The sequence below is a fragment of the Sorex araneus genome, chromosome 8, assembly GCF_027595985.1.
Source record: "Sorex araneus isolate mSorAra2 chromosome 8, mSorAra2.pri, whole genome shotgun sequence".
NCBI classification, from domain to species: domain Eukaryota; kingdom Metazoa; phylum Chordata; class Mammalia; order Eulipotyphla; family Soricidae; genus Sorex; species Sorex araneus.
The window spans coordinates 21798592-21868081 of NC_073309.1; the positions used below are offsets into that span (position 1 = coordinate 21798592).

At 52.7% G+C, this 69490-nt stretch overlaps 2 protein-coding genes and 1 non-coding gene across 4 annotated transcripts; all 3 read left to right on the top strand.

Moving 5' to 3' along the window:
* The first annotated feature begins 17069 nt into the window (after positions 1 to 17069).
* Positions 17070 to 38190, top strand: GOT2 (glutamic-oxaloacetic transaminase 2). The gene is made up of 10 exons (XM_004600628.3): positions 17070 to 17270; positions 23449 to 23605; positions 26299 to 26427; positions 27193 to 27252; positions 27642 to 27803; positions 28000 to 28104; positions 28633 to 28783; positions 29236 to 29401; positions 35937 to 36087; positions 37750 to 38190. Exons 1-10 carry the CDS (start codon positions 17182 to 17184, stop codon positions 37870 to 37872), a joined length of 1293 nt encoding a protein of 430 aa, XP_004600685.1. The 5' UTR covers positions 17070 to 17181; the 3' UTR covers positions 37873 to 38190.
* On the top strand, positions 33170 to 33308 carry LOC129406903 (small Cajal body-specific RNA 11). Its single transcript, XR_008631323.1, has one exon. It is a non-coding gene; the product is annotated as a small Cajal body-specific RNA 11 (non-coding RNA).
* Positions 38191 to 42140: 3950 nt separating the features above from the next.
* SLC38A7 (solute carrier family 38 member 7) lies at positions 42141 to 58575 on the top strand. 2 transcript variants are annotated; one of them, XM_055146266.1, is made up of 12 exons: positions 42141 to 42266; positions 42845 to 42998; positions 47352 to 47738; positions 50343 to 50541; positions 50749 to 50890; positions 52833 to 52931; positions 53438 to 53495; positions 53666 to 53780; positions 55207 to 55354; positions 55881 to 56080; positions 56395 to 56449; positions 57245 to 58575. In XM_055146266.1, exons 3-12 carry the CDS (start codon positions 47469 to 47471, stop codon positions 57345 to 57347), a joined length of 1389 nt encoding a protein of 462 aa, XP_055002241.1. In that variant the 5' UTR covers positions 42141 to 42266; positions 42845 to 42998; positions 47352 to 47468; the 3' UTR covers positions 57348 to 58575. The 2 variants fall into 2 exon arrangements, with proteins under 2 accessions (XP_055002241.1, XP_004600687.2); XM_004600630.2 differs by lacking the exon at positions 42141 to 42266 and having other exon boundaries at positions 42658 to 42998.
* The last annotated feature ends 10915 nt before the right edge of the window (positions 58576 to 69490 follow it).

A 69490-nucleotide genomic window follows, 5' to 3' on the forward strand; every position in this document is an offset into this window, starting at 1 on the left:
CAACCACAGTGCCTAAAAGGGGGGATGGGGATACAGACAGACAGACAGACAGACAGACAGACAGACAGATAAAGAATAAAAGTATCCGCCATAGAGGCAGGCTGGGAGTGGGGGTGGCAGGAGAGAAACTGTCATTGGTGGTGGGAAATGTACCCTGGCAAAGGGATGGGTGTTGGAAGGGACATTGTATGACTGAAACCCAATCATGACTTTGTAACAGTGTATCTCACAGTTTCCTGTTTGTTTGTTTGTTTGTTTGTTTGTTTGTTTGTTTCAAGCCCCAGCACCACATATGGTTCCCCCAAACATATCAGGAGTGACATCTAAGCACGGAGGCAGGACTAGCCCCTGAACACTGTCAGGTGTGACCCAAAAAAGAAATAAATGAGTAAATAAATAAAAGAAGAGAGAAAAAAATGATGACTCCCTTTGTTGGATCAGTTCCGGCAAGTCCACCTCGATCCCTCATGAGGCTGATAACACTGTCTGAAGTCAGTTCAATGGCCCCAAATTGAAACAACTTGTACACTCCCCAAGTCCACCCCACTCCTGTCCTTTAAGTTCCGACGCTGGAGACTTTATATCTTTGACTCCTTCCCAACCACCAGTATTCCGCACTCTCCCAAGGCGAGGACAGACTCCAGCCCTGGGTTCCCTCTGAACTAGCGCACTGAGAATGAATGCATCCTTCACCCATCCTGCCTCGGGGTCTGCATTTCTGTGCACCCCTGTGATTTTAATCCATGTTACATAAAACTTTGTTACATTAAAACTCTGTAGTTTTAATCCATGTTACATAAAACTTTTATTCCAAAATATCATCATCCCTGTTTTCATTAAGTAAAGGTCCATGGGGCTGGAGTGATAGTAGAATGAGGATAGGGTTTGCCTTGCAGTCAGCCAACCCGGCTTCGATTCCCCAGAACCCCACTTGGTCCCCTGAGCACCGTCAAGAGTAGTCCCTGAACTGCACTCATTTGTGGAGTATAAAATAACATCACATGAGGCTGACACCCAAGGACAGTAGATACAAGGGCCAAGAGGATTGCCCCATAGCTGGAAGCCTGCTTCATGAGCAGAGGAAAGAAGGCAGATGGAATAGAGAAGGGATCACTAAGAAAATGATGGCTGGAGAAACCAGTCGGGATGGGAGATGTATGCCGAAAGTAGATAATGGACCAAACATGGTGACCTCTCAGTGTCTGTGTTGCAAACCATAATGCCCAAAAGTAGAGAAAGAATATCGGGAATATTGTCTGCCATAGAGGCAGGAGGAGGTGGGAAAGGGAGGGTATACCCGGGATATTGGTGGTGGGGAATGTGCACTAGTGGAGGGATGGATGTTTGATCATTGTGAGATTGTAACCCAAACATGAAAGCTTATAACTATGTCACAGTGATTCAATAAAATTTTTAAAAAAAGAGTACTCCTTGAGTGCCAAGCCAGGAGTAATCCCTGAGCATCACCAGGGGTGATCCTCTGAAAACTAAATAAACAAAGGTCCAAATAGCTCAGCCCGGGGGTCAAGTAACTGTCTCCAGACTAAGAACCCAATGCCCTGCCTTGAGCTGCTATTGTTGTCGTCCTCCCTAGATGCTGAGTCAGCCCAAGAAAAACTGACTACAAGGCCTCAGTCTTCTCCTACTTCTACTCTTGCAACGAACACTCATGGTGTTTCCACCTGCCAGAATTCCGTAGCCCACCGACCTGCTCGTGTCTAAATCACACTTCAGCATCTCAGTGCAACTCCGCAAGCACCTCTCTGAACTGTCTTCTCTGCACCCCTCTGGCCTCTCTCGTGGCATTTGTCTCAGTGGGGCGAGCCCACAGATTGAGTTCCTCACCATTCTGCTCAACTGTCTCAAACAGGGCGGCTGATTATCAGTCTCTGAGGCTGTGGATCCTGACACAGCCATTTGTTATTTATGGAAACTTGAGGAAACTTCATTGGCTTGCTGACAAAACGGATAAAAGCCATTCCTGACACCACTGGATTAGTAGGAGAATCACATAAAGTAGCACAGGTCGGGTGCTTAGCCTGCTGTCTGAGGAAGAACAGTTTGCTCCTTTTTAGCTGTAGCTCTTATTTACTTACGTCTGTGGGAGCTATTCTCCCTAAAGGGCTACCATCAATCCCTCCCTCTAAGTGTGTGCTGTTTTGCCCGTTAAGTCTATTACCCCTCATCTCAAGTCACAGCTGGCATTACAACTTTCCTAGAGCAGTAAAATGTAGCAGAAATTAGGCCATTTCTGGTTCTTCCTTGGAGACGTCTGCGGCTCTGTTTTCTTCCTAGTGAAGCCAGACATCTTGCTATAAAGTAACCTGGACTAAACCATTGTATGAGACGCCACCCAAAGGAAGGATGGGAAGGAAGGAAGGGAGGAAGGAAGGAAGGAAGGAAGGAAGGAAGGAAGGAAGGAAGGAAGGAAGGAAGGAAGGAAGGAAGGAAGGAAGGAAGGAAGGAAGGAAGGAAGGGAGGGAGGGAGGGAGGGAGGGAGGGAGGGAGGGAGGGAGGGAGGGAGGGAGGAAGGGAGGAAGGGAGGAAGGAAGGAAGGAAGGAAGGAAGGAAGGAAGGAAGGAAGGAAGGAAGGAAGGAAGGAAGGAAGGAAGGAAGGAAGGAAGGAAGGAAGGAAGGAGGGAAGGAGGGAAGGAAGGAAGGAGGGAAGGAGGGAAGGAGGGAAGGAGGGAGGGAGGGAGGGAGGGAGGGAGGGAGGGAGGGAGGGAGGGAGGGAGGGAGGGAGGGAGGGAAGGAGGGAAGGAGGGAGGGAAGGAGGGAAGGAGGGAAGGAGAGAAGGGAGGGAAGGAGGGAGGGAGGGAGAGAAGAGAGGGAGGGAGAGGGAAAGGAAAAGAAAGTGAGAGGGAGAGGGAGAGAAATCACAGTGGGAAACAGATGAGAGACAAAATATTCTAGGAAGTTTTCATTTTACTGATTCATTCCACCAGTCTTAGCTGTGTGCTGTGTGTGCTGTGTGCTGTGTGTGCTGTGTATGCTGTGTGCTGTGTGTACTGTGTGCTGTGCATGCTGTGTGCTGTGTGTACTGTGTGCTGTGCATGCTGTGTGCGCTGTGTGCTGTGTGTTTTGTGTGCTGTTTTGTGTGCTGTGTGTGCTGTGTGTTTTGTGTGCTGTTTTGTGTGCTGTTTTGTGTGCTATGTGTGCTGTGTGTTGTGTGATGTGTGCTGTGTGTGCTGTGGGCTGTGTACTGTGTGTGCCATGTGCTCTGTGTGCTGTGTGTTGTGAGCTGTGTGCTGTGTGCTATGCATGCTGTGTGCTGTGTGTGCTCTGTGCTGTGTGTGCTGTGGGCTCTGTATGCTGTGTGCTGTGTGTGCTGTGTGCTGTGTGTGCTGTGTGCTGTGTGTGCTGTGTGCTGTGTGTGCTGTGTGCTGTGTGTGGTGCTGCTTACCATAGTCTTAGCTGTGAAAAGCTGATCTTTATCAATGAAAACACCCCCTCTGTCACTACTGTAAAATGATATCAAATGATACTGTAAAATGGTACCATGGGAAGGGCACTTGCCTCACATGAAGCAGACCCAGGTTTGATCCCCAGCATCCCATATGGTATTTCACCAAGACTAATTCCTGAATGCAAAGCCAGGAGTAAGCCCCAGCACCCCAGGTGTGTCTCCTTCAAATAAATAAGGGAGGGGCTGGAGAGATAGTATAGCGGGTAGGGTGGTTGCCCTGCATGCGGCCAACCCGGGTTCGATTCCCAGCATCCCATATGGTCTCCCGAGCACCACCAGGAGTGATTCCTGAGTGCAGAGCCAGGAGTCAGCCCTGAGCATCGCCGGGTGTGACCCAAAAAGCCAATAAATAAATAAATACAGGAAGGAAGGAAGGAAGGAAGGAAGGAAGGAAGGAAGGAAGGAAGGAAGGAAGGAAGGAAGGAAGGAAGGGAGGGAGGGAGGGAGGGAGGGAGGGAGGGAGGGAGGGAGGAAGGAAGGAAGGAAGGAAAGAAGGGAGGGAGGGAGGGAGGGAGGGAGGGAGGGAGGGAGGGAGGGAGGGAGGGAGGGAGGAGGAAGGGAGGGAGGAAGGGAGGGAGGGAGGGAGGAAGGAAGGAAGGAAGGAAGGAAGGAAGGAAGGAAGGAAGGAAGGAAGGAAGGAAGGAAGGAAGGAAGGAAGGAAGGAAGGAAGGAAGGAAGGAAGGAAGGAAGGAAGGAAGGAAGGAGGGAGGGAAGGAAGGAAGGAAGGAAGGAAGGATGAGGATGAGGAGGAGGAAAGCTGAACTATTTCTACTTAAGCCTGAATGATCTATCTTTAAACCTGGTGGTCTATCTCCAATTCAGAAGACCTAAGAAGAAGTCATCTGTTACCTTTCACTGCTTGTCAGGCTTTCTCCTGAACCATCACTCTCTCGCTTTGCTTTTGCATCTCTTTGTGGTTTAGAATCTTGTGTGGTGTTCTTAGAATTTTTCTATGCACCAATGGTTCTGATCTCAAACTCTCTCCAGATATGCCTTATTTATTCATGACTTGTCCTACGTCTGGCTTCTATTGAAAAAATAGAAAATCCTATACTTACAGCCTGGCCATAAAACATGGTATAAATCCATGTAATCTCTTTAATCCCTGGGAGTATACATGAGTTCTCAAATGAGATCCACATCCTCAATTTTTGGCCAACCTTTTATATCAATCCTTTGGAAATACAACAGTAAGAAGCAGAAAAAAATCAGAGCTCTAACCCTCTATATGATGCTGAGTGAAATAACTCAGAGGCAGGAATAAAAATGCAGAATGATCTCAGTCATCTATAGCTTATACATGAGATGGCTCCCTAAGAATAATAAAATATTTGGGGGGTGGTCACACCCAGTTAAGCTCTGGGGTTACTCATGGCTCTGCACTCAGAAATCATACCAGGCAGTGCTAGGGGGATGTCAGGGATCAAATCTGGGTTAGCTGCATGCAAGGCTAATGCCCTACCCACTGCACTAACTCTCCATCCCCAAATAAAATATTTTTAAAACCATATTACCGTCCAGGGGCTGGAGCAATAGTGCAGCAGGTAAGGCACTTGCCTTGCACACAGCTGACCGAGGTTCAATCTCAGCAATACTGAGCAGGTGTAAGATACCCACACCGCCCCCCCCCCCGCCCCGCCACACACACACACCCCACACCACACCAGCCATCACAGTAACAGCAACGAGGGGAAGGGGGAGCCAGGTGTGTCCTTCAGTGACATAGTACTTGTCTCCAATGGGTGAAGTCCTAGATGCCATGCCTGGCACCGCAAAGTAAATAAATACAAAAGCGAGGGAATGAGGGGGGGTGGGAAACGAGCCTCCTAAACTGAAGAACCCACTGTCCAGTGTTTCACCAGCTTTCTCCTCTTCAGTTTTCTTTTCTAGTTTGTTGGAGTTTTTGTTTTGTTTTGTTTTGTTTTTGTTTTGGGGTCACACCCGGTGATGCCCAGGGGACAATATAGGATGCCGGGGATCAGACCCAGGTCGACCCGTGCAAGGCAAACGCCCTCCCTGCTGTGCTATTGCTCTGGCCCCTCTCTGATGAAAAAGTCATGCCCTTCCTAATAATCATTGTGTGGCTGGCTGAGGGCCTGATCATCTTGAAGCTATTCACAGCAGTCACTCCCTGAATTTGTGACATTCTGGCTCCTGATTTTAATTATGCTACATTCACTGCATCTGGAAAATCTGTCTTATGTCATCATATTACAGATCAAACATGTATGATGTATCAAACATTACTGTCTTTCATTTGTGAATGTAACAAAACCCAATTACTGCTGTCTAGGACATAATGATCTAGGAGAGGGTGACAGAAAAATCAATAGGCAATTAAGCAGCGTGATAAGTGCTCCACAAAAAAATAGAAAGTGCTCTGTAAGCACCTCATTTGAGAGTGAGCTGAGAGGTCAGGGGAAAACTTCCCACGCATGTTAAAATCAGGGTGACACCTGCTACTCAAAATGTGGTCCATGAAAATAGGCAAGTCCTGAATTATACTTAGAGATGTGTCTCTCTTAATAACTAATAGAACAAAGTGAACTGCATCAGCAAGAATGTAGATGATTTGAACACTATCAGACATAGAGTTGTTCACTTTGCTTTATTTAGGGCAGGAGAAGGGGTCAGTCACACCTGGAGGGACTGATCCTGGCCCTCTGCAGGAGTGACCCCTAGTAGTACTCAAGGAAACCAGATGTGGTGCCAAGAATTTGTACCAAGGTTGGCTCCATGTTATCTTGTATATACTTTATGTCTCAGAGATATTTCACCCAGGCTTTCGATTTATTTCAATTTACTTTTATATCTGGAGCTAGAGAATAGTTTCATTCTTATGCATGTAACTGTCCAGTTTTCCCAACACCTTTTATTTTATTTTTTTTAGTTTTTTAGTAGAGAATCACTGTGATGTACAGTTACAAATTATGAACTTTTGTGTTTGCATTTCACTCATACAGTGATCTTTTACCCATCCCTCCACCAGTGCCCATTGACCTCTACCAATGATCCCAGTATCCCTCTCACCACCCTCATCCCATCCCCCACCACCCCACCCTGCCTCTGTGGCAGGGCATTCCCTTTTGTTCTCTCTCCTTTTGGGTGTTGTAGTTTACAATAAAGGTATTGAGTGGCCATCATGTTCGGTCTATAGTCTACTTTCAGCTCGCATCTTCCAACCCGAATGGGTCCTCCCGACATCCTCTACTTGGTGTTCCCTTCTCTATCTGAGCTGCCTTTTCCCCCAGCATGTGAGGCCAGTTTCCAAGCTGTGGGGCAGACCTCCTGATCCTTATCCCTAAAACTCTTGGGTTCCCAACACCTTTTGAAGATAACACAAGCAAAACATTCCATGACCTCAGAGGTGTCTTTGGGGACTCAATCCCAATGGCAAGGAAAATGAAAGCAGAAATAAACGACTGGAATTACATTAATTGAAATTACATTAATTATTATTATGATAGCAAAAGAAAATATAAATGAACAAAAAAGGCACCCTATGAATGAGAGGATCTATGAGCAGTACAATGTGCATAAAGAACCACAGCAACAACAGCGAAGACAAATCAGTTAAAATGGGGAGATAGCGCCAGTGCAGAGCACAGTACTAGTACACGTAAGGCCCTGAATTCTACCCTTAGCACTGCTTGGCCCCAGAGCACCCGTGTGGTGTCCCTGCTGGCCCCACACATCTGGGAATGTGCTCAGAGCACCAAAGCACTACCAGGTGTGGTTCCTATTTTAAAAACAAGCAGAAGAGCTGAGGATGCAGCTCAGAGGCAGAGCACTTGCCTTGTGTGTGTGTGGGGGGGGGGGGGGGGTCCTGGATTCAATTCCCATCATTGCTTAAAATCAAAGAAACAAAAAAATGGGTGAAAGATATGACTAGGCACCTCACAGGACTGGGGTTAAGGTAATTGCCTTCCATGGAGCTAACCCCAGCTCAATCCCCTGGCACCATACATGGTCCCCAGGTGCCACCGGCAGTGATCTCTGAGCACCGAGCTAGGAGTAAGTCCGGGTTGGTACTGTGACCCCAACACAAACAAAAGATGCTCCCCAGGATATGATTAGTGATAGTACAGCAGGTAGGGTGTTTGCCTTGCATGTGGGGCTTGATCCCCAGCATCCTATATGGTCCCCCAGCCAGAAAAAATTCCTAAGATCAGAATCAAGAGCATCCCCTGAGCATCACTGGGGGTGACCCAAAAATCAAAAAGCAAACAAACAAAAAAAGAAGGATGTAGAATAACATTGGTTTGTCCTTTCTGCCTTGCCACAGGAAGCTTAGGTTTATTGGGTTATGTATAGACACAGGAAGACAGTTAATGCTATGCTTTTGTCACTTGGGAGTTAACTGACTCCAAATGATATTCACTCCTAGGCATCTGTTCTCTTGACTGAAGCCTCAACTGCCCTTATTTCCTCACACCCCAAAAGCAGGGTCCCAACGAGGGACTGGATGGACCCAGGGCAAGTGGTAAGCTACCCTGGCATCAAAACGGGCCAGGCCAAAGCGCCATATAAGTTAAGAGCATGGTCATGAACAAATTCTGTCGTGATCCAAAAAGTAACAACTAGATTAGGACCTACCAGGGTTAGGAAAAATTAATCTGGCCTGAGCACTGTAGTCTGAGATCTACAGCGAGATGTTCCTAGGAGAGCCACCCTACAAACTCAGTGTATCTCTTACTGGGTCTATACAAAATAACAAATATTAAGAAGTAGAATTAAGATGGTAATTAAGTTATGGGACTAAGGAAAGGAGAAATCCCAGAGGTGGTATTTTGCCCTTGAGCCTGATCCAAATGTTGATACAATACCGGACCTGGTCTGGTTGCTAGCCCCAATGTGAGGAGTTGGGAGAAAGTAGAGCGATTGGAAGCAGGGGCAGATGAGCGAGGGAGGTAGGAGGAGATGGGAATGAGGGGCTTAGTGAGACTGGAACAGGTGTGTGGGGAGAACGGAATAAACAGTAACTGATCACCAACCAGCCTGGCCCTCGTTTCCTCCTTCGTCATACCCATGGCATCGGCCGTCCCGGGTGGGGAAGTGGTGCGAGATCACTGAACCCAGGTGGCAAGAGAGGGGCTGGAGCGATAGCAAAGTGGGGAGGGCATTTGCCTTGCACGTGGTTGACCCAGGTTCAATTCCCAGCATCCCATATGGTCCCCTGAGCACCGCCAGGGGTAATTCCTGAGTGCAGAGCCAGGAGTAACCCCCGTGTATCGACAGGTATGACCCAAAAAGAAAAAAAAAACAGGTGGAGAGAAAGAGAGAGAGAGAGAGAGAGAGAGAGAGAGAGAGAGAGAGAGAGAGAGAGAGAGAGAGAGAGAGAGTGCTGTGGGGCTCCTAGTCGCCAGGTGATCACACAGAAGGAGAAGAGAAAGAAGGATACTATATTAGGACACAGTGAGATTTGTCCAAGGAACGCTGGGACAGTTTGACAATCAATCTTCGATCCAGTTAAATTGTGATGTTAGCTGAAGAAACAGGGATACACGATGACAGGAAGAGACTCTGAGAAGATATCCACCCAGATCCAACACGCACGGCCAGATGCAGCGCTCCACAGGCTGAGCACGGGCTCGGCTGCTGCTGGAGACCCGGGTCCTGTTCGCCAATGACATGGTCCCCCAGCACCTTCGAGAGCTGTTCCCAAGCATGGAGCCAGAGGAGACCCTGACCCCTGACAGCCAACAAAGGAAAAAATAAGCAAAGTGCCCAAAAGCCAATAAAGGAAAACCAAAACTAAGTACATATTCCTGATAATACTGCCGATGTGAGCCACAGTGACCTCCCCAGCACACGGAACACAAGGTCACAGGCACCACAACCAAAGATGCAGTCTCCAGACAACACAACAGCAACAACAAAGGTAAAGAAAGAGGGTAAGTAAAGGGAGTATTAAATACTTAAAGATAAGCAACAGTAAAAAACAGGGAAAGAAATTCCCAAACTCAAAAACATTAAAACATTGCTAAGGATTTTTTTTCTTTTGCTTTTTGGGTCACACCCTGCAATGCACAGGAGTTACTCCTGGCTCATGAACTCAGGAATTACTCCTGGCAGTGCTCGGAGGACCATATGGGATGCTGAGAATCGAACCAAGGTCGACCGTGTGCAAGGCAAATGCCTTACCTGCTGTGCTATCGCTACAGCCCCCACTAAGGAATTTTTAAGAAACAAATGGGGTACTATGCTTTGATCAAGGGTCATAAGATTCGGTCTTGCTAATATGTCAATCCTCTCCCAGATCTATAGCTTTCAGGACCCAAAGAGATAGTACAGTGGGTAGGCAAATGCCTTCCACGCGACCGACCTGGGTTCAATCCCTGGCATCCCATATGGTTCCCTGAGTATTACCCAGAGTTATTCCAGAGCACAGAGCCAGGAGTAATCCCTGAGCATTACTAGGTGTGGCCTAAAATTAAAAAAAAAAAAAACCTATACCTTTCCAGCAATTTTAGTCAAAATCCTGAGAGACTTTCTTACAGAAAGTGTTAAGGTGACTCTAGAATTCATATGAAGAATTCTGGAAGGTGCTGAAGTACAGAACTAGCATCCACAAGGCCCTAAGTTCCATCCCCAGAACCACACGGCCCTGAGCACCACCGGGTGTGGCCCTGGAAAGTGAACAGTTCCCAAGGCATCGCCACATCACCAGGCCAAGAGCCGATTTGTCAGGCCCACACAACCAGGCTGAATATCACAGAGAGTGGCTCCAAGAACCTCCAAATACTAATAGGTAAGCCCCCTTTTGGGTGGGGGTGGGCAGGGCTTACTTCTGGTACTTCTGGTGAACCATGTCTCTGTCACTGTCACTATCATCCCGTTGCTCATTGATTTGCTCAAGCAGGCACCGGTAACATCTCCATTTTGAGACTTGTTGTTACTATTTTTGGCATATCGAATATGCCACGGGTAGCTTGCCAGGCTCTGCCTTGCAGGCGAGATACTCTTAGTAGCTTGCCGGGCTCTCCAAGAGGGGCAGAAGAATCGAACTCTGGTCGACCGCGTGCAAGGCAAACACCCTACCGCTGTGCTATTGCTCCAGCCCCTGGTGGACCATAAAGGACCATGTGGGATGCTGGGGATTGAGCCTGGGTCGGCCTTGTGCAAGGCACACATCCATGTGCTATACTATCACTCTGGCCCCAGCCCCCAAAGTTTAAGTAATTCAAAATAAGTCATAAATCTAAACATAATTCTTAAAATGAAGAAATGTTTTGGGGTCAGAGAGAGAGTAAAAGGGTTAAGGCACTTGCCTTGCATACAGCCAAACCCAACTTGATCCCCAGTACATGGCGTGATGTGGAGTAAGCTCTGAGCTTGCCTGGGAATAGTCAGGCGTCAGCCCAGAGCACTGCTGAGTATGGCCCCAAAAGCAAAATAAGAAGAAAGAAGTAAAATGCTCTGCTAGGAGAATGAAAAGATAAGCTACAGGGAAAGAGGAAATGTCCTTTTTTGTTGTTGGTGGTGGTTTTTTGGTTTGGGGTGCTTTGCTTGGGGGTACACCCTGAGGTGCTCAGGAGCTTACTCCAGCTCAGAGCTCAGTGGTCACTCCTGGTGGGGTTCAGGGAATCATATGAGGTGCCAGAGATGAAACCTAGGTTGGCCGCATGCAAGACAAGTGCCTTACCCCCTGTACTATCTCTCCAGCCCCCAGAAATTTTGTATGTCATCTCTCTATAAGGCTTTTCCAAATTCACTGCCTAGAAGACTAATATTTGACCATATTACCTTTGCCTCAGAAGTCAAAAAGAAGGGTTGGGGGGAGGGAAGAGCAGTACCCTACAGTGGGTAGGGCACTTGCCTTGCAAGTGGCCACCCAGACTCATCCATGACATTCCATAGGGTCCCCTGAGCACCACCAGGAGTAATTCCTGAGTACAAAGCCAAGAACAACCCCTGAGCATCATTGGGTGTGGCCCCAAAGCAAAAACAAACAAAAGCCACCTACCACACAAAGTCAAAATCAGAGGGAAGTTGCACCCTTCTTGTTAATTTGCTTGTTTTTGTCTTAGGGGTCACACCCGGCAGTGCTCTGGGGCTACTCTCTGCTCTGCTCAGGAGTGACTCGGTGGTGCCTGGGGTACCACGTGGTGCCAGGATTTGGACTCAGTTCCTTGGGCTATCTCGCCAGCCCACTCTTGCTATTTTTATCCAAGTTTTAAACTCCAGGATAGAGAGGGCTCTGAGTTATGGATACGGGAAGGCTGTGTAGGCGTGATTTTATGTGTGAATTTGACTGGACTAAGGAAGGGCCAACCAGCTAGTTGGTAAAATAGTCTTTGAAGTAAAACGTGATACACTTCTTACTCCAGAATACTTCCTTTTAGATCATTTCAAATGAATTTCTGGTAAAATAATAAGAAGCATCCAAACGCCAGGTGGGAGCTGGGATGCAGCTCTGGCAGAACACAGAACATAAGCGTGAGGCCGCAGGTTCAGTCCTGTGGAGGCAGGCAAAGGACAGGGGTCTGAGGAGATTTCTAGATGTTTCTCTCCATCAGCCCTGGCGGCGTCCAGCACGGAGCACTTTGAGAATTGACCAGGAGAGGGCAGCATCCGCCCAGAGACACACCAGCCGCCAGAATCAGCGCTCTGGCAGGGAAAGCTGAGGAACTTGGATCCTGAGGCCTTGTCACCTCTTGGAGGAGAGAGGGGATGGTTCCAAAGACGTGGATAGGGGAGAGTTTTCCTCCACAGGGCCACACGCTGCCATCACTCGCCTCGAAAGCAGGGCCCCGGGGCTGGGGAGATAGCACAGCGGGTAGGGCGTTTGCCTGGCATGCAGCCAATCCGGGTTTGATTCCCAGCATCCCATATGGTTCCCCCGAGCACCGCCAGGAGTAATTCCTGAGTGCATGAGCCAGGAGTAACCCCTGAGCATTGCCAGATGTGACCCAAAAAGAAAAAAAAAATCCTTAGCAATATTTAATGTTTTTGAGTTTGGGAACTTCTTTCCTGTTTTTTACTGTTGCTTATCTTTAAGTATTTAATACTCCCTTTACCTACCCCCTTTCTTTACCTTTGTTGTTGCTGTTGTGTTGTCTGGAGACTGCATCCTTGGTTGTGGTGCCTGTGTCCTTGTGTTCCGTGTGCTGGGGAGGTCACTGTGGCTCACATCGGCCGTATTCTCAGGAATGGAGGTTGCACTTAGTTTTGGTTTGCCTTTATTGGCTTTTGGGCACTTTGCTTATTTTTCCCCTTTGTTGGCTGTCAGGGGTCAGGGTCTCCTCTAGCTCCATGCTTGGGAACTGCTCTCGAAGGTGCTGGGGGACCATGTCATCGAGGGACAGGACCCGGGTCTCCAGCAGCAGCCGAGCCCGTGGTACAGATACACTACAGGTACAGATGGCAGAGATTTACTCGCTTCTCACATCCCCCTTGCTGCGAGGAAAGAGATTGTGGGGCAGGGAGATGGGTCCAACAGCTGGAGGGGGTGCTTGCAGGCAAGAGACCCCAGTTTTATCCCTGTCACCTCCAGGAATAACACTACACCTCAGAGGAGGGGAAGGTGGGGAGGGGAAGGGAAGGGAAGGGAAGGGAAGGGAAGGGAAGGGAAGGGAAGGGAAGGGAAGGGAAGGGAAGGGAAGGGAAGGGAAGGGAAGGGAAGGGAAGGGAAGGGAGGGGAGGGGAGGGGAGGGGAGGGGGAGGGGGGAGGGGGGAGGGGAGGGGAGGGGGAGGGGAGGGGAGGGGGGAGGGGGGAGGGGAGGGGAGGGGAGGGGAGGGGAGGGGAGGGGAGGGAAGGGAAGGGAGGGAAGGGAAGGGAAGGGAAGGGAAGGGAAGGGGAGGGGAGGGGAGGGGAGGGGAGGGGAGGGGAGGGGAGGGGAGGGGAGGGGAGGGGAGGGGAGGGGAGGGAAGGAAGGGGAGGGGAGGGGAGGGGAGGGGAGGGGAGGGGAGGGGAGGGGAGGGGAGGGGAGGGGAGGGGAGGGGAGGGGAGGGGAGGGGAGGGGAGGGGAGGGGAGGGGAGGGGAGGGGAGGGAAGGGAAGGGGAGGGAAGGGAAGGGAAGGGAAGGGAAGGGAAGGGAAGGGAAGGGAAGGGAAGGGAAGGGAAGGGAAGGGAAGGGAAGGGAAGGGAAGGGAAGGGAAGGGAAGGGAAGAGGCACAACCGCTGAGGACTGAAAACATGGGATCCTGCAGCAAATCCCCCTGCGGGGCCAAGGCAGGTGGCCTGGCAATACATCCCTGAAGGCCCGGGGCACATGACCTGACAGCAAATCCCCCTGAGGCCCAAGGCACATGGCTGCCGCAGTTCGGCCCCCAACTAGGGAATTGAGGGTCCCAGGACCTGGCAGCTATCCCCAAGGCCCACCCTAGAGGAGGCTTTATCCTACCCATTGGCTCAAACTTAACAATCAGTAATTCACTTTCCTTTTTAATCTGGGAATACAACACTTTCCCCCTATAAGCCTCCACATCCCGTACCCTAACCTTAGGCTCTGTTTTGTGGTTTTTGACTTTTTTTTGGTGGGGGGGGGGGCATCGCATCACACCTGGCAATGCTCAGGTGTTACTCCTGGATCTGCACTCAGAAAGTACTCATGATGGTGCTTAGGACACTACATGGGATGCTAGGGATTGAACCTGGGTCGGTTCGACATGTGCAAGGCAAATGCCCTACTGCTATACTATTACTTTTTAGCCCCGGGTCCAATTTTAAGCCGAACCCTATCCCATACTAGGCCTGATCTCTGGTTATGTGCCCAAAACTAGCAACTTCTCTAAGTTTAATCTCTGTACACCTAACTTTGCTTGAAGAAATAACACAATAAGAACACCTAAAACCTCCAGAAACCTGATCTCTGGTGATGCCAAAAACTAGTAAATTTCATGTGTTTAATGGTCTCTGTGCACTTAATGTTTGTTATGAAGATATAACACAGAAACAGCTAATACGTAAAACCTCCAGAAACCTTACCCTTGAACTTGCCTGAGGCTAATCCTATGTAGATAATAAGCCTGATCACAGAAAGGCATTATCCTACCAATTAGCCCAAATTGGTTCCACCCAGGTTCCATTCCCTGCATCCCATATGGTCCCCCAAGCACAGCCAAGGGTAATTTCTGAGTGCAGAGCCAGGAGTAACCCCTGAGCATTGCTGGGTGTAACCCAAAAAGAAAACAAACAGGGGGCTGGAGAGATAGCACAGCGGGTAGGGCGTTTGCCTTGCACGCGGCCGACCCGGGTTCGAATCCCAGCATCCCATATGGTCCCCTGAGCATGGCCAGGGGTAATTCCTGAGTGCAGAGCCAGGAGTAACCCCTGTGCATTGCCAGGTGTGACCCAAAAAGCAAAAAAAAAAAAAAAAAGAAAACAAACAAACAAAAAAAGGCACTAAAACCTCCATAAACCTAGCCCTAAACTGTCTGTGTAGATAATAATCCTGACCACAGAAGAGCATTATCCTGTCAATTAGCCCAAACTTCACAACATACAATAATTCATTTCCCTTTTTTTATCTGGGACTACTTTGCACCTCCACATCCCTAACCCTAATTTAGGCCCTTCTTAAAATTAATCCTAATCCATAGTAGGCCTTATCCCCCATGATGCCAAAAACTAGCAAATTCTGTAAGTCTAATGGTCTCTTTACACTTAACTTTTGTCTTGAAGAAATAACACAGAAATAGAAAATACCTAAAATCTCCAGAAACCTTACCCTGAAACTTGCCCAAGGCTAATCCTCTGTATATAATAAGCCTGAACCTAGAAGAGGCATCATCCTACCAGTTAGCCCAAAAGTTCAGGGGATGCTCCTGGTTCTCTACTCAAGAATCACTCCTAGTAGTGCTCAAGGAACTATATGGGACTCTGGGGATCGAATCTGGGTTAGCCGCATGCAAGGCAAGTGCCCTATGCACTATGCTATCACTCTGGTCCCCAAAAAACTTTTGTTTTGTTATGTTTGGGGGCCAACCCAGTGGTGCTCAGATATTACTCATGGCCTGCATGCGGACAACCAGAGTTGATCCCTGGCACCCCGTATGATCCCCTGAGTACCGCCTGAAGCAATTACTGAGTGCAGAGCCAGGAGTAATCCCTGCATCGCCAGGTATGGCCCCCAAAACCAAAAATAAGTAAAAATTAAAACTGTTTCTTTTTTCTCCTTGGGGTGGGGAGAGGTAGGTAGCCCACACGCAGCAGTACTTATCCTGCCTCTGTGCTCAGGGATCACTCCAGGCAACGACAGGGTGTACCACATACCGCCAGCCCCTACAAACTGCTTTTTGTGCCCATGCAGACAAGATGGTCACTTTGTCAATGACAAACTTTTGGTCTTGGCTCATTTACAAGCAGTGGAGAGAGGAGAGAGGGAACAAAAAGATGGGACTCAGGGGCCGGAGCGATAGCACAGCAGGTAGGGCGTTTGCCTTGCACGCGGCCGACCGGGGTTCGATCCCCGGCATCGATCCCCGGCATCCCATACGGTCCCCCAAGCACTGCCAGGAGTAATTCCTGAGTGCAAAAGCCAGGAGTAACCCCTGAGCATCGCTGGGTGTGACCCAAAAAGCAAAAAAAAAAAAAAAAATGGGACTCAGGTGACTTAGTCCTTAGGTGGAGGGTTTGGGGAATGTACAATACCTTTGTACATCAACACCTTGAACTTTAACACTGTTGGAACCATGCTACCTAACCTATAAAACAGAAACCTGGGGGCTGGAGAGAAAATACAGAGAGTAGGCACTTTAGGCACTTGTCTTGCACAGGACCGACCTGGGTTCAATCCCTGGCACCCCAAATGGTGCCCTGACCCTCAAATGGAATGATCCCTGAGCACAGCAGAGCCAGGAATAAGACTGAGAACCGTCAGGGGTGGCCCCAAAACCAAACCGAACAAACAAAAAGAAAACAAAAAATAGTGGCTTACTTTGAGGGCAAGAGTCCACCCTAGTCCCACTAGCAGAGTGTTGTCAATAAAAGCCTCTTACATCACCCAGCCTCCAGCTCCGGGAGCAGGAGCCTGCCGTCCAGGTCACAGGTCCCTCCCACACAAAAACAACTGCGAGGGTTTGACAAACACAAGTTCGTCCTCAACTCCAGGCAGGTCAGGGATTTAGCTTAGTGGATTGCTTTGCCACTGGGGTTAGTGCCTGGCACCCCAAAAAGAAAAGGGAAAGAAAAAAAAATACCCACACACAGGTGTTTACTAAACCAGGCCCTGTTTTCAGACATAATCTGCTAATCTCACTTAATCCTCACAAATATCCCCGAGAGACAGGGGCGTTCCCTTCAGCTGTTCTACGGACCCGGCTCTTAGAATAACGAGGGGTGGAAGATTCAGGGGCGGCCGCCTGGAAGATTTAGGGATGCACGCAGCCAGGCCAAGTCAACCAACTTGGTCCCTAAACTTCTCTCCATCGTGATGAAGTGAGTGACACGTGTCCAGCGGTCGGAGCCGCGCTGCTTCGTGTCGTCACCAAGTTCCGGGACACGTGGCCGTGGGGGCGCGGGCTCGGGTGGGCGGACTGCCCCCCTGCCCCCCACCGGGGCAGAGGGGAGGGGGAAACGGAGAGGCGCCGCGCCGGCCGGCGCCGGCCGCCAGGGGCCGCTGTGTCGCAGCTCCGGCAGCGCGCGGCGCTCTAGCCTGGGCCCGGGAAGTCCCTGTCCTTACCTTCAGCGGGAGCCCGCGCCTCCGTGTCAGCGCCCGTCCGCCGCCGCCCGCGCCGCTCTGCAGCTGCCCACTGCCCTCCCGCCGCCCACCATGGCCCTGCTGCACTCCGGCCGCGTCCTGGCTGGCGTCGCCACCGCCTTCCACCCCGGCCTAGCCGCCGCGGCTTCCGCCAGAGCCAGGTAAGCCGGGGAGATGGAGACGGAGCCGGGGCCTGCCCGGCCGAGCTGCCCGCCGGCGCGGGACCTCGCCACCGCCCCTCTCCCCGGCGCCCACCGACCACACACACTTTCCCCGCCACCCCCGCGGCTGCCCCGGGGGTCGCGATTAGGCGTCGTGTGGCACCGAGGCTCCCCCTTCCCCCGGGTCCTACATCCCCCCCCCCCCCCGCTTCTCCCTTGCCCTTTCCCTTTCCCCGGGGCCGCCGGAGAGCGTGCAAACGCGGGCCCCCAGGTTAGGAAGTTTGACCCACGGGGGCACCCGGACTCCCCATCCAAGGGTGAGGGGTCACGAGAAGAAGCGCGCGTGGGGGGGGGAAAGCAGTGAGGGGGCGCGAGGGGAACGCACGCGGGCTGCGGGGCGCCCGGCCCGTCGCGCGCTGATTGGCTGCGGCGCTGGGGGCTGCGGGAGCTGATTGGCTGCGGCGCTGGGGGGGCCCGCGTGTCCTTGACCGGCCGCCCCGAACGGGGGCCATCCAGCCACACCTGTCGCGATGCCCTCGCGGGCCCGAGCCGAGGTCCCGGGCCGGCGCTGGTTCCCGTTTCCCTCCCCCATCCCCCGGGGGGAAGGAAGCGGAGGGGAGCGAGGTTTCCCCCGCGGGCGCGGGCGTCCCGCCTCGGCTCTCCCCCCCCACCCTGCATCCTGTGACCTTGGCCGTGGTGACGCTGCTCCCCGCACCCAGGGAGGGGTGTCGTGCACCCCTTGTTAATATCATTATTTTTGTTAAGACCCCCCCCACACACACACACACACACACGAGATCCGGCCGTGGGGCAGTTCCCGCTCATCCTCTCTGCATCGCACCCCGCTCTTGCATTTAAGCCGGTCTTTCATCACCCCTGTTCCTCCGAGCCAAGCCCTGGACCAGACGCTGCAAACTGGCAGAGTGGGGATCGAAGCCAGAGGGAGGGACCGGGACCACTCCAAAAAAGAAAAAAAAAAAAAACCCGATGGCTGCTTCATCTCCGCCGGTGAAAGAGCCTGGAAGGTTCCCCCCGGGGGAGCCCCGAGCCCGGCGGGACTACGGAAGCCCATCTGGGGACGCGTCCTTAAATAGCTTCCTCAACAGTCTCCGGGCCACCCCGACCAGATTCCTGCGAAGGGCCTTTAGCCTTGGCCTTTGGCTGCACGCTGCCCTCAGGCCAGCAGAACAGAGTGTCCTTTCCAGAGCCAGCCTGGCCACTCCTGGCCGGACAGTTTTGCCCAGACGATTTGCACTTTCTTTCCTCCCCGATTCGGTTCCCTCTTGGCCCACTGTCAAGGTGTGCCCTGTAAGGCAGCCTACCTAGGGGCCAGAATCAGTAGGGGGGCGCTTTCAGTTATGCCTCGTTTGGAGAACAGAACAGGGTACAAGGGAAAGTCCTTTTTTTTTTTTTTTTTGACGTTTTATAAACCTTTTGAGAACTTTGTTCAAGGGTGCCCACCTGATGGTGTGAGTACACATGTAGTAGATAGAGGCCCTCCGTTGGCAGTGTAGGCTATTTCCTAAGCCACCCCTCTCCTTATATTCTTGCATTTTAGTCAGAGTTTACAGACGGTGGCGGGATGTTTTAGGTATGGGCTGAAGAGCCCACCGCTTCACTTAACCGTGCCTAGTGGCAATCCCCATGGGCCTGACCTTTAGTCATTCAGTTTCAGAGCCTGACTCATTTTCCTTTTTTGTCTTCCCTCCCTTGTGTGGATGTAAAAATAAAAATGTCTGAAGAGGGGGTCAGAGAGATAATGCAGCTAGTGGGGTACTTGGCGGCAGACAGGGGGTTGGTTTTTCTCCCCAGCCCCACCAGGGGTGATTCCCTGAGTACTGCCAGATGTGGCCCAAAATGTATTTGAAGAGGTAAAAAGTGAACAAAGTTGGTAAAGTCTCTGCTCTCATCTCAGCACTTACTATCTGGCAGCCTTTCAGATTGAATGTTTTTATTTTAAACTTTGTCTTTATAATTATTGCAACAGGCCTATTAATATTTTATATCAGGGGCTAAACATAAGGTCTAAAGCACAGTGGCACAAGATGCACAGGGGAAAAAAAGAAACTTAAACTATTGGGATATCTGCTGTGGAGGAGGTGCTGTTTTGGGGATACAGGGTTGGATGGCAGAAGCAGCTTCAGGGCTGGAGTGATAGCACAGCAGGTAGGGCGTTTCTTGCCATATGGTGCCATGACTATACTACCTCTTCACACACGGAAGTGAAAATCGCACCCCCACCACTGTAGAAGGAGTCTTGACTGAAAACCAAACGGTCCAATTGGAAGGCATTTCAGACACACTCACCCTGGGCTAGGGGCGATGGCTCAGCTGGTCCTGCCAGACACCCAGCACTGCAGGGTCTCCCCTAGCCTGGGCCGGGGCGTAGTGCCAAGGGAGAGAGCTCTGCTTGGCATGTCGGGGGCTCTGGGGTCAATCCCCAGCACAGCCTCCCCCCAAAGTGAAAATCACAATAAACGGCTTATTCTGGAACAAGGAAGCTTTGAAAGTTGCTGTTCTGAAGGGGAAAGGCGGTGGGGAGGCAAGAAGTTAACTTAATGAAATCCTTGATTTTTGTATTTGGGGAACTCAGGTAGAATTCTCTCAGTTCAAGAGGGTTTCTTTGGGCTGCGTTTTAAAAACAACAGTCTAACCTTTTCATCGGTTCATGATCGTAAGTAAGGTCAACGAAGAAAGGAGATACAGTGCATTTTTAAATTTATGCTGATATGGCTCTTAATTATTTTAATTTTGATTAATTTTTAATGGAATAACCGAAGTATTGTGTCAAACTGATTAAAATTCTGTTGTCTTTGCCATTTTTTTCAGATCTGTGATCAGGAGCAAATTACCTGATTCTTTAAAATAAGAATGTAAGGGGGAAATTTGGAAAGCTAGATTAGCTCCTCAGAAAATTGCAAGGCATTTGTACTGCAAATGCTTATCTGAGTATTTTTGATTCAGCTAGTCAATATTGATCAAAGGCTGAAGCTTTGAGCTCATGTCCAAAGTGCATTGATAAGAATCTCCTAGTAGATCACCGGTTATCAGCGTCAGTTTTAACCCTAGAAGATTCTTCTTTTCATCTAGTACTGTCCCTTAAAGGCCCAGCTTCATAGGTCTGAGACTGGGAATCAGTGGCAAAGTATCCACTTTGCATACATGAGACCTGGGTTCTCTCCCAGAACTGACAAAACTAAAAACATAGAATAGTTCTTACAACGTGGCTAAGCCCACGTCCTTTGGGAGGGGGTGCGCCGACAGCAGTGCCGGGGGCAGGAGCCAAGTGGTACCCAGTCTCTTTATTCTTTTTGTGGGGGGCCAGGGGGCTGGTTTTTGGGCTTCACCCGGCAGTGAAGGCTTACTGCTGTCTCCGTACTCCTGGTGGTATATCAGGGACCATACGAGATGCCAGGGGCCACATGCAAGGCAAACATCCTATCCGCTCCGGCACATATACTCTTTTTTCAGGGATGAAGTAATGAAGTCCTGAGTCTGACTGTGTTGTAGTAATCAAGTCGAATAGCTCTGCTCCTGTATTTCAGGTGGGATTCACTTGATTTTTTAATTTTAGAATTTTGGGTTTTTAGGATTTTTTTTTTTTCATTGAGTTTGGGTTTTTTTGTTTGAGGAGGAGTTTGGGGACACATGTGGCAGTGCTCAGGTATTATTCCTGGCTCTTTGGGGATTGAACCCAGGTCAGCAGTGTGCAAAGCAGATGCCCTACCTACTGTACTGCCTCTCCAACCAAGCTTCTTTTTTTTCTTTTTTTCTTTTTTTTTTCTTTTTGGGTCACCCCTGGCAATGCACTCAGGAATTACTCCTGGCGGTGCTCAGGGGACCATATGGGATGCTGGGAATCAAACCCGGGTCGGCCGCGTGCAAGGCAAATGCCCTACCCGCTGTGCTGTTGCTCCAGCCCCTCCAACCAAGCTTCTTAAAGAACTTAAATGTTTTCCAGGACGGGATGCCAGGTAACGGGAATAGTGCATCTGTCCATGTGGCTAGTGGCAGTCTCACTAATCTCCGCTTGAAGTCCTTGAAGACAACCATTGCCACACCCTACAGTGCTCAGGAGCTGTTCCTGGCTCTGGGTTCAGGAGTGACGCTGTTCAGGCAGTGCCAGGGGAACGAACATATATGGTGCCAGGGATGTCAGTAGGCAGGTGCCTGCTTGTCTTCAGATTCTGAACTGGGATGCCAGGGAAGCTTTCTTCAGGCCCGGTTCAGAAGTTGCTTCCGAGTGATTGTTTCTTGCTATTGCTTGGATACTAGAGTAACTGAGCAGCCTGGAACAATGGAAGAACTCGAGGACTTCTTTTTGTTTTGTTTTAATTCTTGGCGGTAGAGCTAGTGAGGCAGAAGGAAGGAAAGACTACGTAGCACTCACTGGAAAGAGAAAGGCCTGCATGAGCCCCATAAATTGTTTGCGTACTTCCCTCTCCTGCCTCCATACTGGCATGGTGGTTACAAGTAAAAGTTTACTGGAATCATTTTTTCCCAGTGATACCAAGATCAAGCACAAACTCCGTGTGAGAGTGTCTGGAGAGGTTTATATTAATGAGTCCTTTCCTCTTTGTAAGCAGCCTGTACTCCAAGTGATCTTGCCCCCATTTTATAGATAAGAAAGGTTGACCCTTAGCGAAGCTCACTGATGCTCCCGTGCTCCACGGCCGGAAGGCGCTCCTCAGGTCCAGTGGTGACCCACAGCTTTTAAAAGTGGAAGCCTGCTAAATTCCGTCCCCTCTCCGGCCCCCCCACCCAAAATATAGCTGGGATAATCCGCCCCTCAGGTGCAGATGACGAGGCAGCACACACCAGTTAAATCTGTTGCAACTAAGGCAAGTTCCTACTTGTCCAGAGAGCATAAAGCTTCACTCTCTTACCATGTGCATCAGCCGCCCTGTCCCGCCCCGCAAGCCTCGTGGAGGTGCCAGATGCCCAAGTGCTGGTTGAACATGGGTTCCAGAGGGCAGTGATGGGAAAGAAATTCTAATGAAGTAATGCACTGTTTGTGTGCAGGTGAGCACAGAAGTTTCACTGTGCCCAGCTGAAGTGTTCTTCTAGTTGAGAAGGGACAGATGATCCTAGGAACTGGGGTTGTGTCTCCTAAATAATTTAGGGCCCCATTTCTCTAAGTCCCCCGTTCTCCTATAGCACGTCCCAGCTTCCTTTCCCTTAGCCCTTATTCTTAAGCCTCTGCTTGGAATGGCCCTTTCCCCTTTCATCCTTACCACGCTTACCTCCCAAGTCACCTCCTCCTGGAAGCCTTCCCACTTGTATAATTTTCCTCCCTTACCTGGCTAGTAAGTCGTCTCTTCCATAAATACTCTTCTGTGTCCTGAGCCTGTCTTTATCACCATATCATCCCACACCCTGCACTATTTATAAATCCCCACAGCTTACCATGGTGGACTAATCTAGTCGAAAGGGACTAAGTATATCTCCTTAGCTCAGTTCTTTGCTGATTGAAAGGGACTGCATATATCTCCTTAGCTCAGTTCTTCACTTATTATGTATTCTTAATGGTGGATTTAGGAGACGTAGAAAGGAGGTGATGAAGACTTGATTTTCTCTAATATGAAACCGAGAAAAGTTCCTTGATTCTTTTCCCTTAAAGAAAATAAATAATACTCTTTTTTTTTTTCTCAAAGATTGTTTTAGGCAAAAGATGCCCGATTTTTTTTTTCTTTTTGGGTCACACCCAGCAATGCTCAGGGGTCACTCCTGGCGATGCTCAGGGGACCATATGGGATGCTGGGGATCAAACCCATGTCTGCCGCATGCAAGGCAAACGCCCTACCCACTGTACTATCACTCCGGCCCTGATGCCTGAAATTTTCATGGGTTTTTTGTTTCAGGCTTCAAACTGAGCTAACTTCAGCCCTTTAGTGGGGTTTGAACTGCTCCAAACTGCTGTCCATAACACATTCTCATTCTCTCCTCCCCTTCTCCCCCAGATGACTGAGGGTTTCTCTCCACCCCACCCTCTGCTTCTGCTGCTCGCAGCACTTGTACAGAAATCCTCTGCTGTCCGCCTTCAGTAAGATGCTTTGAAGTCTCACCCATTGCTCGGCTACCCTCCCTATTGCTGTGCCCGACGTGCCATTTGTGGGAATGGACTTTCGGTAGCTGATGTCGAGCTCCTTAGACTGATGTCTTGTATTTCACATTTCAGCTCCTGGTGGACCCATGTGGAGATGGGGCCCCCAGACCCCATCCTGGGAGTGACAGAAGCCTTTAAGAGAGACAGCAACAGCAAGAAGATGAATCTGGGCGTCGGTGCCTACCGGGATGACAATGGGAAGCCCTACGTGCTCCCTAGTGTCCGGAAGGTGAGCTGGTGCCTGTTTCCTGGCCGCATGGGGCGACCCTCCTGCCAGGCAGCAGGGAAGGCTGGGCTGAGAGTCAGGAGACCACAGGCTCCGAGGAGCAGTGACACACAGGACTGTAATCTGTAATCTGAAACCAGCTCCGGAGCAGAGGGCAGAGCTCGGGGGAGAGAGGGAAGGAAACAGGCCACTCCAGAGTGGGGGCTGGCTTTTTAATAAATGCAGACACAACTGCCAGGGCTTTTTCTTGGGTGGGTTCATGTGAGTTCCAGGGCCAGATACCTAGTTCAGCAGCAGAGCACTTGCCTCGTACGTGTCAGGCCCTGGACTCGATTCCTGGCACTGCAGAAAACAAAAGCAAGAGAAATAGAAAACATCTAGATGGGGGGGCATGCGCGCGCGCGTGCGTGCGTGCGTGCGTGCGTGCGTGCATGCATGCGTGCGTGCGTGCGTGCGTGTGTGTGTGTGTGTGTGATGAGTGAGTTTTCTGTGTGAGTGCGTGAGCACACGAGACCAGTCCCAGGAGTCCATAGAGCAGCCTTGCTGTGTTGTGGCACGTGCATTCATAGGCGATGCCGGGCTGGAGAGAGAGAGGAGTGGTGCATACCTTGCGTGCCCCCAACCCACATTCCTCACATCACAATACCCAAACCCCACTTGGAGTCATCCCTCAGCTCAGTCAGGAGTAAGCCCTGAGCACCACCAGGTGTGACCCAAAAAAACAAAGGAGACAGTGCAAATTCTCAACACCTGTGACACATTCCAGTGCCTTTCCTGGGAGCGTGTTTCAGCAGGCAGTCCTGTGGGGTAGAGCAGGAGGGGACAGGGAAGAGAGGCCGATTGCCAGTCTCCCCCGGCCGACCCTGCTTGAGTCAGGCAAGTCTCCTGGGTTCCGATTCCCTAGGCTAAAAGTGAGAGGCTGTAACTCCGTGCTCCACGGACTGAATGTCTACGATTATCTAGAAATCAGGATTAGTGTCAGGTTTACTCCTGGGGGCGAGGCTGGAGAGAACAGTACAGGGGTTAAAGCACTTAAGTGCCTTGCACAGCCTACCCAGCTTATGTCCTTGGCACCTCATATGGTCCCCCGAGCACTGCCAGAAGTGATCCCTGAGCACAGAGCTGAGAGTAAGTCCTGAGCACCTCTGGCCCACAAAACAACCCCACTGGTTTGAAGTATTCAGTAAGTTTTCACCATTGTTACCTTCTGAAACACCATTGCATGCTTTCCTACTTTACCTCTTCCCCCAATAGTGAGCGGGACACACAGTTGTTCACCCCATTCAGGAAGCAGAAACTGAGACCGAGGAAATGCTAAAAATTTGTAGAGCGATAGTACAGTATGCCGAACGATAGTACAGAATGATAGTACAGTTTGCAGAACGATAGTACGGTGGGTAAGACATAGTGCAGTGGCCTTGCATGTGGCTGACCCAGGTTCGATCCTTGGCATCCCATACGGTCTGCCAAGCCCTGCCAGGAGTAACCCCTGAGCATCGCTGGGTGTGACCCAGAAAGAAAAAAAGTTTGCTCAGGGTCCTGTGACTCCCCAGGATAAAGATCTACAGCTGTTATCATTCACTCTGAAGCTCTCAGACTGACATTTTCCCTGGATATGCTTCTCATTTAAGCATTTAGCTAGGTTTTATCGGCTTGTACCTGTTGTTTATTATAGCTTTATTGAGGTATCATTATTTACAGCAGCATGAATATAGTATGCAATTCAATAAACTTTGACATGTGTATAAATAGTTGTAAACAACCACTCAAATTGTATCCTTTCCCAGGGGAGGGGGGGTCTCGGGTTTTTTAAATGAATACCTTGATTGGGGCGACTGCCAATTCAGTGCTCAGGATCACTCTAGCAGTCCTCAGGAGTGTGTGTGGTGCTGTGGACCCAGCATTCCAGCCCTCTGATCTGTCCCTTCGTCCCAGATCTTCTCTTTTTCAGGAAATTGGGGGAGTGTATGTGTGAGAGAGAGAGAGAAGTAGGGGAGTTATTGTGCTGGTTTGTCTTATGGTGCAAAGAATGAATCTCGGGCCTTTTGCATGTGTGGCGGGTGCTTTACCCCATCATCCCAAGTCCCTCTCTATCTCTTTGAAGGTATTTTTCCTAAACCTTGTCTGGTGCATCCAAAAAAAGCCGTTTTGGGGACCAGAGAGTGTTCAGTGCATTGAGTATTGCTTTTAATCACCTGAGCCCCTCACGGTTCCCCCAGCACAGAGCTGGGAAGAGCCTCTTAACACAGCCAGGCACAGCCGCCGCCACCCCCTCCTCCCCCAAAAAAGACAGCCATTTTGTGTCAAATGGCAACAAAGAGATAAATCATACCCATCCAGGAAAAAAAATTTCTTTATGCAATATCAAATACTCAGCACTATACTTTTGATTCTTCTTGGACACTACAAATTTGAAAAGGCCTCACTTATAAAATACCTAATATTGGGGCTGGAGCGATAGTACAGCGGGTAGGGCATTTGCCTTGCACGTGGCCGACCCGTGTTTGATTCCCAGCATCCCATATGGTCCCCTGAGCACCGCCAGGAGTAATTCCTGAGTGCAGAGCCAGGAGTAACCCCTGAGCCTCGCCGGGTATGACCCAAAAAGCCAAAATAAAATAGAATACCTAATATCGATCATGGTGATTCTTGCTCAAGAGAACAAATTGAATGGATTTCATTTTTTTCTTGTTTAGGCAGAGGCCCAGATTGCGGCAAAAAATTTGGACAAAGAATACCTGCCCATCGGGGGCCTGGCCGACTTCTGTAAAGCGTCTGCGGAGCTGGCCCTGGGCGAGAACAACGAGGTGTTGAAAAGTGGCCGGGTGAGTGGCACAGACCGTCATCGTCGGGGCACTCTGCTTTGCAATCAGGGCTTTAGGCAGAAAGATTGAATTTGGTACCAGTCCCAGACTCCAGCAGGTATTCTGAAAACGTAGTAATCCTTGGACTGATGAACTCGGCACTGCTTTTGCTTAGTCCTTGTGTGCTCCTGTTCATTTCACGTTAAATTGGGGGTCACACCCAGCAATACTCAAGAGTTACTCCTGTGTCTGCACTCAGTAATTACTCACGGCAGGGCCTGGTGTGTACCATAGGGGATGCCAGGGATGGAACCCAGGTTGGCCACCTGCAAGACAGAATGTGTACTATTGTACCTACCCACTGTACTATTGCTCCTTCCCCCAGTCTGAGCCCTGCCAGGAATGATTCCTGAGTGCAAAGCCAGGAGTAACCCTGAGCATCACTGTGAGTGCCCACCCCCAGCCAAAACAAAAGAAGAAATGCCAAGTGACGTTGATGTGGTGGCCACAGTTGGAATCCTCAGCAACACATGTGGTACTCTGAGTATTGCCAGGGACCACTGCTGAGCACAGAGCCAGGAATAACCCCTGAGCACCACCAGTTGCAGCCCCAAAAGTGAAAGGCAGGGGCACCTGGGGACAGGAAGACTTAGTGCTGTGCTCTTGTTCCCAAATACTCCTTTGGAGCCTTGTCCTCAGCGCCTCATGAGGGGAGAGCCCTGAGCATCACAGGCTGGCCTTCAGGGAGGGTCACTGTCCCCTCACTGTGCTCTCTCTCTCCCGCAGTATGTCACCGTGCAGACCATTTCCGGGACTGGGGCCTTACGGATTGGAGCCAGCTTCCTGGTAAGTCGGCGACCTCCTTCAGGGGAAGGGTGCCGGGGTTTCTCTGCGGGTAGATTTTCTCATTCCACGAGATCGGAAGGTTTCCGGGTCAGCAGTGAGGTCCAGGGGGACGGAAGCACACAGACTGTATTGGAATAGTAACAGTGACACTGAAAGGACGCCGTGTGCTGGAATTCACGCACAGTGTTACTGGGAGCTCTTACATTGGCCCTTGTTTCGTCTTTCTGAGAGGACTTGAGTGAATGCCATTTTACAAACGTGGACGGTGACGCCTTGCCCGAGCGGCTCTGAGAGAGGACTGTCCTCTCGGTAAAATAGAAAGCCGTTCGTTTCACCTTTCCCCCCTGCTCCTCCATTCACGTTCCCTTCCCTTTCCTCCCTCCTTGCAGCAACGGTTTTTTAAGTTCAGCCGAGATGTCTTCCTGCCCAAGCCGTCGTGGGGCAATCACACCCCCATCTTCCGGGACGCCGGCATGCAGCTCCACGGGTACCGCTACTACGAGCCCAAGACGTGCGGCTTTGACTTCACAGGTGCTCTCGAGGACATTTCGGTGAGTGCCGTTACGGGCCGGGGCTGGTACAGACTTGCTGTCTCCTGGCTGCGTCTCGGTTCCCGCCGCCAGAAGCCGGGGTGAGCCTCGGGCCCAGGCCCTCTGGCTTTCGTTACTTGTCACATGATAGTGGTGGTACAGTACGACACAGCAGGCGACAGAAGCTCCCTGACCTCTCGGCTGTTTTTCCCTTTAGAAAATGCCGCAGCAGAGTGTTCTCCTCCTGCACGCCTGTGCCCACAACCCCACGGGCGTGGACCCTCGTCCCGAGCAGTGGAAGGAGATCGCAACGGTGGTGAAGGTGAGAGTGGGCCTTAGCCCCGCGCCTGTGTGGTGTCCGCACTTTCCTTGGTCGCTGTGTTGTTGATGCTCCTTGGACCGTCATTCTCGAGGGAATTCTTCTAACCCTGGTCCTTGTCTGGCCTGGACAAGAGGCAGCCGCTGGCCCCCAGGGCTGTATCGGGACATACATTTGTACATTTGCCTGGCTCCCAGCTCACATGTCCATCGTTTCCTCCACTTTGTCATGTCCCGTCCCTCTGCGCCACTTTGCTGGCCGCTGTTCTGTTGTCCAGTGGGTTAAAGCTGGGTCAGAGTCAGAGTCTGAGGGAGGAAGCTCCCCCGGAGGCCTCATGGCCCGTCTTCACCCTCGGTTCCCTTTCCTTCTGTCCTGTCAAGTCCACGCGGGGAGCGGGGTGAGTGGGAAGCCCTGGGAGAGTGTCGTGCGGAGATAGCAGTGACGGGCCGGGTGCTCGAGAGCACAGAGGACGCTCCGGAGACTCCCAGAAGGACTGCCTAAAGCTTCCATTATCCTCTCTGGCCTTCCCAGAAAAACAATCTCTTTGCCTTCTTCGACATGGCCTACCAAGGCTTTGCCAGCGGTGACGGGAACAAGGACGCCTGGGCCGTGCGCCACTTCATCGAGCAGGGCATCAATGTTTGTCTCTGCCAGTCCTATGCCAAGAACATGGGCTTGTACGGTAAGCCAAAGGCTCGGCGCCTGGTGGGTTCTGGTGGGTTTGAAGAGTCCCGGGGAGGGAGCCACAGAGGTGCCACAGAGCAACAGTACGGGGGCTCGGTGCTTGCTTGCGGCCGACCCAGGTTCAATCCCCAGCACCCTATGGTCCCCTGAGCACCACTGGGTGTGGCCAAAAACAAGAAGCAACTGATAATTGAGCTAATAAGATGGATACAGCAGAAAACAGAACTTTGAACAGTGAGCCTACACAGTCAACATCATGATTGTCGAAACCTGTTTCTTTGTTGCTTTTTTCTGACAGTTCCTTTTATAACACCTCTGAGTGAAATGGGAATTTACTCTGGATTCCCCACAGCATGTGTGTGTGTGCGTGCGTGCATGCGTGCGTGCGTGCTGGGGCTCCGCCCAGGCCCTCAGACTCCAGAAGTGTGCAGTGCCATTCTGTCTTTTCAGGAGAGCGCGTGGGGGCCTTCACCGTGGTCTGCAAAGACGCTGACGAAGCCAAGCGGGTGGAGTCACAGTTGAAGATCTTGATCCGTCCCATGTATTCCAACCCTCCCGTCAATGGGGCCCGGATCGCTGCCACCATCCTCAACACCCCTGACCTGCGCAAGCAATGGTAAAGGCCCGAAGCCCTCCCAGGGGCCCTTCTAAGCTCCTCCATGTCTTTGCCATAAGAGACAAATGTGATTCGGAAATGGTCCTTCATACTGACCAGGAGAAATCCCACCATCACAAAGGTGGTCTCCCAGGCAACACTTACCCACAAGCCTCGTGTGGCAACCCCAACTGTGGGAGACTCCACTGCATGGGTTTGTGGTGGCAGGGGACAGGGGACGGCACTCACACTTTTGTGTGTGTGTGTGTGTGTGTGTGTGTGTGTGTGTGTGTGTGTGTGTGTTCACACTCCTGCACAGAAGAAAGAAGAAAGGATAGTTGCTTTAATTCCATCACCTTCCTGTTAGTTAGAATTTCCTATTCCCGAATTTATGTTCAAACTGAAGTATCAAAGAGGGCCGTGTTCAGGGCTGGAGAGATAGATAGTACAATGGTCAGGACGCTGGCTTTGCACTTGGCTGACCCGGACTGGATCCCCTCAGCACCCTAAGCTCCACTAGGAGTGATATCTGAGCTTAGAGCCAGGAGTAGGGCCTGAGTACCACCGGGTAACCCAGAGATACGCTGGGGGGGCACTTTCTTATTAAGAATATCATACTTGGGGGCTTGGAGAGGTAGTACATGTAGGGTGCTTGCCTTGCTTGCTGCTGACCCTAGTTCAAAGAGTCCATCTGGTCCCCTGAGCACCACCAAGGTCATTTCTAAGCACAGAGCAGGGAATAGCCCCAGAGTACAGCCCTGTGTGGCCCAACCCCCGCCTCAGCACTGCCCACATGTGATCTGACAGTCTGTCTGGACACACAGAAATACTTCTTGGATTTGTCCTATTAATAGCCATCTTTGAATCAACTTTTCAGTATATTTTTGTTTCTTATTGTCAGTCCTGTTTTTAAAAAAAAAGGCAAAACTGCCACTTTTTTTTTTTTCTTTTTGGGTCACACCGGCGATGCTCACGGGTTACTCCTGGGTCTGTGCTCAGGAATTACTTCTGGCAGTGCTGGGGGACCATATGGGATGCCGGGGATCGAACCTGGATCAGCTGTGTGCAAGGCAAACGCCCTACCCGCTGTGCTATGGCTCCAGCCTGAAACCACCGCTTTTTCCCCAACCCAGTGTCAGGGGAAACTCAGTTCTTCCTGCTGTGGGTGTCCTCTGTGTCTCCTTCACTCCCACAGGACACGCTTCACTTCTGATGCTTGTGGTCACTGGGCATGTGGTGGATTTTCCTCATACCACCCGGCTCTCTGCAGCGTTAGTTTAATGCTTTCTGACCCTCCCCAGAGGTCGCTCAGATTCCATTAAGCTAAGGGCTCAGCCCTGAGAGACTGCACGCGCACACACGCCCTTTATTTAGACAGCAGTTGCCAACCTGTGTGGGCTGGAGCTCCATGACCCTTCCCGTGAGTTTGACCAGTCTGCAAGAGCAGCTCACAGGACTTGGGGAAATTCCGTATGCGTCGCTTAAAATTGCAAAAGGGCGGGGCCGGAGCGATAGCACAACGGGTAGGGCGTTTGCCTTGCACGCGGCTGACCCGGGTTCGATCCCTGGCATCCCGTATGGTCCCCCCCAAGCACTGCCAGGAGTAATTCCTGAGTGCAAAGCCAGGAGTAACCCCTGTGCATTGTGTGTGATCCAAAAAGGAAAAAAAAAAAATTGTAACAGGGCATCCATGTGGAGACGAGGGTAGGACAAGGCACGCCGAAAGGGGGCGCAGCACTTCTCTCTTCTGTCCTGGGGCAGCACTGCAGCATGCGGACGTGTCCGACACCCAGCAGCTCTCCCAGCCCCAGAGTGCTGGGATTTGTCCAGAGGCGTCACCGTGTTGGCGTGATTGATTATTAACTCCGATTTCAGAGAACAGGGCACAGGCTCAAGGTCCAGAGCTTCTAATCACGCCTTCATCTTTTTGGTAATCAGTCCATCGAGGATTGGTCCCGATCAGACAAAAGACACTTCAGTCACCCAGGGATTTTCAGGGTGTCAGGAACAAGTCAGAGACCAAATTAGAACAAAAGGCGCTCCCGGTGCTCTTATATCTTGACACCTTGGAATTCTTAAGTGTTTCAGGAGCTTCATATCAGGAGTTAGGGCCAGAGAGCTTTTTTTTTTCTCTTTGGGTCACACCCATCGATGCTCAGGAGTTACTCCTGGCAGTGATCAGGGAACCGTATGAAATGCCGAGGGGGCTCCCCACTATACTATTGCTCCAGTCCCCAGAGAGCAGATAGATTTCTGATTATAAATCAATATTCCTACAGAAATGTTCAGCCAGTACAAGGAAAACTGATTGCCATTGCTATAGAAATTCTCTAATTATAAGTAAATAATCCATGCGCTGTTTTGTGATTTCATTGTTCTGTAGGTAGAAGCAGATGACTCTTAGCACCTGTCCTCTAAACTGTATCGCTCGATTTCTCTGACCGCAGTCTGCGTGGACCGTGTATTTCCTGTCATGATATATTCGTGCTGTGTAAAACGAATATTCGTGGTGTGTAAAACGAAGCAGCTGACCAGGAGTGTAGTTCAGGAGTAGAGCATGTGTGAGGCCTCTGGTTTGGGCCCCTGCACCACAAAAAAAAGTAATCAGGAGTTACATACAGCAGTTATGTATTTTGCCAGGCATAGGCTAATGCTCCACCATAGATTGAACGGTTCCTGATGTGCTTAAAGGAAAAATATGAACTGTCTGTACATCTTCAATAGAAAGAAAGCAAAAGGTATATGAAGCTAAAAAAAATTAATAGGGCTGGGGAGATAGTACAGTGGGTGATGTGTTTGTCCGTAATCCCCGCACTGCCTATGGTTCCCTAAGCACCGCCAGGAGTGATCCCTGAGCATGAAGCCAGGAGTAAACCCTGAACACAGCCAAATGTGGCCCAAATACAAAAAACAAAATTAATAAAGCTATTTAAGGGCTGGAGTGATAACAGAGTGGGTAGGGTGTTTGCCTTGTGTGCAGTCAACCCAGGTTCGATTCTCAGAATTGCATATGGTTCCCCGAGCACCACCAGGAATAATTCCTGAGTGCAGAACCAGGAGTAACCCCTGTGCATCGCTGGGTGTGACCCAAAAAGCAAAAAAAAAAAAAATGGGTATTTAAGTATTTGAAGGGGGGAGGCCGGGAAATAGCCAGCAGTGCCAGGGACTGCTGGTGTTTCTTTTCCTGGGAATGGCCCCTGGTGTTACAGAACCATGTGTGGTATCAGGGATTGAACAAACTGGGGTCTTACTCCTTATGGCCTTGTACACTATCTCTCTCTCCGGCCCTCAGTAAAGGTATTATATATATATTTTTTTAAAGGTTGGGGGCTGGAGTGATAGCACAGAGGGTAGGATGTTTGCCTTGCGCGCCACCAATCCGGGTTCGATTCCCAGCATCCCATATGGTCCCCCGAGCACTGCCAGGGGTGATTCCTGAGTGCAGAGCCAGGAGGAAACCCTGAGCATCACCAGGTGTGACCCAAAAAGAAAACAAAAAACAAAATGTTAAGGATGCCTCTCCCCAGTAAAACCCTTTCTGCCTTACATGCCTGGGGCTCTAGGTATGTGGGGGGGGGGGGGGTCGGGAAACAGTAGGAGGTAAAAACAAAATGTAATACTAGACTTGATGCTGTGCTCTGTGCCAGCCCTGGCCTTGGCAGCACATACACCGAGACCAGAACAGTGTACTGTATTCCAGTAATTTGTAAATGCCATTTGTATCCAGTTACATTGAGTCTGTGAACGACCTAATGGGTTGTGACACACAATGGAGAAACCGTCACCCTCTTGTCCCAGCCTGTGTATTTCCTGCCTGCTGTGTGGAGCTCCCACAGCGGGACCCGGCGGGACGCACAGCAACCTCCCTCTCCGTTTAGGAGGGCCGTCCTGAGCGCGGGGCTGGCTCTTAAAGGCACGAGAGGACAGGCCAGAGTCCCCCGCCCCTCCCCTTCTCTTCCCTTCCTTTTCTTGCTGCTGCTACTGCACTGACCAGGGCCGCAGGTGCTTCCATTTGGTGCCAGCTGGGCTGCTCCCCAGGGTCACACACCTTGCGTGGCCCTAGGGGTCCCAAACTGCCAAGCCACTAGACCCATGCTCAGTGCATGTGGGTTGTGCCAGGAACCAAATTCATGACTTCACATTTTGCGCGTTTAGCCACTGCACCATAGGTTTGACTCTATAGTATGTTTACCAGGCCTTGCTTTATAACAGCACTAATAAAAGGCCGAGATGTCCAAGGGGGGTGTGATATGTTGTATAAGGTTTTATTCTACATGACTAGTGTGGGGGCGATATCTGAACAATTTCTTAGAAAAGCTAAGTCTGCTCTCTCTAAGAAACTTCATCTGTAGCTCACCTCATCATGTGACAACTATTTTTTCTACCTCAAACTAATCCTATGAAGGCTGAGTGATAGTACAGTGATTAGGGCACTTGTCTTGCATGTGGCCAACCTGGATTCAATCTCCACATCCCATAGGGTCCCCTGAGCACAGAGCCAGGAATAACCTTGAGCACTGCCAAGTGTGGCCCAAAATCAATCCTATAATCATTGAAGTAACATCAGGAGTCTGGTTCATGATAGTTGTGTTTAGCTCCATTTGAGACTTACCCCCCAAAATTGATTAATTTTTTTTTATTATAAAACTACAAGGCATTTCAGAAAGTTTGGGAGAGGGAATTATTGTTTGGTTGGGGGATGGGGGGTGTGGGGGGCAGGGGGGCGTTGGTCTCATACCCAGCAGTACTCCTGGTGGTGCTCAGGGGAGCATACGAGGTACTGGGGATTTGAACCCAGGTCTGCCATGTGCAGGGCAAACGCTCTACTGGTTAAACTATCACTCCAGCCCCAGAGAGGTGAGTTTAATCCATAACTTTAGCTCTAGCCAGCTCCTTTCCTTTGCCTGTTATTACCAATAGTTGCAGTATACTGTTATATGCATATGCGTATGGTTGGTTTTATATTTGTCATTTAGAATTTTGCCAAGGTTGGTTGTGGGGTATTTTTCACTTATATTTCTTACTGGGATTTTTGCTTGTTTGTTTTGTTGTTGGATTTTTTTTTTCCACTTTTATATCCCCTAATGGTTATCAAATTTTCTCCAAAAATGCAACACAAGTGAGTATCACCAGAAGCCCCTCAAGTTTATTACATATTTTATTACATATTTGATTTTAAATTAAGTTTTGGTCATTTTGTGCCCAGAAACCTTCTACAGCTCCTATGTGTTATATGATCCCACATTCATTTACATTCACTTCGCTGTTTAAGAAGCTGAGCGCCAGACAGAACTAGCGCTCTCTCCTGGAGGCAGTCAGCACTGCCCTATCATGTCGGCTTTCCATCTTTCTGTTCGTATTTTTCCTTCTGGGCCACCCTGCAGTACCCCTCTTTCTCCAGCCCCTACATCATTGAGGAATTTTTTTTTTTAATTGGTTTGCTTCCAGCCTCAGTTGTTTGTTTCATTTGGGAGCCATACCTGAGGCTTATAGCTCCCAACTCTCTGCTCGGGGGTCATCCTGGCCGTGCCCAGGGGACGGCTCAGTGCTACTGCTTGACCCCAGGCCTCCTGCCTGTGAAGCATGCACTCAGCCTGCTGTTGTCTCCGGCCAGTTGTAAGCTTTCAAAGGCAAGACAAATTGCACTCTCTGCTCGGCTGCTGGCATTCAGCCACATGATAGATTCAGAGTGCAGGGTGCGTGCTGGGAAGGCAGGAAGGTCTGTTATGCCCTTGTTTGAAAGAAGGCTGCATTTTCCTGTTAGCTAACAGCTCTTGTTCCCTGCATAAAGGATGAGGAGTTTGGTCCTTCCTGTGCTTCAGAATGATTCAGTCATTCATTTGTCTCCAGACCTCAGTTCTCAGTTGTATTAATTTCAGGTTCTGGATCAGAGCTTTCTTCCAATTACATATGTGTGTGTATGTGTATATATATATATATATCATCACTGTCATCACTGTTATACTGTTGTCCATCGATTTGCTTGAGTGGGCTCCAGTAATGTGTCCACTGTGAGACTTGTTACAGTTTTTGGCATATCGAACACGCCATGGGTAGCTTGCCAGGCTCTCTAAGAGGGGCAGAGGAATCAAACCTGGGTTGGCTGCGTGCAAGGCAAATGCCCTACCCACTGTGCTATCGCTCCAGCCCCATACGCATGTGTGTATATATATACATATATATGTGTGTGTGTGTGTATATATATATATATATATATATATAGAGAGAGAGAGAGAGAGAGAGAGAGGAGAGAGGGAGGGAGGGAGAGGGCGGACCCAGAGCACTAGTAAGGTGTTTGCCTTGCACACGGACAACCCAGCTTTGATCCTCGGCATCCCATATGGTTCCCCTAGAACCGCCAGGAGTAATCCCGGAGCATCGCCGGGTGAGACCCAAAAGCCAAAAAGAATGCAGTGGAATAGCTGTCCTAGACCAGCCGGCACAGAGCCAGTGGGAAACAGAGGGCAGGCTCTGGGCAAGTCGGGGAGGTCAGCTGTGTTCTCAGAGCTTGCCCAGGAGGGGTGGCATCCCGGCTCCTGTGCGTGTGTTCCCACAGGCTGCAGGAAGTGAAGGGCATGGCCGACCGCATCATCAGCATGCGGACTCAGCTGGTTTCCAACCTCAAGAAGGAGGGCTCATCCCACAACTGGCAGCACATCACCGACCAGATCGGCATGTTCTGCTTCACGGGGCTGAAGCCGGAACAGGTGAGTGCGCTGCCTTCTCCTCAGGCTGATCAGTTGTTGCAAATCAGAAAATCCCTCCCAAGTCAGGGTCGCCCTAAAAGCTACTCTCGGGAGCCCTTGGAGGTAAAGAAAGTATGTTGTGGCATTCGTTTTGTTATATTTTTAATTATTTGCCATGCCAAACCAAGTGGGAGTCTGAGTATTGATAGGAGAAATAGGTGTTTCTTGGCTGAGTTCTGAATCTTTTTTCCCCTGAGCACTCAACAGTGCTCAGGGATTCTTCTTGTGCCAGGCATCAACATCAAACTGGGGTTGACCACATGTCAGATGAGCACTTTTTTCTCTGTTTGGTTTTGATTTCTGATTTTGAGGCCATACCCAGCAGTGCTCAAGGCTGACTCCTGGCTCTGCACTCAAGGATCACTCCTGCCGGGCTCTGGGATTTGAACCCCAGGTTGGCTGTGTGCAAGGCAAGCACCCTACTTGCTGTACTCTCACTCCGGCTCCTTTTTATTTGTTGGTTTGATTTTTGTTTGGGGGCCACACCCAGCGATGCTCACCGGTTACTCCTGGCTCTGTGCTCAGGGATCGCTCCTGGCAGGGCTCAGGGGACCATATGGGGTGTGCCAGGGGCAGAGCCCAGGTTTGTTGTGTGCGAGGCAAATAGCTCTTATGCTGTACTACCTGGTCTCACTTTTGGGGTTGGTTTTTAATTTTTTGTTGTTTTTGTTTTCTTGTCTATTTTTTGAGTATTTCTTTGTTGGTTAGTTTGGTTTTTGATTTTTGGTTCTGTTCCGTGTCTGGCACACTATTCCCTATTGCTAGAGATCGAACCCAGGTTGTCCCTGTGCAAGGCAAGCACCTAACCCACTATACTATCTCTCTAGTCCTCCCCATGCCTTCAAGCCTTTTTTTTTTTTTTTTCTTTGGGTCATACCCAGCACTGCACAGGGGTTACTCCTGGCTCATGCACTCAGGAATTACTCCTGGCGGTGCTCAGGGGACCATATGGGATGCTGGGAATCAAACCCGGGTTGGCCGCGTGCAAGGCAAACGCCCTACCTGCTGTGCTATCACTCCAGCCCCAAGCCTTTTTTTTTAAGTAAGGGCAACACCCAGCAGTGCTAGAGCCCAGGGGCCTCCACAGAGGATAACCGGCCCAGCAGTGCAGGCCTGTAGTTTGTTGTTCACCCAACAAGGCACCCGGGCCCAGTCCTGGTGTTCCCAAGGCACACCCAGGGGGGCTTCGCCTCCTTGAGCCATAGCCATGACCCATTGGCCTATTTTCACACATCCTTATTCTAAGAAATAATTTTTTTCCGCATGTGGGCACACCTCAGAATTCATGTTTTGCCTTATGGGCTACAACAAGCAGTGTTGTTCCCCCCCTCCCACCCTCCGTCCCCCCAAACATCACCCAGGGTCACTTCTGAGCCTGGGGCCTGCAGTAGTCTCTGTGCACCACCAGGTTTGCGCCTCACCTGCCCCCCATCCCCCACAAAAAAAAATAACAGAAATTAAACTGATTACTCTTCATTCTCTCTGGTACTGCAGCATCTTGGGCTCAGGCTGGCGTGAGAAAATAAAGCTTGTGTTCTTTTTCCGGCCCGGTGGTTGGCTCCCGTGCCGTGCGGGGAAAGCCCCCCCGGCCCAGGGAGTGCCCGCGTCCTCTTCTCTCCGCAGGTGGAGCGGCTGACCAAGGAGTTCTCCGTCTACATGACGAAAGACGGCCGCATCTCTGTCGCGGGGGTCACCTCCGGAAACGTGGGCTACCTTGCCCACGCCATTCACCAGGTCACCAAGTAACGTCCTTCTCCGAGGGAAGAGGGTCCGGCCTCTGCCGCCCCGAGAGCCCCCCACGAGAAGAGGGGCGGCGGCCAGCGGCTCCTCTCCTCCGACCACAGAGCTTAGCACTCAGCGCTTGGATGTGTGTCTCAGACAAGAACTCGTAGTTGCATAGGGCAGAGGCGGCCGTGGCTGGGGTCTGGACCTCTGTGGCGCTAAACCAAACTCTTCCCTCGTCCTCTGATCTCCAGCTTTTCTGAAGGAGTTTACACGTACGAGAAAGTCCTAGTCTACCCCCACCCTCACCCTCACCCCAGGAGGGAAAAAAAAAAAAAACAATCAATCAACCACTGCAATATTTCAGAAGCTTTAACTGCAAACACCTTGTGGTGCTGGGGGCCTCTGGGCGGGCCCAGCGTGAGAACTAGCTCGTAGCAGAGGCGTGGCCAGAAGACCTAGTCTGACACTAACCGCCAGCCTCCTGTCTGTTCTCTGTGACTAAGCAACCTTGTCAGTAGAGCTTATTACAGAAATCGTGTTTTTCTGAAAATCAGTGCTTTGCTGCACCCTCGCAGCAAGGAAATTACAAGATTTGTTTCCTGTGTTATTTAATTTAAAAAAGAAGGTTCACTTTTTTTTTTTTTAACACTTATGGGCATTTTAATGTTCCTCTCCCTTTCCGCGGTTGGTTTCCTTCGGCACAAAGATCAGTCAGTAGTATAGATTTTCACCCCGCTCTCCCACTGGGTGACCAGCAACCCTGTCCCGTAGGATTGGCTCATAGGAAAGCTAAGGAGCATGTACTGCTCGTCTCTCCCCTTCCCTGTCCCAAGGAGAATAGTGAAGAGCAGGAGACCACACTTTTCTGCATCCTCTCTGATGATCGTTTCATTACCCCTGTCGGGCTGTGGCCTCTGCCCCCTCGGACCCTATACCTTGACCCAGCACAGCCGTGCGTCCTCCTCTCATCTTGAATCAGGTCCTTGCCAGGCGGGACAGGAAAGATGATACTTCTGGGCATCCTTTCCATTTGGTTTTACCCCTGTGCGTTGCCCGCTGGGCTCAGGCTTGACCCTTCAGGAAGATGACCGTCTGCCCTGACCGTACAGACCTGCTGCAGCCTGGTTTCTATGTTACAATAAAAATCAGTCATCCCAACCAGTGTCTGAGAGGTTGTCTTTGTTTTTGTTGTGGTTTTTCTTTAATGGGAGAAAAGGGTGTAAGGGGTGTATATCCCAACCGGGGTCTTGTCCCCCCTGACCAAAAGCCATAGCTGTGTTTGCTATTGCAAATAGAGGCTAAAGATTTGCATCTTGGTATTGTTTTGCCTTTGTTATGCATGCCAAGATAGTCCAAAACTGTTGAAAAGTAAAAGGTTTTGTTTTGTTTTCTGGCCGCCCTGGTTGTGTTCTGGGCTTCCTCCTGGCTCTACTCGGAACACCCCTAGCAGGGCTCGGGAACCCATGAGATGCTGTGGGTTGGCTACACTAGACAAGGCAAATACCTACCTATTGTACTACTATTCAGGCCCCAAGTTTTTGCCCATTTTTTTCTTTGTTTTAGGGTACATACATTAGTGCTCAAGAATTAAGCCCAAAAATTAGGACTTAATTCTTGGCTCTGCACTCAGGGATCACTCGTGGCAGGGTTCAGGGGACCATACAGCATGCCAAGGGTCAAACCCAGATCAGTGGCATGCAAGGCAAGGGCCCTACCCGCTGTACTATTCTCTAACCCCAAAAATACAGGTTTGTTGTTTTTTGTTCTTTTTTTTTTTTTTTCTAAGAAAGCTGGATATCTGGAGAGATAGTACAGCAAATAGGATATTTGCCTTGTATGCAGCCAACCTAGGGTCAATCCCAGTTCCCCCATTTAGTTCTCTGAGCCCAACAGGGGAAGTCCTAAGCACAACTGGGTGTGGCAAAAAAAAAAAAACCTGGTACAGGGTTAAGGTTCCTGCATGCAGCCGACCTGGTTTTCAGTTCTACAGGTTCCCCTGTGCACAGCAGTCAAAAAAACCAGTAGAACTTGCTTGCATTTTCAAACTCATGCTCGCTCGCTCGCTCACACACACTCTCACTTTCCCCTCACATCTCTAAATTTTTTTCAATGAAAACTTGCTTCATAAAACTAATAAAAATTAAAATGACGGCCGGAGCGATAGCACAGCGGGTAGGGCGTTTGCCTTGCATGCCGCCAACATGGGTTTGATCCCCAGCATCCCATATGATCCCCGAGCACTGCCAGGAGTAATTCCTGAGTGCAGAGCCAGGGGTAACCCCTGAGCATCACTGGGTGCATTCAAAAAGAAAAAAAAAAAAAGAATGACTTGCAAGAGTGCCCCCTCTGGCCACAGACTTCAGCAATGGCACTGCATTAGGGCTGCCCTGGTTCCTATACTCAGCTGGGCGAGGAGCCAGTGCAGTTCAGACTGATGCACTCTGGACAGGCACCGAAATGGGCATCAAGCCCGAGAGATTCGGTATTTTCACGTTAGGAGGAATGGGTCAGCCCAGCTTCCTCAACCGGCTGCTCTGAGGTGGGGGTGCATGACGGGGTCGCTTCTCTACCTCGCTAATGGGTATCCTAAGGCAGGAAAGGAAAAGGCGAATGGACTGTTTCACTTGATGCCTTTAAGAAAAGAGCACCATGAAAGGGAATGGAGCCCTGAGAGTACGAGGGGTTAAGATGCTTGCCTCACACACGACCGACTTCCATCCTAATCTTCACACCACATATGGTCCCCTGAGCACCACCAGGAGTGACTCCTGCACACAGAGCCAGAAGTAAGCCCTGTGTGACCCTCAAAACCCAAGCTGAGGGGCTGGATGGGTAGCACAGAGGGTAGGGTGTTTGCTTGGCACTCGGCCAACCTGGGTTTGATTCCCAGCATCCCATATCGTCCCCTGAGCACCACCAGGAGTAATCCCTGTGCATGGCTGGGTGTGACCCAAAAGCAAAAAAAAAAAAAAAAGGACCCAACCTGGGGATATATATAATTCAGGGGCAGGACTCTTTCCTAGCATGTCATGGGTTTGAGCTCTGGTACCCAAAACTAAGACTAACTCAATGATTGAGAAAAGTATAAGTAGCTATATTTACAGAGAAGGCATTGGATGGCCAATAAACACATTAAAAGATGGAAACATCCCTACTTCTCCGGAAGATACAAAGTCACAATAATAATTGCCTCATATCCATTAGGCTATAATCAGGGATGTGAAGAAACTGGAGCCCTCATACACTGGAAGGAATGTAAAATGGTGCAGCTGCACGGGAAAAGAGCCTTGCAGTTCCTTAAAGGACTAAATAAGCAGAAGGGCCATAGTACAGGAGGCAGGGCACTTGCCTTGGATGTGGCTGATGCCGGTTGCATGCCCAGCAGGCACCACGTATGATCCCCGATCTCTTCCAGGAGTGATTCCTGAGCTCAGATCCATAAGTCAGCCAGGTGTGACCCCAAAACAAAACAAAGCAAAAAATCAGATGAGGGGCTGATGGAGTGATAGCACAGCAGGTAGGGCATTTGCCTTGCATGTGGCCAACCCGGGTTCGATTCCCAGCATCCCATATGGTTCCCTGAGCACCGCCAGGAGTAATTCCTGAGAGCAAAGCCAGGAATAACCTCTGTGCATTGCCGGGTGTGACCCAAAAAGCCAAAAAACAAAAAACTCAGATGACAGAGCCAGGAGATAGTACAGTGGGTAAGGTGCTTGCACTGCACACTGCCCACTTGGGTTCGATCCTCAGGGTCCCATATGGTCCCCCCACACCGCCAGTAGTGATTCCTGTGTGCAGAGCCACTAGTAAGCCCTGAGCATCGCGGCTAGCAACACCCCTTACCGCCCCCCCCAAAAAAAACCAGGTGCCCTGAAGGTGCCACCCAGCAGGAACCAAGGTTGTGGCCCCTCGTTCCTTCCTTCAGCCAGTCACCCTCTGTTTAACTTATGCGAGTGGCTCTAAGGTCTCAGAAACTGTTCCAGAATCTAGAATCTGGGGTTAGAGCCGGAGGCAGTATTCGGAGCGGCCCTCTCTCCCCGCCGAGGATGGTCACAATGGTCTCTGGATCTCCAGGGCCCAGCAAACTCCAGCATGCGGCGCGGAGGCGAGGATGGAGCCGGGGAAGGAGCCCAGTGACTCCGTGCGGCGGGGCTGGCCGCGTGCCCCACTCCTCGGGCTCGGAAGCAGGAGCGGCGCTTCGCTTGACAACATGCCAGGACTAAACGCAACAGGAGCACAGGCGCGGGCTGGGCGCCAGCCGGACCGGGCAGAGCCCAGCCTCGGGGGAGCGGGCGCAGGCAGAGCGTGACTCCCGCCGAAAACTACAACTCCCAGAATCCTCGCGCCCGCGCCCGGTGGTCACGTGACCGCGGCTCACGTGCCCCGGCCGCCAGCTCCTAATGAAATCATCCTAGGTAGGTGGCGGAAAGGCAGAGGGGCTGGAGGGTTGGGGCGTCCGATCGCCGACTCCCCCGAGCCTCTGCGGCTGCAGAGCCCGACCCGTTCCCCGCCCGATTCCCGGGGTTCCAGCGGACCCCCATTCAGTGAAGCCGGCCCTGCAGCACCTTAGCCTGGCCTGTGCCCCCACCCCACCCCGCCCCACCCCACCCCCGGTCCCGGAACCGGCTCGAGCCCCGAGACCCTTCGCAGTTCACCCCACAGCCGGCGCTCTTGAGGCCTGGGGGTCGACCCTTCCGCCCCCGGTGCCCAGTGCAACCCGCCCGTCTTTATTCCTGCGATTCAACCCCTGTTGTTGTCTTGGCGACTCGCTCACTTGGTGGGGGGAGGAGGGGGGAGCTGAGGGTGGGGACAGCCCTGACCTGGGCGTGGGGGCGTCAGGCTCCAGCTCTGCCTTTGCCACGCCCCACTGTGGCCGGAGCCTGGCCCTCCTGCTCCGGGGCCCCGCTTCCCAGGCCGGTGCTCCAGCCCGTGGGTTCCCTCGGAGCCGCTCACTTTCCCTCCTGACCAAACTCTTTTCCTCGGCTGCCCGCAGCTGTGGTACCGCCGGGAGAAGGGCAGACGCTGCGGCCAGGGAGGGGAGTGAGGGACATCCCGTCGAGCCCAGATCTCCGGGGAGAAGCAGCAGCAAGGAGAGACCCACCCCCGACCCCCGCCTCCACTGTAGCCCGCCCCGTGGAAAGAAGCAGGTAAGCTGGGGCCATCGGAACTGAGAAACAGCGGCGGAGAGGCTGAGACAAGGGAGGCTGCGAGGTGTGCCCAGGGGGCGGGCAGGGGGCTCCCCTCTGCCTACCCCCTTCCCGCCCTTCTGCAGCTCTGACCTGCTGGGGGCTTCCTGCTAAGCCTGCTCAGTGCTTGGAGGTTTTTCTTTCTTTCTTTTTTGCTGACTTGCTGCTGGGTTGGCAAGTTGTGTAAGAGAACGCCCTTGGGACAGACTCTGACCAGATCTTTCTGGATTTGGGGCCAGCAGCCGGAGGGATATTGCCTGGGGTTCCGTGTTCCTGGATTGCATTCCTGGGGACAGATGTCAAGAGAACCTGAACTTTCCTTGTTTCTTTTCTTTTGTTTCTGTGTTTCACAAAACCTCCCTTTTGTGGTGGGGGTGGTGAGGACTGGAGGGCTCCCGGTATTTGGTTTGCTTGAGAACACACTGCGTGGTAGCACCAGGATCTGTAGCAGCCAGGACCCCCAGTGTCCGGGAGGGCACACTGGCACCTCAAGCCGTTCCAGGCATGGAAGTCAGGGGCCGGAGCAGTAATACAGTGGGTAGGGCGATTTCCCCGCACGCAGCTCCCCCAGGTTCTGACAGTCCCATGTGGTCCTCTGAGCACTACCAGGAGTAATTGCTAAGTGTAGAGCCAGGACTAACCCCTGAGCATCGTGGGGTGCGAGAGACATCAGGCTTTCCAGGACTTTCTGCCACTGAGCTGTCCCAGACCCCGGAGTCTTCCCTTTCCCAGTGTACCTGGTTCCCTACTTTTTTCACCATCAAGAGGCGCAGTGACGAGGATTTCACCACCCTCAGTCCCTGGTTGACCATCCTCAGTGCCTTGTTAGACATTCTGTTCTTTTATTTGTGGGGGGGGGGGGGTGAAGAGAGAGGGGGCCTGGCCACACCAGTGTGCTCAGGGCTTACCCTGGGTCTGCACCCAGAAATCATTCCTGGCAGTACTCGGGATAGATGGGGTGCCAGGGACCGAACCCAGCTCAACTGTGTGCAAGGCAAGAACGCTTCCCACTGAACGGTCGCTCCTGCCCATTGTCAACCACTCTGATTCCCCCAGAGGGGCTTTAGCAGGGACACTGTCTGATGGACAATAACTCGATCCATCGCTAAGGACTGAATCCATCAGATCCTCCCCTGTGGACCAGAGTAAACCAGGAGGGAGTGGTGGAAAGTGAAATGGAGGTTTCTTTTTATTTGTTTTATTTTGGGGCCATACCCGGTGATGCTCAGGGCTCACTCTCTCCTAACTGTGCACTAAGGAATTACTCCTGGCAGTGGTTGGGGGGACCACATGGGCTGCTGGAGGTTGAATCTCGGTCCAATGAACCTAGGTGGGCCACGTGCAAAGCAAGCACCCTACCCACTATACGATCACTCTAGTTCCTAAAATGGAATTTTTTATTTTTTAATCAGTCTGTTGCCTGAGTTCTGGCCTCGGGAAAGAGGAGATGCAGAGGGAGGAGACTCGGAGGATGGAAGTCTTTGGCAGGTTTCACCAGCCTAGGCAACTGCCGGCCAGCAGGAGCCTCAGGGGATGGCCGAGCCCAGGCTAACTCGGCTCACAGCCTGTGAACCTAAAAAGTAGTGAGCCTGCTGCAGTCCGGCTTAGGAAAGCAGACTCCGTGCCTGTGAAACGCTGGCACTAGAGAGAATGAGGAGCAGACAGGAGTCTGAGCGGCGATGGGCCCTGGGGGCTCCAGAAGAGCTTGTGAGTCTCCCAGGAATGGGGAAGATGTGGAACCTGAAAGAGGGGCTGGAAGCATCCCAGAAGCACGGCATTGGTGATGTTTTCCTGAGGACCCAAAGGTGAAAGGGGGGGCGGGGCTGGAGTGATAGCACAGCAGGTAGGGCATTTGCCTTGCACGCGGCCGACCCGGGTTCGAATCCCAGCATCCCATATGGTCCCCTGAGCACCGCCAGGGGTAGTTCCTGAGTGCATGAGCCAGGAGTGACCCTTGTGCATTGCCAGGTGTGACCCAAAAAGAAAAAAAAAAAAAAAAAAAAGGTGAAAGGGGGCTCTTCACATTTGGGAGTATTGACCTAAATTTTTTTTGTTGTTTTTTGTACTAGATAGGAAACTAGGGTGTCTTCAACAATGGGGCCACCTCCCCAACCCCAGGAGCATTGACCTGAGTTTTTTGGAGGGGTGGGCAGGCCACACCCAGCAGTGCTTGGGGGAGACCGTACACGATGCTGGAAATCAAACCCAGGTCGACTGCGCACAAGGCCAGCACCGTCACCCCTGTGCTCTTTCTCCAGCTCCTGGCCTGAATTTGTAGGGCCCCTGGAAACAAGAATTTGGATTCGAGGCCAGAGGGAGGTGGACTGGACTGGACTGTAGTGAAGACTCCACAGTTCTGGAGGGTGTCTCTGGGGACCCAGTAGCAGGCTGGGAAGTCAGAAGGGTTTGAATTCAAATCCTGCTGATAATGACCAGTGATTTGATGGCTCTGACCTTTATGACCGAGTGAGATAACATCCTCATATACGGACAGGGGTGCATTTGGGCCACACCTGGGAGCATTCTCAGATGCCTGGAGCTTTGGTCTCCTTCCCTCAAAATTTCCCCTAATCGGGGCTGGAGCAGTAGTACAGCGGGTGGAGCATTTGACTCACATGTGGCCATCCCAGGTTCAATCCCCAGCATCCCATATGGTTCCCCGAGCACCCCCAGGAGTAATTCCTGGGTGCAGAGCCAGGAGGAACCCCTCAGCATTGCCAGGTGTAGCCCAAAAGCTGCCCCCCTCCACCAAAAATTTGTCCCCTAACCATTTTTTTTTAGGAAATTGAATATAGCAAAAGCCCTTCTACATACTGATTCTGACTACAAGCTGAAAATTCAGTCCACAGTTTATGAAAATTATTAGGGTTTCCCGCCTGATGTTTTTGTTCTTGGGTCACGTTACAGTTCTGTGAACTTGTTGATATTTTTTTTTTTCTTTTTGGGTCACACCCGGCGATGCACAGCGGTAACTCCTGGCTCTGCACTCAGGAATCACTCCTGGCGGTGCTCAGGGGACCATATGGGATGCTGGGATTCGAACCCGGGTTGGCCGCATGCAAGGCAAATGCCCTAGCCGCTATGCTATCGCTCCAGCCCCTGTTTTATTTATTTTTTTATTTTTTATTTTTTTGCTTTCTGGGTCACACCTGGCGGTGCACAAGGGTTACTCCTGGCTCATGCACTCAGGAATTACTCCTGGTGGTGCTCAGGGGACCATATAGAATGCTGGGAATCGAACCCGGGTCGGTTGAGTGCAAGGCAAACGCCCTACCCGCTGTGCTATTGCTCCAGCCCACTTGTTGATGTTTTAAACATATACCAACCAGAACTCTAGTTCCCAAGTATCTAGATCTAGTACTGTTAAAGGATTATGGTCTGAAGAGATAATTCAGGAGTTAAGACACTACAGGAGTTAGAGCACTTGCTTTGCACGCAGGTGACTCTGGTTTGATCTCAGCACCATAGATTCCCCTGAGCAGAGGGCCAGGAGTAAGCCCAGCACACACATGCACACACACACACACACACACACACACACACACACACACACACACACACACCACAGAATGGGGTCGGAGCAATATAGTACAGTAGGTAGGGTGCCTGCCTTATATGGGGCCAACCCGGTGATTTAATGGCTCTGACCTTTATGTCCGAATGAGAACATCCTCATCCATGGTGGGGGTGCATTTGGGCCTGGGTTCGATTCCCAGCATCCCATATGGTCCCCCGAGCACCGCCAGGAATAATTCCTGAGTGCAGAGCCAGGAGTAATCCCTGTACATTGCCGGATGTGATCCAAAAAGGAAAAAAAAAAAAATCCAGGCACATACCCTACAATTGCTCTGGCCCCTGTTGTTGTTGTTGTTGTTGTTGTTGTTGTTGTTGTTGTTGTTGTTGTTGTTGTTTTGCTACACCCAGTGGTGCTCAGCACTTACTCCTGGCTTTACACTCAGGAATTACTCCCGGCGGTGCCCAGGGGACCATGTGGGATGCCAGATATTAAAGCCGCGTCAGCCGCGTGCAAGGCAAATGCTTTACCGGCTTTACTGTCTTTCCAGCCCCTGTATTTCTCGTTCTGTTATTTTGTCTTTGCTCTACAGCCGGCAGAGCTCAGGAGCCACCCCCCACCCCCCCGCACGGTGTCCCGGGGTCTCCCGTGGCACTGGGGACCGTAGTACTGCTGGAATCAACCCCCACATGCAGAGCACTCGCTCCTGCCTTGTGATCCCGGGCCTGTCCTGCTCGCCTCTCCTCCCGGCCTTCCGGTGCCGGTGCTGTGCCAGGACAACTGTGCTCTGTCCCCTCCAGGCCGAGAGCAGCCGGAGCCGAGCAGGCCGCCCCGGGCCTCCAGCCAGCCGCCTGCCCCCCGCTGCGTGGGGCATGTGGTCCTGAGGCGCAGAGCGCGCGCGGAGCCCGCCCGGCGCCATGGCCCAGGTCAGCATCAACAGTGACTACGGAGAGTGGGGCTCCAGCTCGGACGCCGGCGAGCGGGCGCACCTGCTGCAGAGCCCCTGCGTGGACACGGCCCCCAAGAGCGAGGGGGACACCCCTCCCGGGGGCCTGGCCAGAGGTACCACCTCCACACTCGGGGCCGTCTTCATCGTGGTCAACGCCTGCCTGGGCGCGGGGCTGCTCAACTTTCCCGCCGCCTTCAGCACCGCCGGGGGCGTGGCTGCTGGCGTCACGCTGCAGATGGTGAGTGGCGGGTAGGGGGGTAGAGGCACCAGGCAGGAGAGGGGGGGGCCTGGCGCTCTGTCTCCAGAGGAAGGTTGCAGGGGGTAGGGATCCTCGGAAGGTGCCACTCGCCACCCCTCTCTCTCTCCTCCTTCCCCCACGGCAGGCGTTTCTGGTCTATGCCTGCGTTCTTTCCTCTGGGCCCGGATGTGGCTTCCGGAGCCTTTCCAGCCATTCAGGGACGTTTAGACAAGGACTGCGTGTGTCCTAATCATCATTGCCTATCTCATATTTCGTCATCATGAGCGGCATAGTGCATGTCGAGTAGTTCAGCAGGTTGGGACTTGCCTGGCATGCAGCCTGTGGGATTCCGTCCCCTGCTTTCTGTAGGGTTCCCGAGGCTCTGCCACGAGTGATCTCTGAGCACAGAGCCAGGAGTAAGCCCTGAGCACTGCCATGTATGCCCTGCCCACCCCTCCCCCCCAAAAAAGAAAAGAAAACTAAATATAAAAACAAATATTTTTCTATATATAATAATAATAATTTTGTTTTTTTTGCTTTTCGGGTCACACCCCGCGATGCTCAGGGGTTACTCCTGGCTCTGCACTCAGGAATTACTCCTGGCGGTGCTCGGGGGACCATATGGGATGCTGGGAATCGAACCTGGGTCGGCCGTGTGCAAGGCAAACGCCCTCCCCACTGTACTATCGATCCAGCCCCACGTAATAATTTTGTGATTTTAAAGGCACTTGGGACCACCTAGAGAGAGTCCAGGGCTTAAGGCACTTGCTGTGCCAGTTGGATCCCTGGTGCCACATGGTGTTCCAGGCATTACTGGGTGCCACCCTGGAAACCCTTGAGGCCCCCGGTTGCGGCCCTGGAGTCCTCCAGGCACTGGGGTGTCCTGGTTTTTTCCCAACACCACAGGGCCCCAGCAGAACCACATCCACTGGGCCTTGACATTGAACAGCGGGTCAGGTTGGAGAATCTCCAGGAGGGCCCCCACCCCAGGCCTCCTGAGCACCGCTTGAGAAGGGGGAAAAGGTGGTTACTGCCGGTCAGTGTGATGCCTGCAGCCTCTTCGAAGTCAGCCGGGACCAGGGAGGCAGCTCCGCAATAGAGCACTTGTCTTGCTCATGTAGGGCATAGCGCGAGAACCACAGAAACCAAAAGTGGGAGAAGAAGTGAGTAGGTGAACAAGATTGGCCAAGAAATGGGCCAGAGAGACAGTACAGCAAGTAAGGTGTTTGCCTTGCATGCAGCTGGCCAGGTGCAATCCCCAGCACCCCATGTGGTCCCTCAAGCCCTGCCAGGAGTGACCCCTGAGCATCACCAGGTATGGCCAAAAACCTAAAAAAAAAATTGTTTTTATTTCTTTTTGGGTCACACCCAGCGATGCTCAGGGGTTATTCCTTGGCTCATGCACTCAGGAATTACTCCTGGCGGTGCTCAGGGGACCATATGGGATGCTGGAAATCGAACCCGGGTTGGCCGCATACAAGGCAAACGCCCTACCTGCTGTGCTATCGCTCCAGCCCCATAAAATAATTTTTTTAATAAATTTATTTATTTTTAATTAATGAATCACCATGAGGGTACAGTTACGGATTTATACACATCTGTGCTTATGCTTCCCCCATACAAAGTTCGGGAACCCATCCCTTCACCAGTGCCCATATTCCACCACCAGTAAACTCAGCATCCCTCCCATCCTCCCCAATCCCATCTCCCCCCCACCCCACCCTGTCACTGTGGCAGGGCATTCCCTTCTGTTCTCTCCCTCTAATTAGCTATTGTGGTTTGCAATAAAGGTGTTGAGTGGCCACTGTGCTCAGTCTCTAGCCCTCATTCAGCCCGCAACTCCCTTCTCCCACATGGCCTTCGACTACATTATAGTTGGTGATCCCTTCTCTGAGTTGCCCTTTCCCCAGAATGTGAGGCCAGCCTCCTAGCCATGGAGTCAACCTCCTGGTAGTTGTTTCTACAATTCTTGGGTGTTAGTCTCCCACTCTGTTATTCTATATGTCATAGATGAGTGCAATCTTTCTATGTCTGTTTCTCTCTTTCTGACTCATTTCACTTAGCATGAAACTTTTCATGCCGATCCACTTAAATAAAAAATTTGTGACCTCCTTTTTTCTAACAGCTGCATAGTATTCCATTGTATAGATGTACCAAAGTTTCCTCAACCAGTCATCCGTTCTAGGGCATTCGGGTTTTTTCCAGATTCTGGCTATTGTAAACAGTGCTGCGATGAACATACATGTGCAGATGCCATAAAATAAAATTTTTTAAAAAAAATACCCAAGAATTGATTTTTGAGCCTGGGCAGAGGAAACCTGGAACTTTATCATGTGATTCTCTCTGTTTCTGTGTTTGTTTAGAGTCTTCCACAAGACGTCTGGGTTTTTTATTTTATTATTTATTGATTTATTTTTGCTTTTGCGGTCACTCCCAGCGATGCTCAGGGATTACTCCTGGCTCTGCACTTAGGAATTGCTCCTGGAGGTGCTCGAGGGACCATATGGAATGCAAGGATTGAACCCGGGTCGGGCCCCAGGTCCCGTTAGATGCCCTCGGTTGCCAGGCCTCCCCCTCACCCTCCACGCTCTCCCCCGCCTGCAGGCCATGCTGGTCTTCATCATCAGCGGCCTTGTCATCCTGGCCTACTGCTCCCAGGCCAGCAACGAGCGCACCTACCAGGAAGTAGTGTGGACCGCGTGCGGCAAGCTGACAGGCGTGCTGTGCGAGGTGGCCATCGCTGTCTACACCTTCGGCACCTGCATCGCCTTCCTCATCATCATCGGGGACCAGCAGGACAAGAGTGAGCTCCCCCTCCGGACCGCGTGCCTCGCTGCCCCTGCAGCCCCGGGGATTCTGGGGATTGGGGAGGATGGGGGGGCACCTATCTCCCAGACCGAGGGTTCTGGGTTCCTCTGGGAATCCTGGGGGCAGCCCTGAGCCTGGCCCCGAGGGGGCCACTGTCCCCCGGGGCAGCCAGCGTGACGCCCCCTCCTTCCTCCCCGCCCAGTTATAGCCGTGATGACCAAGTCGCCCGATGAGGCCAGCGGCCCCTGGTACACAGACCGCAAGTTCACCATCAGCCTCACCGCCTTCCTCTTCATCCTGCCCCTCTCCATCCCCAGGGAGATCGGCTTCCAGAAATATGCCAGGTTCGGAGCCCCCCACCCCTGCCTGACCCTGACACAGCTCTGCTCACAGCCAGGGGCCCAGAAGCTGCCGGGGAACCCCTCCCCTCACCTCCACACCTTCAGGGACAGCAAGAGGGGCCAAGGTGGGACGAGTTAGGCTGGGAGAGTTCAGGCAAAAAAATTATCCTCCTGGGGTGGAGCAGGAAGAAGCCAGGTTCAGTCCCCTGGCCCCACGTTTTGTCCCCTAAGTACCACCAGGAATGATTCCCAACCGAGTCAGGGGTGACTGAGCATCCGAGGTGTGGCCCAAAAACAAAGCATAAAAAAGATTTTCTTTCTCGTCAGCAACAAGGAGACAGTGATCTTGGTCCCGTGGAGACTCATGTCAAAGAGGGTCTGGGGGCTTCCGGAAGTGGGAGACGGCCTCCCCTCCAGGCCTGAGCCCTAGCTTTCTCTGGGAGGATGGGAGTTTTGGCTTAACTTGGTTTGGATCGCACCCAGAGATGCTTGAGGGGGGTCTGTATTGTGCTGGGGGTCAAACCCGAGGCTTCCACTTGCGGAGTCTGCCCTCAGCCCTTTGCACCGTCTCCCAGGCTCCAAGAAAGGAATTTGAGCCTGATGGCTTGGTATAAAATGGGGGGAGGGGGGTCAGCCTTCTGCCTCTGGGTCTGAAACTTGGGGATGACCCAGGCTGTTTCCGTGCTCTGGAAAGAGCCCCACTCAGCCCTGTCGAGGGGCTCCTCGGGCAGGAAGCTCGCCTTTCAGGTTGCCCTTTTAGGGCTGGAGCAATAGCACAGCAGGAAGGGCACTTGCCTCACACACAATCCATCCGGGTTTGATTCATGGCATCCCACATGGTCCTTGAGCACCACCAGGAGTAATTCCTGAGTACAGAATCGGGAGTAACTCCTGTGCATCACCGGGTGTGACCCAAAAAAGCAAAAAAAAAAAAAAAAAAGTTAAGTTGTGTACGGCAAGGTGGCTCACCCAGGTCTGATCCCCAGTATCCCATATGGTCTCCCAAGCACTGCAAACAGTGATTCCCTGAGCACAGTGCCAGGAGCAAGCCCTGAGCATCTGTGGTGATGGCCAAAAACCAAAAAAAAAAAAAGAGAGAGAGAATTAATCAAATAAAGTTGCCCTTCCAGGCGTGGAGAAGTGGTGCAGTGGTCAGGCAGTTGCCTTGCTGATGTGAAGCCCAGCTTTTTTTTTTTTTTGGGTCACACCCAGCGATGCTCAGGGGTTACTCCTGGCTCTGCACTCAGGAATTACTCCTGGCAGTGCTTGGGGGACCATATGGGATGCTGGGAATCAAACCTGGGTCGGCTGCACACAAGGCAAACGCCCTACCCGCTGTGCTATCGCTCCAGCCCCGAAACCCAGCTTTTGATTGCCAGCACTCGTCGTCTCCCGTGGGCACAGCCAGATGTGGCCCAAAACTGCCTCCAAAATGAAAAGGGCCACACCTGCCTGTCCGACTTTCCCCTCGGTGTGTCCTGGCTGTCACGCTCCTGCAGCACCCTGGGCCGGCACTGGCCGCACTGATGGAAGGAGTGAAGGAGTGAAGGTGCTCTGGGGCCAGCTCTCGCCCTGGCCTCGGAGCTGAGCGGCTGTGTGTCCTGATACCCACACCTCAGCATGCACCCGCCGCACCCCTGCTAGCGCCCGGCATCCACCTGGCGTTGGCCATGCCTCAGAAGCAGGGCTCGCCTGCATTTCCCAAGTCTTGGGCCCCCAGTTCTCTTGCATAGCCTCTTTCTTTTCTGTATTAAATCACCGTGAGACACAGTTACCAAGTCCCCTCAACACAGTTACCAAGCTGTTAATGATTGGGTTTCAGTCGTACAGTGTTCCAAAACCCGTTCCTCTGAGCAGCCTCTTTGGGCTGGGACAGGCCGGAAGGGTGTGGGGTGGGGGTGCTGCAGCCAGCAACCAGGCTCCTCCTCCCCTCCTCCTCCCTCAGCTTCCTGAGCGTCGTGGGCACCTGGTACGTCACTGCCATCGTCATCATCAAGTACATCTGGCCAGATAAAGAGATGACTCCCGGAGGCATGCTGACCAGGTGGGTGAGGGACCGCGGGTGGCACAGGGGCGTCGGTGCCAGGTCAGGCACCCAGAGGCCAACGAGAGCGGTCTTCAGCCCTCGGAGCAACCGGCCCGGCCCCCGTCTCCTTTCTTGGCAAAGGACAAATCAGTACAGCCAGGAGGGCGTTTGCCTTGCATCGGGCCAACCCGAGTTCGGTGCCCAGCATCCCATGTGCTCCCCCAAGCACCACCAGGACTGATCTCTGAGTGCAGAGCCAGCAGTAAGCCCTGAGCACCACCCGGTGTGGCCCCAAAAAAGCAAAAGCAGAACAGAAAACTCCAGGGCCCCGCCAGGAGCTCTGCCTTGTGGCCCCAGCAGGGGCGGGTGGGGGGGTGTTCAGAGCCTCACTTTGCTGAGCTGGCGGAGGGGACCTGGAGCCACTTATGCTCGGTCCCCAGACTCCAGGGTACCAGCGAGGCTGTGGGGAGGGGTGCCCGGAGACTCGGGGTTTCACAGGCTGCAGCCGGTGTGTTCGTCCGCAGGCCGACCTCCTGGGTAGCCGTGTTCAATGCCATGCCCACCATCTGCTTCGGATTCCAGGTGTCCTCCATTGTCCCCACCCTGGGATGCAGGGCTGGGGGGAGGGCCGGGTGGGAGGATGGCATGGGGTGGGGGGGGCATGCGGGAGCCCTTGCCCTTTTCCCTGGCGTCTCTGCCCCTGCCCAGGGCAAGGTCGCTTCCCCGCCGTCACGGCCGCCTTCTGCCCGCAGTGCCACGTCAGCAGCGTGCCCGTGTTCAACAGCATGCGGCGGCCCGACGTGAAGACCTGGGGCTGGGTGGTGACGGCTGCCATGATTATCGCCCTCGCCGTCTACCTGGGCACAGGTGAGTGCCCCTCCCGCTGCCCCCAGGAGAGAGCTCTGTGTGTCCCGCCAGGGCCCAGCGGGTGCTGGGAACTGCGTGCACTTGGGATGGGGCGTGCTGTGGAAGGAGCCGGAATGTGAGCCGCGGGCGGGAACCCAAAGGTGCCAGAATCTGGCTCACAGGCCGGGGCTGGCGGGCGTGGCAGAGCACCATCAGACCCGGAAGACCGTCAGACCTGAAAGCGAACTTAGGTTGGGTTTTTTGGGGGGTTTGTTTTCTTTCTGGTTTTTTGGTGTGTTTTCCAGGGCCACTCCCAGCCTGGGGGCTCTCGGGGGTCACTTCCGGCAGTGCTCCGGGGACCATGTGGTGTTGGGGCTTGAACCCCGGCCTCTCACATGCAGATCACATGCTCCAGCCATTCCCCACGCACCCAGCCCAGAAAGAAAGTGTTGTAACGGGGACATCTGGGAGGAAGGCCATGGGATGCTTCCCCCTGGTGTTCACGGGGCCAGCACCGAGATAACTCCAGAAGACACAGCCAGAAGCAAGGGAAGGGGCAGGGCCCCTCTGGGCACGGGGCTTAAACGAGAAAAGAAATGCTTCTCAGGGGCTGGAGCGATAGCACAGCGGGTAGGGCGTTTTCCCTGCATGCTGCTGACCAGGTTCAATCCCCACTATCCCATATGGTCCCCTGAGCACTGCCAGGAGTGATTACTCAGTGCAGAGCCAGGAGTAACCCCTGTGCATGGCCGGTGTGACACCCACCCACCCACCCACCCCCCGCCAGAGAAAAAAAGGTCAAAATAAAAATCTTTAAAAGAAAAAAAGAAAGAAAAATGAAATGATTCTCCGAAGAGGGAGAGATGAGCACTGAAGAGTATGTAGAGTTGGTGGGAGTGGGGTGGCGTGGGCACGTGGCTCCGTGGAAAAGTACTTGTCTTGCGTGTGTGAGGCCCTGAGTTCCATCCTTGGCTCCACAAAAATAGAAAAAAAGAAAAAATAGGGACTGAAGCAATAATACAGCAAGCAGGGCACTTGCCTTGCATGCGGCCAACCACGGTTCAATCCCTATCATCCCATATGGCCCCCTGATTACTGCCAGAAATAATTCCTGGGTGCTGAGCCAGGAGTAACCCCTGAGCATCAACGGGAGGAAGGAAAGAAGGAAGGGAGGGAAGGAGAGGGAGAGGGAGGGGGGGCGGAGAGAAGGTCAGGGCAGGGCAGGAACGCAGATGTGAGGGGCTGACAGGGGGCATCTTCTCTGAAGTGGGCCCAGCTCAGCCCAGGCCTGACTAAGGAGCACACAGGTCCTGTGTAGCAGTGTGGGCGCAGGGACAGGTGTGTTCCATGAGGCCCTGCCTAGCCCCCAGAGCCGCTGTAGCACATTCCCCTGGGGACCGACCTGGCCCCTCCCAGACTGCGTGTCCATTCCCCCTCCCCCCACAAGGCATCTGTGGCTTCCTGACGTTCGGAGCGGCCGTGAACCCTGACGTGCTCCTGTCCTACCCCTCGGAGGACGTGGCGGTGGCCGTGGCCCGCGCCTTCATCATCCTCAGCGTGCTCACCTCCTACCCCATCCTGCACTTCTGTGGCCGGTGAGCCCCCACCCTGCCCGGCCCCCTGGAGGCTGGTCTCCTGTGGAGACACCACTCCCCCTCAGGGCTAGGAGAACCTGAGGCCAAAGGAAAGAGGCGGCACTGGGGACTGCTGGTCTCGGGTCCCCGGAACATCCCCTGTGTCCCCTGAGACTCTTCTTGCCCAGGAGGCTGGAGCGAGAGCACAGCGGGGAGGGCGCTAGCCTTGCACGCCGCCAACCCGAGTTCCATCCCCGACACCCCACGTGGTCCCCTGAGCATCGCTGGCTGTCACCCCAAAACTAAACAACAGAAAAGCCTCTCGCCCCGATCCTCTCGTTCCTCAGCACCCGGCCTGCCCCAGCATCTGTCTCTCCTGCAAAGTCTCGAGTGCCAGTTCCCACCGCGGGAACCAGGCCCGGCGCCCTCTGCCCTCCCCCCTTCCCCGTCCCCTGCCCCACAGCTGTCGGAGGGACGGAAGGGGAAACCAAGCCCGGGGCCGGGGCCTTGGCCAGCGGGAGCCGCTGAGCCGCCTCTCCCGGCGCAGGGCGGTGGTGGAAGGCCTGTGGCTGCGCTACCAGGGCACCCCCGTGGAGGAGGATGTGGGCCGGGAGCGGCGGCGGCGCCTGCTGCAGACGCTCACCTGGTTCCTGCTGACGCTGCTGCTGGCGCTCTTCATCCCCGACATCGGCAAGGTCATCTCCATCGTCGGGGGCCTGGCCGCCTGCTTCATCTTCGTCTTCCCAGGTGTGGCCTCAGCTCCCGCTGCTCGCTCGCTCGCCGTGCTGGCCCGGCCGGCCTGAGCTCCCGGCAAGGACAGGCGGGCACTCAGGAATGACCCCGGAGAGGCCGGCCGGCGTGCTCTCTTTGGTGGGGGCCATCCCCGCGGTGCTGGGGGTTGCTCAGAAGGGCACAGGGGGCTGGGGGCTCGAGCAGAGCCAGAAGCAGAGGGGGACTTTGGAGAAGTGACTCAGCCCCTCTCTCTTCCCCACCACGCCCCCCACACCCTGGTGGGGGGGAGGGACACAGCCTGACCTCTTGGGGATCCTCTTGCCTTTCAGGGCTGTGCCTCATCCAAGCCAAGCTCTCGGAGATGGAGGAGGTCAAGCCGGCCAGGTAAGGCCTCCAGGGGAGGGGTTGGGGTGCTGGGGGGTGGGGCCTGTGTGTCTTGATTTGGGCACAGGGCGTTGAAGGCAGCGCCTCACACCTGCGAGGCCTCTACTCGACCACGGAGCCTCGTCTCTGGTCCAGGTGTCGGCTCTGTCATTGATTTGATTGGTTTGGGTGCTTTGGGGGAGGGTGGCGGGGGAGGGCGAGTCATCTGTCGGTGCTCGGGGGTCACTGCACGGCCATGGGGCAAACCCAAGACGCCAGTGTGCAAGATGCCAGCCTGCAAAGAAAAGCCCCAGCCCGCTGCATCGTCTCCCTGCTGGGCATCAGGATGTGTTCCATTGGTTTGGTCTTATTTGGGGGCCACACCCAGCGGTGCTCAAGGCTCACTCCTGATTCGGTACTCAGGGATCATTCCTGCTGGTGTTGGGTGCCGGGGACCGAACCTGGGCCAGCCACTTGCAAGGCCAGCGCTCTCCCTGCGGTGCCATCGCCCATGGCTTTCTGTTGGTTTTCCAGTGGGTCATACTCTGTGTGACCTGCTGTGTCCTCATACTTCTGCAGTCAGGAGACCTGCGCTAGAACCCAGGCCCCGCCTTTGGCTGGCTGTAACTGGCCAGTGGCGTGAGGCCTTGGCCTCCTTTTGGGAGGGGCCCACAGGGGACACCACGCGCCCTGTGAAAGTCCTTGCCCAGAGGGACATGGGCTCCCCTGAGCCGTGATTCAGATCATTCCCGGGTCTGGCCCCTGTCTGCATGGGGGTCCCACCCCGACATCACGGCCCCTCTCTCCTCTTTACAGCTGGTGGGCGCTGGTCGGTTATGGAGTCTTCTTGGTCACCCTCGGAGCCTTCATCTTCGGCCAGACCACAGCCAATGCTATCTTTGTGGATCTGGTGGCCTAGCCTCTGCCTCTCCGTCAGACGGTCGGACCCAGGACACCCCGTCTGAGAGAGCCCTGGGGCCACCCCGGTCCGGCATTGCCCCCTCCCCGCTGGTGGGGCGGCACCGACAGCCCTGGGGTACAGTCGGCCCCCACATCTACGGACAGCTCAGCCTTGAGTGGTGGGAGATCTCCTGTCTGAAAGGAACCCCGGGGCCCCTGCCACGTTCCCGCTCCCCCACACCTGGAACCCAGAACCAAAGCGGTGCTGGAGACCTCGGGAAGAGGGACAGCAGGAGAAAGAGAACCTGTCCCGAGTGGGGACCACTCCACAGGCGGCCCCCGAGTCCCTGATGCCCAGAGAGGGCCTTTGGGCGTCTCAGCCCGTCATGCCCCTCACCGAGGCCCCAGGCCGCCCTCCTCCACCCCCAAGTCTAATGTTTACAAACTAGCTCTCAGTGGCGTCGGGAGGAGCTGCCGTCTCCCTGCCGCCCGCCCCACCCCCGACTTCGGATGAACCCCCTTTTCCCAGGGGAGGCCGGGGCACCTCGCCAGGACCGTCTCCAGAGGCTGCAGCTGGCCTCGTCCAGCCTGGCAGAGTAGCCCACGAGGAAAACGTTTGCCGTCTGGGTGACTAGCCAGCCGGGTGTCTCCCGTCCCGTCTGTATTCTCTCGTCCACTCGCCCCTACCCCATCCCATCCTCACTCCATTCCCCCCGCCCAAACCCCGTCACTCGTCTCTCCTGCCCACACAAGCCCGGAGCTAGTGAGTTTCCTCATTCACACTACCCGCCAGGCCCGTTCCCGGCGGCCTGTCCATTGCACTGAGGTCCACAGTGAAATGAGGGTCCCAGGCCAGGCAAGGCCAGACCCTCCTGGTCCCCCCCCCCCCCGCTCTCCTGTCCCAGGTTCAGGATCTGCCTTCATCCAGAACGCACCCCACTGTCCTCGCCCCCCCCCCAGAGCCTGTGTGCTGGAGGCAGTGGGGACCCCCCTTACCCCGCAGCAGCCCATCCATCCCTCAGGGCAGGGGGTGCCACACGGCCCACCCGTCTCCCCTGGGTCCCGCTCAGACCTGGGGTGACACCCACAGAGCGGGCATCACAGAGAAGCAGGCCAGTGGGGCAGAGGAGCTGGGGTCCACCCCTGGGGTCTTCCCTCAGGAGCCCCCAAGCCGAGTTGTCACACCGCGTCTTTGTGACCCGCGCGCCCTCGCCCCAGGGAGGGAGGCTAATAAAAAGGGTTTGTGCTGCTCAGCTGCGTGGCCCATGTGGGTGCAGGAACCATCCGGGCCGCTTTCAGGAGGAAGAGGGTCGGCATGGAAGGGCGGGAGCGGGGGCGGGCGGGACATCCTGCAGAGCCTCTGCAGGTGCCGTGGGGAGGGGGGCCACACCTTGCGATGCTCACGGCTCACTCCTGGCGGGCTCAGGGGACCCTTTGGAGTGTCCGAATCAAAGCCGGGTCGGCCACATGCAGAGCAAGTGCCCTACCCGCTGTCCCATGGCTCCGCCACCAGCCTTTGGTGTTTACCACCTATGACCCCTCCAGGCATTGCACACCCCACAGGCAGCTCCGCTCCGCCGCCCAGGCAGGCTTGGCGCCCAGCCCCGCCCTGGAGCCTCTGCCTGGCCCCCAGCCCCGTTCCCGTGTCCAAGACGGTCCGCTCAAGGGCTGGTCTGCAGGAGACACGTGCCAGGTCTGGAAAGGACTTCCTGGGCAGCAAGCCACGGGAGGCGGGTTCACATCCTCAAAGACTCTCAAACTCACGGTTGCAGGAAGGGGGTTTCTAGCAAGAGAGCTGGGCGGGCACCAGGCCAAACATTGAGGCTCCCAGCGGGCTGGTGCCCTGAGGCCCGCTCGTTTCATCTACAAAACCTGAGCGAAGGGCCTGGCTGGGGGTGAACTGGAGGCGACAGACTCCTTATCTTCCAGGTTTAGAGCTTGCACACGGGGCCCTTGATTTATATTGGTCTTTGGCCAGTTCCGCTGCTCACGCCCCCTCTGCTCAGGGTGCCCTTGTGCTCTGCCCCTCACACTGCGCTCAGGCGAGTGTCTCCCACCGGACTGGGGGTGCCAGGGGAACAGACCTGCGTGTCATTCCCACCTCCACCCCATCCCCACCCCCCCCTTGTATGTTAGCCCAGCGCCTGGATTGGTCGTGACTGGAGAGAAGAGCCTTGTTGGCAATAAAAAGACTCAGGACGGAAATTCCATCAGCATAGCTTGGGAGAGGGGGGTGGTGCGGGGAGCGTCTGGATTCATGCCCAGCAGAGAGAGCACGCGACTGCACGCACATGTCCTGGCAGTTTTGCAGGAAACTCCTGCATATTCCTGAGGGAGCACAATGACCACATGCAATCAAGGAGCATACAGGGAACCAGGGTGTCACATTACACAAAACGGTGAAGCAATGCAATCACAGGTGCGTATTTTAGTACGTTAGTGTGGCGATGAAGAGCAAGGACGTTAGGCGTCGAAGCGGGCCAGAAGCATAGGACAGCGGGTAGAGCGCTTGCCCCGCATGCGACAGACCCAGCTTCACGACTGGCACCAGGCGTGGCCTGCACCAGGAGTAAGCCCTGAGCACTGGGAGGGGTGCAGCCAACACAAGCCCCCTAAGTAGAAGTGGGAGAGGGTTGCACCGCAGTCTCCACTGACTGGTACTGGCTGGCCAGGGGCCTGGAGCCCGTCTCAGAGCCAAAGGGTTCCTTTTTATTTTTTTTTAAATTGAATCACTGTGAGATGCGGTTACAGAGCTTTATGTTTGCGTCTCGGTCATACATGATCGAGCACCCACCCCTCCACCGGCACTCCTTTTCCACCCCCAGTGTCCCCAAAAGCATTCTTCAGGTTTGCTTTGTCTCAACCCGAGCCAAGAGAATGCAGTGGGACGGCTTTTTCCAGGGCAGAGGTGGTCACACCCTCCAAACTACAAGCCTGAGGCCAGTGTATTTTAGCTGTTCCTAGCCCCAGAGTACCCTGAATTTTCATGGGGAGACACAGACCGGGAGAGGAGGGATGAAAGTTTTTTTCGTCAAGGCATGCAGGAAGGGCGCCTGTGCTGACTTCTTTCTCCGATCTGAGCCTGCATTTGGCCTCCTGCTTCCCCCGCGACGGTCCTCAGCCCTCCATGAAGAAGCCCAGGGATTCAGTGGCTGGCCCGGGGCCCATGAGGAGTAAAAACTGGCACTGAGGCAGGCCAGAGCGCTAGCCCAGGAGAGAAGGCCTTGCACGCCTCCATCCCTGGTCCCCAGCATCACATCCGGACTCTGCAAGCACCACCAGGGGTCCCCCCTGAGCACAGCCAGGAGCAGCCCCTGAGCACTCTTCCCAGATGGGTGTGCCAACACAGTAGGCACAGTGCTCAGGAGCCCCTGGTGAGAGCTGCCCCCCACCACGGCAAGTGCAGCATGCTTATACCCTCCACACCTGCACTGCTCCTTCTCTGGGGACCCCGGGTACCTCACAGTCACTCCACATCAAAAGGTGGGAGGCTGCTGGCTGTGGCCCTCACCTCTCAGCTTCCAGGTCTCCCAAAATGGGAATGGCAACGGCCACCTGTCCAGACTTCACAGGGTAAGGGGGAGCCCAGGTAACAGCAAGCTTTACTGCCAGAAACCCTTTCACAAAGCCAATGTGAAGAAATCTCCATCTCTCCTCAGGACATGTTTCCCCATCATTTTCCGAGAGTGAGCCTTTTATTTATTTATTTATTTATTTATTTATTTATTTTATTTATTTTTTATTTTGCTTTTTGGGTCACACCCGGCGATGCACAGGGGTTACTCCTGGCTCTGCACTCAGGAATTACCCGTGGCAGTGCTCAGGGGACCATGTGGGATACTGGGAATCGAACCCAGGTCAGCTGCGTGCAAAGCAAATGCCCTACCCGCTGTGCTATTGCTCCAGCCCCGAGAGTGAGCCTTTTTAGAAAATTTTTATTTGTATGTTTGTTTTTTGGGAGCCGCAACTGGCAATGCTCAGAGGTTACTCCTAGCTCAGCACTCAGGAATCACTCCCGGCAGTGCTCAGGGGATCATATTGGATACCAGGGATCAAAACCCAGGTCTGCCGCATGCAAGCAGACACCTTAGAGCTCCTGTGGGGCAGCCTTTAAACTTGGCTGTGTAGGAACAGAGAAATAGCACAGCAGGGAGGGCGTTTGCCTTGCATGTGGCCAACCTAAGTTCGATCCTTGGCATCCTATATGGTCCCCCAAGCCTGTCAGGAGTGATCCCTGAGGGCAAAACCAAGAGTAAGGCCTGAGCACCATGGGGTGTGACCCAAAAGCCAAAAAATAAAAATAATTTTTTGAAGTAAATAGATTTTATTCAGAGGTTTCTGAGGGAAGGAGGAAGGGATAAGTGGGAGAGAGAATAGTAAGAATAATGCGCTCAAGAGAGAACGAGGGCTTCTCCAAGGGTGGAGGAAGCCCCTACACATAACCGAGCTTTAGACACAAAAGTATGAAAGCATGAAAGTACACATCTCAAGAGGGGAGATGCGGGGGACACATGTGCTCAGCCACGCGGGCGCAAGCAGCACATGGGCTCAGGCAGCATATGCGCGTAATTTTTTTTCTTTTTGGGTCACACCCAGCGATGCTCAGGGGTTACTCCTGGCTCTGCACTCAGGAATCACTCCTGGCGGTGCTCAGGGGACCATATGGGATGCTGAAATCGAACCCAGGTTGGCCATGTGCAAGGCAAACGCCCTCCCCGCTGTGCTATCGCTCCAGTCCCAATAAAAATAAATTTTAAAAAACTTGAATGTAGTTTTTTTAAATGTGTATCACTGGAGCTGGGTGTGACCCAAAAAGAAAAAAAAAACTTGAATGTAAAATAAATTAATTAAACTTAAAAAAACTTGAATGTAAAATAAATTAATTAATTAAATTAAAAAATAAAAAACTTGAATGCGTTCCAAAGATTTCTTTGCTTAGAGTACAAGCTCCTATTGGGCGGGGAAAGATAGTGCAGCGGTTAAGACACTTGCCTTTCACATGGCTGGTTCCATCCCACTGTCGCATTTGCTCCTCCTGAACCCTGCCTGGAATGATCCCTGAGCACAGCTGGGTATGACCCCCCCCCCAAAAAAAGAAAACAAAACAAATTCCCCTCGGGTTGTCTGGGGTGAGGCTCGGGACTTGCACTGCTAATACTCCTTCATCCTTGGCCACACTTTGAGTATCTGGGAGCACTCAGCTCACCCGAGCTCACCCTGCAGGACCCAGAGTCCCAGCACATCTCTCAGTCCTGTTTCCCTCAACTAGAAAGTGACGGTGATAATGGCCACGTGTATTCCAGTTCTGTGAGATTCAACCCCCAGTTGTGGATCAGAAAAACGTACCATGTGATAGAGCTTTGCATAGCATTTCCACTGTCCTAGGTGATATAAGTAACCTGGAAGGGCTTTAAGGCGATTTAGGGTCAGCACGTTTCTAAGCACCGGTCCTTGGACCCGCTGTCAGTAATCACTGCTGTAGACCAGTGGTTTACAGCGTTGTTTAACGCCCTCGAGCCAGCACCCTCCTGCAGTCTGGCAGCTGGCAACCACAGACTTAAAGTGTACAAAAGCATCTGTAGATTAGAAACAACACGAGTTTCTAGGGTGTGTGCAATTATTGCCACCCACAGAGGTCCTGGAACCAATCCCACCAGAATAGTAGCTATAAATTCAAGGGCCAATAATAGGTAGGAATGTTGGAAGGAAGGCATGTATCAGTTGCAGTTCCGCGTCCTGTCAATAGAGGGCACTTTTGTCCTACTTGACTATGAGGTTGGGGCGCTTAAGGCGGGAGATTCCCGGGCTGAGTTCTTCCGGCTCCCAGATATCTGCCCCTGCACCTGAAGGATGCCCGTACTAAAAAAAAAATTAACCAGGGGGCTGGAGCAATAGTGCAGCGGGTAGGGTGTTTGCCTTGCATGTGGCTTTGATTGTCGGCATCCCATATGGTCTCCCAAGCAGCGCCAGGAGCATCATCAAAAAGCTCCCCCCTTGGGGCTGGATCAATAGCACAGCGGGTAGGGCATTTGCCTTGCACGCGGCTGACCCGGGTTCCATTTCCAGAATCCCATACGGTTCCCCACCCCACCCCCAGCACTGCCAGGAATAATTCCTGAGTGCAGAGCCAGGAGTAAACCCTGTGCATCGCCCGGTGTGACCCAAAAAGCCAAAAAAAAAGGGGGGGGGAGAAAGCTCCCCCCAAATTTTTTAAATAAAATTTTTTTTTAAATCAGGGGACCAGAGCAATAGTACAGTGGGAAAGGCACTTGCCTTGCAAAGAGCCAACCCGGGGTCAATTCCCAACCTTCTCTCATATGATCCCTGAAGCACCACCAGGAGTAATCCCTGAGCACCCGACCCCACCTCAAAACAGTAGCACACACACACACACACAAAAAAAAACAAAACAAAACAAAAAAAAAACACCTGTAGCACTGTAGCACTGTTATCCCGTTGTTCATCGATTTTCTCGAGCGGGCACCAGCAATGTCTCCATTGTGAGACTTGTTACTGTTTTTGGCATATTGAATATGCCAGGGGAGCTTGCAAGGCTCTGCCATGCGGGCGAGATACTCTCAGTAGCTTGCTGGGCTCCCAGAGAGGGACGGACGGAAGAATCGAACCCTACCTCAAAACAAAAAACAAAAAAAAACAGAGAGGGAGAAGGCTGTCATAGCGGGAAGCAGGTCACCTGTGTCCAGGTAACCATCCTTGAGGGCAGGTTCAGGAAGTCACCCAACTCCTGCTGACCAGGTCATTCCGGATTGACTGCCTGGAGGAGATGCCATTCCTAGGAGAGGCTGGAACTGATTAAGCTAAAGTCCCCTCTGGATGACACAGGGCTTAACACAAGTGACTCCACTTGGGGCCCGTGGTGGCTTCTTTTCACACCCATGTCCGGGGCAGCATCACCTCAAGGTCATGACCTCCAGGCTGGTGGAAGGGTCAGACCTATCAGATCATTCCCTGGGTTGCGTGTACGTGTGAGATGTTGACTAGACGTTACAAACCAGCTCTGGTGATGATAATTCACGGCAGGGGACGGTGTAAAATGTTTCGGCAGTTATGAGGAGGGGCAAAGACACGGCACCCGGGTGGCTTCCTGAGTCCTGACAAGAGGGATGGCCGAGCGCAAGGCCAGGACTGAGCCCGAGCACCGTCAGGTGTGCCTCCCCCCAAAAGAAAGCAATACAACAGCCAAAAAAAGGCTCAGTGCCCACCACCTGATCCACCCAAGAGGCTGGCATGGGAGGGGATCACACATGTGAGGTCCGTGATCCAGAGGCGCATCGTGTCACCTCAGGGCTGAGTTCATCATGGGCTGATGGAATGCCCTTCTCACACATGGGATTTGCAACAATCCCTCCCCTCCCTTCCCCTCCCCTCCCCTCCCTTCCACTCCCTTCCACTCCCCTCCATTCCCTTCCCTTCCACTCCCTTCCCTTCCACTCCCTTCTCTTCCCCTCCCTTCCCCTCCCTTCCCTTCCCTTTCCTTTCCTCCCCCTCCTTCCCCTCCTTCTCCCTTCCCTCTCCTCCCCTCCCTTCCCCTCCTCCTCCTCTTCTCCTTTCTCCTTCTTCCCTCCTTCTCCTTCTCCTTCCTTCCCTTCCCTTCTCCTTCCTCTCCCCCATGCAGAGTGCATGTGGAACCGTGTGGTGCTCCAGCCCTCTGAGCTCTCTCCCTGGCATTGCTCAGGGGACCACAATTGCCAGGGATCAAACCCAGGGCTCCAGCATGCAAAGTCTAGACAGTCTAGTGCACTGAACCACCTTCCCAGACCCCACAACTTTTTTTTTTTTTTGCTTGTCTTTGGAACCACACGCATTGGCGCTCAGAGCTTACTCCTGGGTCTGTGTTCAAGGATCATTCCTGGTGGGCTCAGAGGACCATCTGAGGGGCTGGGGATAGAACCTGACTTGGCTACTTGCAAGACAAGCACCCTACTCGCTCTCTAGAATGTATTAAAACTTTTTTTCTGGGGGCTGGAGCAATAGCACAGTGGGTAGGGTGTTTGCCTTGCACACGGCTGACCCGGGTTCAATTCCCAGCATCCCATATGGTCCCCCGAGCACCACCAGGAGTAATTCCTGAGTGCAGAGTTAGGAGTCACCCCTGTGCATTGCTGGGTGTGACCCAAAAAGAAAACAAAAGAAATTTTTTTTCTGAATTACATTGCATTTGGAGATCTTTCTCCTGTTGTGCTATGAAAAGCTGATCGGAACCATTTGAGGAGGGCTTTGGAGTAGGGCCTTGGGCTGGCCTGGAGGCATCACAGCTGCAGCCTCGGTCTCAGGACTTCTTCTGCCAGTCAGCAGCGGTTTCTGGCTGGCAACTTTCTCTTTGGTACAACAAGGCGTGGTTCCACCAAACCACTCTCAGACTGCGGTGGCTGCCCATGGTCACGCACTTCCTCTGCAGGGAGACCCAGGGATAAGGGTGAGGCTTCTTCCCGGGCCGGAAACCACTGGCCCCTGCTCCTGGGAGTGGAAAACACCCTCTCGAGGTCTTCTCAGGGTTTGACCTTTAAATGGTCCCAAAGAGAAGAAAATCTGAACCACAAAAGAGTATTTGTGACCATAGCCATGAGCCTGTGGTCCTGGAGAACCCACTGGGCTTGGGAATCAGCCACAGGGGGGCAGCCACAGATTGGGGCGGGACCAGGCTCCACATTGTGGGGTGATGGGCGAGAGGTTGCTGCGCGCCCCACCCAACTGCTCAGCAGAGCCTGGGGGAGACAGTAGGGCACAGGGTCCAGGTTCTGACCAGGTCCAAATCTCAAGTTCATGTTAGTTTTTTTTTTGTTTGTTTGTTTTTGCTTTTTGGGTCACACCTGGCGATGCACAGTGGTTACTCCTGGCTCTGCACTCAGGAATTTACCCCTGGCTGTGCTCAAGGGACCATATGGGATGCTGGGATTTGAACCCGGGTTGGCCGCATGCAAGGCAAATGCCTTACCCGCTGTGCTATCGCTCCAGCCCCTCATGTTAGTTTCTTAATCTCTCTAAGGATCAAGAGGATGATCATTATAGTGCACTTTATAGGATTCTTATAAGGACTGATTTAAATCAATCTTGACATTTCTTGGGCGCTGTCATACCAATATGCTTTGACTCCATGAATCATCCTAACGACCTTATTGCTAGCATTCTTATTCTGCAGCAGAGGAGACTGAGGCAGAGTTAAGGTCACTTGTTCAGCAGGAAGTGTGCAGAGCAGCTCAGAAGCCAGAGGGCCCGTGTCCTAGCCCACCTCTTCCAAGGCTCACGCCTGGGGCCAGAATGATAGACAGGAGGTAGGGCTCTTACCTTGAATGCAGCTGACCTGCGTTCAATCCCTGGCATCATATATGGTCCCCTGAGCACTGCCAGGAGTGATCCCTGAGCACAGAACCGGAAACAAGTCCTGAGTGCAGCCTGGTGTGGTCCAAAACACTCCAAAATAAATAAAATATAGAAAAAGTTCAAAATCTGCTTTTGCTGCCACACAACATGCCATACCTCACACCACTAATATTCCTAGAGTAGCACACTATATTTGGTGGGGTTGAAAGTAGAAGGCAACCAGCCTTAGAGGGGGGAAAAAAAAAAATATATATATATATATGTATATATATATATATATATATAATTTCTTTGCTTTTCAGGTCACACCCGGCAATGCACAGGGGTGACTCCTGACTCTGCACTCAGGAATTACTCCTGGCCATGCTCGGGGGACCATATGGGACGCTGGGAATCGAACCCGGGTTGGCCTCGTGCAAGGCAAACGCCCTACCCGCTGTGCTATCGCTCCAGCCCCAAGGGGGAAATATATTTTTACAAATATATGTAACACACACATGCACACACACACACACACACACACATATAAGCACACAAGGCTCAACCTCCAACAACATATTAGTAATCTCTGATAGAAGGGCTTAATGGCCCCTGGCTGAAATACAACCATCTTCACACACTTGCCTCTAAGGAAACTTTTTTGGATCACTTTCAGCGGTTTATTCATAAGAAACAATACAAAATGAATTTTGGTTCTACTTTGGGGCCAGGGTTGGGTATTGAGATGGAAACATCCCAAACACAGTAGTGGAAAGGTATTATGGTGGTGAAATTGGTGTTTGAATATTAAATATAATCAAATATTGTGAACTACTTTATAAAAATTTACAAAAAGAAATTTAAAAGATGAATTAAAAAAAGGAAAAGGAAAAGTCCAAAATAGTTTTTTGGTTTTTTTTTGCTTTTTGGGTCACACCTGGCGATGCACAGGGGTCACTCCTGGCTCATGCACTCAGGAACTACTCCTGGCGGTGCTCAGGGGACCACATGGGATGCTGGGAATCGAACCTGGGTTGGCCGCGTGCAAGGCAAATGCCCTACCCGCTGTGCTATTGCTCCAGCCCAAAAAGTCCATAATGTTTACAAAAATCCTAGGAGGGCACATTATAAGTAATTTTCTTTTGATTTTTGATCCTCTTACTTTTGTTGGAGGGTCACACCCGGTAATACTCCTGGCTCAGCTCATGAAGAAGGCTCTGGACCACACAACCACACCCGAGGGTGCTCAGGGGACCGTATTGGATTCTGGGGACCCAGTGCTGGTTGGCTGCGTGCAAGACAAATGCCCTCCCCGCTGTGCTATCGCTCCAGCCCCCCAAAATCTGTCTTCTTTAGAAAAACTTTTTTCTTTTTTTGGTTTCAGGTCACACCCCACAAAGGCTACTCCTGACTCTGAACTCAGGAATCACTCCTGGTGGGCTTACGGGACTGTATGTGGTGCCGGGGACTGAACGTGGGTCAGCTTTGTGCAAGGCAAGCACCCTGCCTGCTCTACTCTCTCCATCCTTACCAGTGGAGTCTTTATTTGCGGGGGGAGGGTGGTACGAGGGGTCATACCCAGAGATGCTGAGGAGGAGTTACTCCTGAGAGCTCAGAAATGACTCCTGATTGTGCTCTGGGGACCAGATGGGATGCCAGTCGGTTGCGTGCAAGGCAAATGCCCAACCCACTGTACGACACTCTGGTCTTGTCGATAGAGTCTTTATACTTACCGCTTACTGAGCGTTACTAGGGACTTGGCTTTGTATTCAACACTCTCCATGTCTCCCTCCAGCTGTGAGTTCAGGTCAGGGCAGTAGTGCTTCAAGGGCCAAGGGCATGATTTGTATACTGGAGGCCTGAGTTCAAGCCCCTGCTCCTCACGGTCCCCTGAACACTGCCAAGGTATGGCCCCAACACCAAATGAGTAAATTAATGAGTGTTGCATAAGAAAGCCCAGAAAAGCACTGGTCCTCTCCCAGCCTGAATTTCTGCATTTGCAAGGTGGAAACGAAAATAGCATCTGACAGGTTTGCCAGGTGGATTACGAGATCTCAGGGTTGACAAAACCACAGCGCGGGGCCTGGCACAGGGTGTGTGTGTATATCACTGGCTGGCAGCTGCTGATCAGACTGGAGTTTAGTTTTTTTCCTTCCTTCCTTTTCTTTTTATTTTTTGTTTGGGGGCCACACCCAGCAGTGCTCAGGGCTTACTCCTTGCTCTGTGCTCAGGGATCACTCCTGTCAGGCTTGGGGGACCATTTGTTGTGCCAGGGGTCAAACCTGGGTCAGCTGCCTGCAAGGCAATGGTTCAGGATTTTTACTTGTTTTGTTTTGTTTCTTTTGGGGTAACACCCAGGGATGCTCAGGGGTTACTCCTGGCTCTGCACTCAGGAATTACTCCTGGTGGTGCTCGGGGGACCATATGGGATGCTGGGAATCGAACCCTGGGTTGGCCGTGTGCAAGGCAAACACCCTACCCGCTGTGCTATCGCTCCAGCCCCCTGTTCAGGATTTTTTCAAGTTTATTTTTTATTGAATCAGAGTGAATTACAAAGCGACAAATATCTTTGTGACTGAGTTTCAGGCGTACAATGTTCCAACACCCATCTCTTCACAGGTCCACACCCCTGCACCAGTGTCCCCGCTTGCTCTGCCCAGCCTATGGCTCTGAGGCAGGCACACTCCCCCTCCGGGATTGTCTCAGTGCTCCCGTCCCTGCTTATCCCTGTTCCACCCCCACCCCAGCGGCAGGCTTCCTGCTAGAGAGTTTTCTTTTCCTTTCTGTTCTTTTGATTTTCTCTCCCTTCCTTTCTTTTGGTGCTGCTGTGACCATGTCTGC

Excerpts from the sequence above, each read along its gene's own strand:
- SLC38A7 (XM_055146266.1), top strand. The coding sequence starts at position 47,469 with ATGGCCCAGGTCAGCATCAACAGTGACTACGGAGAGTGGGGCTCCAGC. Across the intron at positions 50,542-50,748 it reads CGGGGACCAGCAGGACAAGA|TTATAGCCGTGATGACCAAG; the intron begins GTGAGCTCCCCC and ends CTCCCCGCCCAG. Across the intron at positions 50,891-52,832 it reads GGCTTCCAGAAATATGCCAG|CTTCCTGAGCGTCGTGGGCA; the intron begins GTTCGGAGCCCC and ends CTCCTCCCTCAG.
- GOT2 (XM_004600628.3), top strand. The coding sequence starts at position 17,182 with ATGGCCCTGCTGCACTCCGGCCGCGTCCTGGCTGGCGTCGCCACCGCC. Across the intron at positions 26,428-27,192 it reads AGGTGTTGAAAAGTGGCCGG|TATGTCACCGTGCAGACCAT; the intron begins GTGAGTGGCACA and ends TCTCTCCCGCAG. Across the intron at positions 36,088-37,749 it reads CGGGGCTGAAGCCGGAACAG|GTGGAGCGGCTGACCAAGGA; the intron begins GTGAGTGCGCTG and ends TTCTCTCCGCAG.